At 36.6% G+C, this 72,089-nt stretch overlaps 3 protein-coding genes across 4 annotated transcripts; 1 reads left to right on the top strand and 2 right to left on the bottom strand.

Annotated features, from left to right (window-relative positions):
* Positions 1 to 8,342: 8,342 nt before the first annotated feature.
* Positions 8,343 to 10,603, bottom strand: LOC109008657. 2 transcript variants are annotated; one of them, XM_018988845.2, is made up of 5 exons: positions 10,390 to 10,603; positions 10,113 to 10,211; positions 9,291 to 9,501; positions 8,941 to 9,033; positions 8,343 to 8,734 (listed from the first exon to the last, which is right to left on the bottom strand). In XM_018988845.2, exons 1-5 carry the CDS (start codon positions 10,483 to 10,485, stop codon positions 8,586 to 8,588), a joined length of 648 nt encoding a protein of 215 aa, XP_018844390.2. In that variant the 5' UTR covers positions 10,486 to 10,603; the 3' UTR covers positions 8,343 to 8,585. The 2 variants fall into 2 exon arrangements, with proteins under 2 accessions (XP_018844390.2, XP_035549450.1); XM_035693557.1 differs by having other exon boundaries at positions 8,375 to 8,734; positions 9,291 to 9,474; positions 10,390 to 10,525.
* Positions 10,604 to 13,614: 3,011 nt separating this feature from the next.
* LOC109008656 (pentatricopeptide repeat-containing protein At4g02820, mitochondrial) lies at positions 13,615 to 17,335 on the bottom strand. The gene is made up of 2 exons (XM_018988842.2): positions 16,930 to 17,335; positions 13,615 to 14,985 (listed from the first exon to the last, which is right to left on the bottom strand). Exons 1-2 carry the CDS (start codon positions 17,218 to 17,220, stop codon positions 13,729 to 13,731), a joined length of 1,548 nt encoding a protein of 515 aa, XP_018844387.2. The 5' UTR covers positions 17,221 to 17,335; the 3' UTR covers positions 13,615 to 13,728.
* Positions 17,336 to 25,169: 7,834 nt separating this feature from the next.
* Positions 25,170 to 26,464, top strand: LOC109008655 (adenylate isopentenyltransferase 3, chloroplastic-like). Its single transcript, XM_018988840.2, has 2 exons — positions 25,170 to 25,212; positions 25,385 to 26,464. The coding sequence occupies exons 1-2, from the start codon at positions 25,189 to 25,191 to the stop codon at positions 26,327 to 26,329; spliced, it is 969 nt and encodes a 322-aa protein (XP_018844385.2). The 5' UTR covers positions 25,170 to 25,188; the 3' UTR covers positions 26,330 to 26,464.
* Positions 26,465 to 72,089: the final 45,625 nt, after the last annotated feature.

A 72,089-nucleotide genomic window follows, 5' to 3' on the forward strand; every position in this document is an offset into this window, starting at 1 on the left:
CTTGCCACACTTTGCACACTAAGGGCTGGAGGGCGGCATCTGTCTTCTAATTACAACGTCCTTGCCCTTGACTAGCACTGTAAGTGGCATTTTCTTATCCGTATTTCCACTAGCTGCAAATGACATGCCTCTCTTCCATTTATAACTAATCTGAGTAGCTAAGCCTCTCTATTTTGCCTCATAAATGGTGGCGTTGCTATCAACTCCTGGTAATTATCGATTCTAAAAGACGCCACTTGGCTACAAATTCTCAACTGCAACCCTCTTTGAAATTTATGTGCTTTGCATCCTCTCAATTGAGATTAGGTGAGTTGCAAACCTCCCCAATTCCATGAACTTGACAGCATGCTGCTCCACAATCATATCGCCTTGTACTAAAGATGCAAACTCACTGATTCTGAGAAGAATATGTTGTTAAACTTTTCCTGAAATCCTCCCCATGTTAAGGCAACTAGGGTTCCCAATTCTCTCGCTAGAAGCTGCATTCTCGTATCCCACCATATTCCGATAAGAACTTGAAGCGTCGACAACACAAGGTCACATGCCCTAATTCATGAAAGTTAAAGATGCAGTGCACCTGGTGTGCAATATTCACAGCAGATAATGTCTTTCTTTGAGCAATATACAATACACCAAGATTACAATATCCCAAAAAATAATCACACTTCATAAAATTCACATATCCAAAAGTCATAAGATTAGTCTAAATCAAAATGAGTATTGGAGACAACGCTTCATAAGTACAGACATAAATAAGACCACTGCACTAAACACCAAACCGCTCACTCTACTCAGCTATAAACGCCAAAATTAAATCCAAAAGTTGGAGCACCAACTCCATTAGCTCCTCAAGCGTCCTCCACAATCTAGTCAACCTCGTCTAGCTAATTGGATCATCGCTCCTCTAACGCATCGTCTGCCATTCCAAAGGGAATGGTAGTTAGGACTACCAAGTGAGACTTTTACAAATCTCAACAAGTGAGTTACTAAACTACCAACAATATACATAGGCATGCATGACAGCAGAATGACATGTATGCATGAACTTAAACATGCGTGACGTGGTTTGTAAATAACATGATGATATATGAACATGACCTTGTTACATATACAAGTTTGATTAACGAGAAATGGCGTATGCTACACAACTCCCCAATAGTTGTGTGCTCCTGTTCATACTGCATCACATCACAGGCATTTATACCAGCTGTGAGTACGTCATGATAACTAAACTGATAAAACTGTTAAATGTATAGTTGGTACCATCAGCATTGGGTGCTTGACTTCGCTATGGTAAGTAGGTACTTAGATCACATTCGAAGTCTATTGATTGTACTTTGTCAACCCAAGATATTCCAAATCTAACTTAAAGACTCCAACGTAGACAATGAAGTTTCAATAGGATAATTTTACATCCTAGCACTTGGGGTGATAAAGTAAATATTCATGCATGACTTAGACGTAACTCATAGCATACTTATGTAACAAATAAACATGGAACAAACGGCATGAGATGTAACAGATAGACATGTGAAAAATGACATGACATTCATGGCATGTAACAATGATATGAGATTCATGAAACACATAAGTGTGTAACAGATGACATGACATTCGTGTAACAGATAATCATATAATAGATAATTGGTGACATGGCATGGCATAACAGTTACAATAAGCATAAATGACATGAATATAAATAGCAGTAGTCTTACTATCGTACATACATAAATACACCAAGAGTAAGTTAGAAACTTACATTTGTATATCGTAATGTAAAGTGAGCTTAAAAAGTGACTAAAATAAGATATTTTCTAGGGTTAGAAAATCCTACTAACTTCTTATAAATATAAAAAATACTATCTTAAGGCTAAATTTGCAAAGTTACTCCTTTACTTGTGAGAAATTATAAATTTGCTCCTAAAATAAGGATTTTGCAAACCAATTCCAAAAAATTTAGGCTGACTCGAAAAAATTTAAGACTAATCACAACTATGAGAAAGATATTTAGGTTGACTCATGCATTAGGCCAAAAACATGATTTTGTTACTATTTAACCTTCTAACATACTAATATGCTTAAACAAATTTTAGCAACTTTAAAAAATCACATCCTTAATTCTAAAATCATGCTAAAATACCAATTTATACATTTTATGAAAACTTAAACTCACTATACCCTAGAAAATGCTAAAATATCAAGATAAGGTCAAATAGAACTAACTCTTGATGTTATTGGTCCAAGACTTTCAATCAACTACAAGGGCTCCAAAAGTCTATAAATACTCTCCTAACATGTTCATCATTCAAACCATATATGCAATAAATTTCCAAAGTAACTAGATCTTTGATTTTTTATGCAATAAATCTTCAAATAACAAAATCATATACCTTGCATTCAAGTTCTAACTTGATCTAAGTATTAAGCTTGCATGTCATGACAAAACTTTAATCAAAACAAGTCATCAAACCCTAGAGCCTCTAGATTGAGTTCAAGCCAAACTCTTGCATGTTCAACATCATTCTAACAAAGATCTAAACCATAACGCTCTAAAAATAAGCTTTTAATCCATAGATCAAAGCTTCAAGAACAACATATATGAAAACCAAAGCCATAGGATCAAGTTTCTAGAACCAAAATCACAAAAACCCATGTGTAAAAAAAAAAAAAAAAAACTATTTCTAGCAAATCGGTTTCTAACACTTTGTAATCATGCAAAACTATTTTATAAAACTACTAACAAGCTTTGAATCAACTCATAACTTGCATAGAAACATATTAGCACATCATCCTATCAAGATCTACCTAATATTTAATAAAAAACATCACCAAACCCAACATTCATCAATCTAAACTCCATGAAAAATGTTTCAACACAAATCCAAGTAAACTAGACTCAATAATAAAAAGGAATACAAGAGGATTGAGCTTTAGAATTTGAATTACAAAGGGCTAGAATTCTAGAACAAAAAAGGGTAGAAAACTCTCTCTCAATTCTCTCTTGGAAGACAAGTGAAGAATGCAAAGTATGGGAAACAAATGGATGGACGTGGGGTATAGGTGAAGGGCTAACATGGGGATGCTTGGATGACCAAGTGATATGAAGGTAAGTTGAGAAAAATGGAGGAGAATGAGATGCAAAGTGCAGCTAATTTCCTACTGCAGTCTAGCCGAGTGGGTGAGGGCTAATGTGGGGTGGTTTGACTTGCCATCAAGCCACTATTTGGGCTGATCTTGAGAAGTCATGATAGCCAAAGCATGGCAGTGAAAGTGGGAGAAATCTTGCTCAAGAAACTTGGCCAAAAGAGATGGTTCCAATGGGACTAAGTGGGGTTAATTGAGTGGTGTCTAGTTTAAGATTTAGTTAACGTTTCAGCCATTGCTTGGTACAAATCAATTTTTTTTTATCAAATGAAATTACCATGATTTAAGGGAGTGGTTAAGGCTGTAAAAGTTTGTAATTGAGTGGCAAATTGCATGAGAAAGTGATTTAATCAAGTGATATAACACTTAATCAAAACCAAGTGGTTTAAGGTTTGAAAACCGATTTGGGGTTTTGATTTCCTCCAAGGGTTTAGGGTTTTGGTTGGCTTCCAAATTCTTGGGGTTTCATCAAGGTTGAAATCCTATTTTTGGTTGACAAAATAGTGTTTGGTTGGATGGAATAGTGTTTGGTATAAGAGACATGATGACAAGTTTGAATCACACTCAACCTCTAACCTAATCGACCGTTCAATTCGTAAATCCTTTCAAGATTTTACGACGTTTCTAAGGTCTGAAGAAGTTTATCTATTGAATGTAATACCCCGTATTTTGGTGTATTTTAATTGAAGAATTTATTATTATTAATTCAAAAATATATTCTCTTGTTTTAAAATTGTTAGATTTTTAGTTGGTTTATTTTTATGATTTTTAATTTTGTGAAAATTATTTTGAAGTGCTTTCTTAATATTATTTATTGTTATGCATTTTAAATTTCTCTTTATTCTAAATTAGCTTATTGTTGGATTTAATTATTTATTTTCATTTTAATCGCTACGTTTGAATTATTTTATTGTACTTGTTATTTTGAAATCGTTTCCGTTGGATCATTTTTGTGATACAAGATGTGAGGACGGGACCTCATTTTTTTCCCTCTATTTTCTCTTTCCTCTTTTTTTTTTCTTCTTTTCTTTTTCTTCTTTCTTCCTTTGCTTTCCCACGGGACGCACTCCCCCTCCCTCTCTCCCGTGTGCTTTCTCTCTCTCAACCAAGCCACCGTCGCCCGCCGCCATGCACCTCACCGCCCCTCCCATCAGCTTCCCCACTGGCCGGCGACCACCTCCCTTCGTTTCCAGCTCCTCCATCGTCGCCGATAGCCTCCACACCCAACACCAAGCTGCGACACCTCTTGTGTTCGCGCGCAGCCGCACCACTGGCCACTATTTCTTCACCACTTTATCTTCGACCTCCTAGCAACCCAATGGACCCAACTCCAGCTCCGATCCGTCACCGGTGAAGCACTTCCAACCCCATTTCCGATTTGGGTATTTTTGGTCTTCAACCACCCATTGCGCCGCCCACGGCCAACCACCACCACCACTAGCTTCGCCGACATCCCTAAGCCCTACCTTATCAATCTCAGATTTTCGTTTGCACCAGTTCAAAAGTGGGTCTTTGAGACCTACGACCACGGTGCATTTGGCACTGTTCTGTAGCTGTGTTGCCACTTCTTGTAGTTTTGTGATCCTCCAGAAATTACTATATAGCGCTGTAAATATTTCTCCAAAGAACTTTCGTGATTTAAATGTATTTTTGCACTAACTCATTACACTGTGAACTGGTTGGTTTTTCCGGACTGAGTCTGAGGAATAAGGGGGTCGAATGGATTGGTGGATGAAATTGTTTGTGTGTTTGGGCTGTGTTGAGTGTTGTTGGATGTTGGTTATTGAGGTATTTCATGTACATGGCATATTTGCACGCATGATCATGTTTGTAAAGAAAACTGAGTTTTCGTGTATTGCATTCATGTTCATATGTTTATTGAAAAGTGAGTTCTCATGTAAAAAGATTTTTGGGTGCATGTGTATCACGACCCCAAGTCGAGATGGGGCATTATCTCAGTGGAGCTACTTTGATCACTCGAGAGCGGAATATACTGAGTGACGTCCCCTAGATTGTCGCTGGGCGACAATGGGATCGGACGAGATAGTCTCGTGCCGACTCTGTGGCCCTTCTGCTGGCGGGGGCTATAGGATGCTTGGCCACGAACGCACTGGGCGCGGAACTGGGCATCGCTTGTTGCATAGTGGGTGCTTGGCCATGAACGAGCTAGGCGCCGAACTGGGCATCGCTATGAAGTCAGGACGTGCGGATGGTCCCTAGGGGAGATCATGGTGCATATGGTAATAATGGATAAATGGACTATTTTCTGGGAAAATAGTGTGTGTTGGATTTTTTGTGTAAATCATTTTCTAGGAAAATGTTTTACGGATATTTTGGGCTAAATGAGATTTTGGCGTGTGTTGGAAAATATTCATTTTCGAGGAAAATGATATTTTGAGAATAAAACATATTTCATCATATGTATGCGTGTTGGTTGCATTAATGCATTTTTATTCCTGAGGGTTGTTTGGGCTATACTTACCTACGGTACCATTTTGTGGTTATGCAGATTTTGATGCAGATGAAGAAGAGGGTGAGCCTGAGGATTTGGCTCCGCCCGAGGAGTGATTTGGTATCACTCATTTTATTGAGACTTGTATTATTTATTTTGGGATGATTGTATAAATTTTAAACTACTTTTACTGATATTTAAATTGTGTTTAAACTCTAGTACTTAGTAGACTTAATTATCTACTGCATTTTTATTGTACACTGTTGCATGTACACACACATGACACTATCGTTAGGATGCGTGACCGTGCTGTTATCATCCTGGCATCTCGATTCCTGTGTTTCCTTACATGGGGGTCGGGGGCGCCACATCGGATTTCTTTAGAAATTTTTACAATTATGGCCCAAAATTTTCTCTTCTTTTGATTCCACTCGAAGAAAGTTTTAATTTTTTTTCATTCCAAAATGATTATCCACCTAGATTGGAACATTCTCCTATTCTTCTTTTATTTTTCCTAACAAAAAAATTGAATTGGATTATGAAATGGTAATATGTTGTTAGTCCACATCCTTTTGGCAACAATATCAACTTCTTAAAATGCCAAGTCTCAGTAAAATTGTGAAAAATTATAATTATGATTATGTTGTAAAAATGTTCTCGCAAGTTACCAAAGTTCCTGAAATTTTAGTTCAGGACAACATATTTCAAGTCCAACTAGCATTAGCATCAATGAAAAGCAAAAAGGAATTAAAGAAATTAGGCAGAAGAAAAGTCACAAGTTTCTGATAGTGATGACAAGGAAAGCCCACCATCAAGTCATTTCTAGTAGAGCCAGTTATTATAAGCTCAGCAGGTTTCTCCAACCCAACAAGCTTTCGATCCTCTTCAACTAACCCATTTACTTGAAGATGCTCACTGCAGATTGGGCCATAAAAGAAAAATGTAAGTTCTTCAATAATGCTATTCTCACTCCAGTCTTGTTATATATTTTTATTTAGTGATTAAGTAAGTATTTTTTAATAATATTATAATTTTTTTATTTTTTTTAAAATATTTTATAATGTTAAAAATATATATATATAAAATAAAATAAAAAACATTATATTTTACACCATGTATGACTCTCAGCGAGACTGAGAGCGGTAACTGTAGAGCAAAAATGTAGTATCGGGGAAAAGAAGAATCCAATTAGTACAATTATTCAAGTCATTATAATAAGAAGAATCTGACATCAGGATAAAAAGAATCATTATTTCTATTCTGCTGACGCATCAAGACAAACCAACTTTTGGCAACCATTATCATATTACTGTATACTCACCTCCTTCCTTCGAAAAACATTTCTTTCCTATCTTCCTAGTAATATTTTCTTCTTCATGTCTCTAGAGAATTAATCTAATTATTTTTAGGGTATTTTTAATTCATTAATTTGTTATTTAACTCTACAATTAGATTTATAATGATCTTTTTTTTCTCAAATTTTGAACAATTTTCTTTTTATTATATTTTTTTGTAAAGTTTTCTGATTTATTACTAATTTGTTTCTTTTTTTTTTAATCTTTTTATAAGGTCTATACTTTCATCTTTTGTGGTAATAACTTTTATAATTCAATTTTTCCCTTTTATTCCTTCTAGAAGAAGTTAATAATAGAGTATATCCAAATTATTCACAAAATATACTTAATTCATTTTTAGCAAATTTCTTTTCCTGGTCAATTTGCTTTTTTTTTTTTTCTAATTTGTAAATCATTGCACTTAATTAAATAATCTTAAATCTATAATTTATTAAATAATATTATCTAGATCTCATCACAATATGATAATTTTTATAGAATTTTAAACTTCTATGAAAAGTTGAGTTTATTTATAGAAGTTTATATATACAAACTTGTATAACATAATACTCATTACTTTTCATAATATTATTTTTAACTTTATGATAAAAAAATTTAGATATTCAAAAAGATAAGAGAAAATCATATTAACAATAATTTTTCAAAATTTAAATCCTTAGGAATATTATCATTAGTATAATTTATATGTAAAGAGCGACGAAAGTTCATGATCATGACTAGCTAGTTTGTCAAAATTTGTATATAAAGTTATAAGTACAATCCAAATAATTTATTTTATTATATTAATTAGCGCATAAATAAGTTGGAACTTGGGCAAAAAATAACTAAACTGAGCGTGAACAGAAAATATAATTAGCTTATATATAATCTCAGTTTGATCATGATGTACGTTCAAATAAAACTAAACGAATAAAACTCGATTGACTGCATGCATGCTTACAACTCATTTGAACATAACTGCTTATAATTATTTGCTCGAATTTGAATCATGTTATGTAAGAATCTTTTTATAATTAAAATATTTTTAATTTATATGAAATTAAAGTTTTTAGCACAATAAAGTTACTTGAGATTTTCACTCTGGAATTTAGTTTACATTCAATGAAATATTCCCGGGATGTTTCTTAATTGATTAAACTAAGCCTCGTTTGTTTTCATAATTCTTTTCACAATAAATTTTTGATCAGTTCGAACCCTAACTTTACATGATTCTATCTCATGTAACTAAATATTCTACATGCATATGCAGCATACTTATCAAGGGTGACTCTCACGAGATGGATAATGTCAAGATATAAATATAAATAATAAAATCTACATTTTCCTATAGTAAACTTTTGGACAAGTAATTTCACACTTTATCATTATAATTTATACTTTATTATTGAAGCTTTTAGAATAAAACATCTCATTGGGCCAATTATTCAAACATATTCAAGGACAAATAAAATGAAATTGAAAGGGACGAGATCCGATATATGCTGTGTTATTGGATTTCATTAGATGATAAAGTACAAGCAACAGCATATTTTAAGAGAAAAGAAAAGAAAACAGCTAGCAGAGCTTGATCTGCCTAGACCTGGCTTTAGCTTTTATGGATTTCTGGTACAACAGCTAGCCCCCTCTTTTAAGAGTTAGTAAGTCCATTCCTTTGGAAGAAATATCTCTGGGGAAGAACTTCGATTCTGGGCGATTACATAATTACAGTACTGTGCTGGTAACTCCTTACCATTCTTTTTCTTGTTTGAAATGCAATCTCTACCTTTGTGATTGCATTTGTTATCTGAAAATTAGTAAAGACCGGTGTTAATTAATAGTGCTAGCTACATCAAACAGATTAATGAGAAAGCTACCTAAAGAAACATGCATGAAATATATTTATAGAATCAACATCCTCTACGATTTTTTACCAAAATATTTTTTACGATTCAGAAAATTATAAGAAATAATCTTGATTCGAAGATTATATAGTACGTTAGAAGTATAAACCTTTTCGGGGCGCCGACATATGCAAGCCTAATGCATGGACGTTGAGGTTGAGAGCTTGAACGACACGATTAGGGAGGAGAACCGGCGAGCAGGCTGCAGAACATGATGAAGAGATTATCAGTCATGGGCAAACTGATCGTTCTTAATTAGATTAATACTGATCTAAACTGTGCTCTCACACACGGATGGATACATTAATTATAATATTGTTGCTTACTAATTGCTATTAGGACGCAGCAATACCACAGTAGCTAGCGTACGTACATGCATGGAACGTACATGACATGATACATAAACACCAGTAATTTCCCCAGCAGGATTCAATAAAAAATATTGATGTACGTACGTACCTGGCTTCTGGCTTGATTGGGGGACGTTGGTGCCTGTTCTTTGTGGAAGAAAAACTCCAGTACCACATGATCTTCTGCCAGCTGACTCCAGGAAAAAAGCTTGCATTCCAGGTCCTCCTGATGCCCCATTCGTCCCAAGTTTTGGTCTATGATCATGTGGTGGTCTCCCGCTAGATTTTAAATGCTGCTCATGATGATCAGGACACAATATCTGAAGTATACGGACACGTGATAAATTTCATGTCGTAAAAATTATTAATGTTTGCGTACGTAAGCATGCAATTATAATTGTATGACATTTAATTTGTGATTGAATGCGATCATGATGAAGTTGTCCATTATATTATATATCCCAATAGTATATAATAATACAAATTATAAGCAGATCGATGATCAAACATGACTTGGTATCAATTCGGAAAATCAAATTATTAGGTTTATCTTGTATGAAAAAATTCATACAAATTCAACTATCGAAGGATTTTTATAATTTGTTCTCTTAAGGCTTGATGAAATTAATTACTTTAATTATTCACATTTATCCAAAATAGTTAATATTCACTCGACCTTGTATCTACTACTACTACCTAACCCATGTATATAAATAATGTCTATATATATATATATATAATAGATACTAACGCATCACCTTCTTTTATATATCCTCCAACTTTCCAACGCAAATATACTAATAATAGAGGAGCAAGATCAAGAAGAAGAATATGATCAATCAATCCCATTTCCATATTCCTTGATATTAATTTGGGTTCCCTCAGCCTCCAGCTTGAGAGAGAGAGAGAGAGAGAGGGAAAGAAAGAGCACCTGTGGAAACGGCTCTGGAGGGGATGATCTTCGACGATGATGCTGTCCATGTGGTTGGTGGTGGTAGTATTGGATCAATAGTCGTTGCCTCCTATGCTCCTAAAATTAAAGAAACCAAACAGCAATATTTTCAATAGATCGCAACAAAGCAATATTATTATTCCAGATGGGATATATTCATGCATGGAGAATCGTCATGGGACGCAAAGAGAATGCAACTTCAGCAAATATTGGAGAAATGTCTAGCAGCTTGTACGTAGTAATTAATTATAATTACCTTTCTGTCGCCTGCCTTATCTGGAACATCACGATCATGTGAAGGTAAGCACAACTTTGCTTCGCCAAAACCAGCTTCTCCATACTCGGCAGCCATGAGAGAGAGAGAGAGAGAGAGAGAGGATTTGCTAGCTTGAGTTGTGTTGTTGTTTTGGAAGGAGAAAGGATAGATAGAAGAGGGAGGGTTTTAAGCTCCAACTTCTAACCTGCAACATAACTATAAAAATATTTACGTGGGGAAACAATTAAAGGGGGAAGAAGACAGACAGGAAAGTAGATGTGGAAATGGTGCTTGATTTGACACTGCAATTACGCCCAGTAACCCACGTACGTAACGTCGGCGATTCTAGACGTGTTTTTGGTGCGTTTATATATATACATATATATATATATATTAACTATTATAAACGGCTAACGTACACTTCCAATATATATATATCTAGTCAAAGCCAGCAGTTTGAATTTTGAACCACTATATATATATATTATTACAAAAATTTTAGGAATATTTTTCCTTAATTACATATGAAAAAGGTGAATTTACACCAATATTACAGTTTTTTGGTAGCATAATTAATTGTTGATTCAAATTCAAAGTAATTTTCGATTTGAAAGATGATCAATAATTAAGTGGTCATTAATCCAGTTAATAATTTGAACGTATATATACCTAAATGTAGCAAAATTAAAAAGAAAATTATATACTTGACTTTTCTGATGATGATGATGATCATCACTGTCATGCTAACTCAATTAATTATAACTTTACAGACTCAAATTTTTTCAAGTTAATAGTAACGTACGGTCATCCAGATAAAATCTTTGCTTGACTTCGATATATATATATATATATATATATATATATATATATATACTTTCCTAAATAAACATTAAAGACTGAACAGCATGGGGGAGGCCATAGAAAAGCTAGCATTGCCACAAGTCAAAATGGCAAATACTTCGTGATATACAAAAAGAAATTATAAAAAAGCTTACTTACAGTCTTACACATTGATGTGACTTAATGCAATGCATTAAATTGTAAAATTATATATACGACATAACACATCAATGCATTTTGGATTGTAAGATAGGTTTTTTTATAAGAACAGTAATGCCACTATCATTTTTATCATCATCATATTTTGATTATTCTTAATATGATATTAAATGATTGAAAATTATTAATTATATTCTATTTACGAGTCAATCATTTAATATTATCACATCAAGAAATATATATTGAGAGGATGATAATGAAAATGATTATAAATAGAATCATGTATCTTTTTATTATTTGTAATTCTCGCCTATATACTTTTAAAGCACAATCATTATATAATATATTTGTAAATGATTTGCGACAAAACAAAGGGACATTTGTAGCATCATGGGACCGTTGATGTGGGTGGTGGGGTTGGTTAAACCCCTCTTCCTGTTTGGTCGTCGCGGTTATCCTGGCTCCACGTAATTACGATTTCTTTGTCTTTTATTTATTTTCTTTTTGGTCGTTTAGACCTTTTGAATAGCCATTTTGGTCATATATATATATATATATATATATATATATATATATATATATATCAGTGGATTGATGCAAATGATGACACAAGTGCACTTTTTGGGAAGCCTGCAAGATATCGATGGGTTATATACTGATCATCATGCAGCAACTAATGCTACTTCTTACCCACCTCACCAACCATCCCAATATCTTTAGAAGCTGATTAGGTTTAGAAAAGGTCTCTTTATCTGCTACATGCAATATTGGCAATATATGTACAAATTTAAGGCTTTCAGTACGACTTCATCATCCTTTGTGATTAGGTCTGATTAGGCATTCTTTGGATGTCTAAAGATTACGATTACCTTAAATCATTTTGTTTCTTAATGCGCGTTAAAAAATTAAGATTAAGATTGTTTCTTAATTATTTTATTTTTTTAAGAAAAAATCTTCTTACAAGCGAGTTCGTGCACCATACCACACACCGATACTGACATGTAAAGCATTCATTTAATGAAAGAAATAATTTTCATGAGACGAGATATTTTCTTTTTTCAAAATTTTTCTTTTTGTTTTTATTTTTAATAAAAAAAGTTATGTCAGCGTTGTTACGCGGTTTGTTCTACCTAGCAAGACTCAAAATTATGTCTGTTATCACTTGTATTCAACACTTCAGTCATTCTTAACTTGATGATGGTTTGTTCAATCAAGAGATTTTTGTCTTTTAACCTTGGTTCTCAACGTGAAAAACCAAGGCTTATGCCATGTGGCCGGGCCAAAGGCCACCGACAATCCAAGAGATTTCGAATATCAGACCAATAACCTGGGGAATTGTTTTAGTCACCATTGTATTGCTTGTATGGCGCCATTGTTTGGGGAATTTTTTAGATTCGGATCATTTGAGGTGAATACATGTCCAATGCAGATTGTTTTTTAGTTTGTTTTTTTAACAAATCCATGTTAATTATATTTTGTTCGGTACTGATCTAATCCACATTATGATTAATTTGAGTAATTTGAAAGGCCTTTGATCATCAAATATGTATGCATGACAGTAGCTAGTTGGACCAAAAGCTGGCAAATGAGTGTTATTTGGTAAGAAATTTTCACCAAATCTTGTTATGATTGGCTTGAAACTCTGGGAAAGTTTAACCAGAGTTGGTCAACCCTGATGAAAAAAATATCCTTAAAAAAAACTCAAGATGATGCAAAACATTTCAGAAATAAAGAATGTTTTGAAAAGAAGCAAGCTCAATTCAAACCTATTTAGGCCAACAAAATCTATATCTTTGACGGTTGGGGGGGTGTCGGGTCAAAGATCTTGCATCTCTGGATTAAATGGACAAATGTCAAACGTTTATAAAAGATCATAAACTCATTGTGAAAATACCTTGCATAATCAGGGCATTGACCTCACTATGAAACTCAAAGAAGGCCACAGCATTACTTGAGACACGCTTTGCAGGCGGAAAAGACTAGACAAAATATCAACCCAATGACAAAATCTGCATCACCAACACAATGACGATCCTATTAAATCAGGGTGTACAGACCAAATATAACAAACCACATAGTGCCTTCCAGCAATCTGTCTGCAGAAGAGGGGAGGGGGGGGGGGGGGGGGGAACCAGCCGAATTCCCGACACCAGAAAAGACTTGCTCCTCCCCATTGGATCAGCACCACCTGCTCTAACGTTATCCATTGAAAAGCAAAAAACTGGGTATACAAATCAAACTCTTAAGAGAATTTACTTGCAGCATAAAAAACAAGATGGATGTACATGATTAGCTTTTAATGGCACCACCAAACAAAACATAAACTCTTTCATTTGACACTCAAGAAAACTTAGTAGAAACGTCACTGATACACATCTTACTAGTTAGTTTTATGAGCTTACGAGTCTCCTCATTCAACTCAACCTTGTCCTTCTCCATCCTCTCTGCTACAATAAGTGGCATTTTACCAACTTTTGCATAAGTTCGTAGCAGGTAATTATATATCTCAGTACTCAAATGACCAGCTTTTCGTAGAATGATCAATAATTGCTCTGCCCCTTCAACATTGCCTTGCTCCTCAAGTTTCTTAAACACTTCTCTAACCAACTTTTCGTCTGGATCCCACTTTTTCACGCTAGCAACAGCTTTTTTGAAATAATCTAAAACTTTTTCCATCTGCCTCTTTTCTAAATAACCCCATGTAAGAAGCTCCCAAGTAGTGTAACTTGCAGTGATACCCTTTTCTACCATTCGATTATAAAAGTTTTCAGCCATTTCCATCTGGTTTCGGTTGATATAAGCTGCAAGAAGTATGTTTGAGACCCTAGAATCACCAGTCCCAGAAACTGACTCCCACTCGCTATAGAGATTCTCAGCTTCTTTAAACTCCCCAAGCTTCACAAGTGAAGACAACATGCAAGTATATTCAGCATCATTCATTTTGCGAAAACATGATTTCATCTTTTCCCAGATTCGAGAAACTCCATCCTTATCCCCCATGTTTGTATGCAAACTTAGGAGAGAAGAATATGCAACTCGATTTTTCCGAGATGCCTTTTTCTCCATCTCCTTCAAAGTATGTGATGCTTTTTCAAGAAGAGACTTTTTTATGTACAAGTTGGCTAGGGCACTATATGTAACCCAATCCGGATCTAACTTTGCTTTCTTTAGCTCAAGGAAAACTTTTTCTGCGGTTTCAACGTCATTTTGGGAAGCACAGACAGATAACCATAGATTGTAGGTAACAACATCTGGTGAAGTGTTCCTCTTTAGTTCCTGAATCATTTCTTCAACCTTCTCTAGCTGCCCACTTGAGATATACAGAGAGAGCATGTGGTTATAAGGAATCGGATTCTGCAAGAAACCACATTCCGACATTTTCTCCATGAGAGCCTCAGCTTTGGCTGACAACTTGTTTTGGACATATACATGGAGAAGAGCTGTATAGGTGGGCTGGCCTGTCATTTGATCAGGAAGATCCTCAAAGAACTTTACTGCACTATTTAAACCGCGAACTTTTGCAATCAAGTCCAAGTGGACAGCATAGTCACCTGGTAGCAGCTTAATGTCTTGCTGCAGTCTCATCCATTCACAGATCTGCACAAACAATAAAACCAAGATGGTAAACCAAATGACCAGTTGTGAAGGATGCAATTTCAGAGAAGTCACCATAGAGAAACACACGTATATCCAACATTTGTCTGCAGACGGTTATAAATATTGCAGCTATCTGACATCTCCTGGGCTATCCTAAAAAACGGAGATGACTCAATCTTCGCATGAAACAAAGTATTAGAAATGAAAGGGGGGTAGATACCCAAATCAGGGGCCTGCACTTCTGCATTTTATCAAAACCTAGACTATGAAACTCCACTTCCAGTTTTTCAACTCCCACAAGACACTTCTTTATTGATAACTAACTCCAGCAAGAAACTTCTATAGAGCCCAATGGCATTATTTTGGTTTTCCTTTTGGCAATTAACTCATGCGACTATGACTTCACCACCAACCCATTTAATGGAGGTCTGGAGATGCCATTTTTCCCAAAGGAATAAAGTAAACCAACTACAAAAATAAATGACTCACATGAATAGAAATCTCGTAAGATTAATATTAATGAATAATGAGTCAATTTTACTATATAATCAAGTAACAGCAAGGTAAGACAGGGCCATCGCAATCTTTCAATGCCCTTGGAACTGCCTCATTTAGTTTTATGTTGTTTCATCACATGCTGTAGTTATCATGCCTGAATGAAGTGATGTATAGATGCAAATATATAAGCCTTCATATCATTGATAGGAACAGAAACTTTCGAAACAGGCGCTAAAACCTTTTGATAAGTAGAACCAGTGCTACAACCTATTTCAGTTACAGAACAGTTCACATAGTTTCACTTCCTTAACACAGAATCTTCAATTTCTTGGCAAGTAGACATGCACACCCTAAATTCTCTTTACCTATGATTGTTTTCTCGGTACCAAAAGAAAGGTTTTCCACATTGCAAAAGTCCCAATAACATTTGTGTAGGCATGTTAGTAGTATGTTATCTAAATACAGCAAACATATGTAAATAAACTCTTCCATGAGTAGTACTTGTCACTAAGATCTAAAAGCTCCAATCATAACCGGGCAAATAGTTGCAAGAGTGCGCACAAAGGAGGACTTTGTCTTCCAGCTCTGGAAATCCTTGATACTATTATGGTTTTAAATTTGAGTCCAAACTTTCTTTACCCGGAACTAGAATTTCAACACCAACCTGCTCTGGCAATCTCCATGTTTGAAACAGTTAATGACATATTATAATTACCCACTTTTCTACATATGACAGTAGGAAGGTTACAGGTACTCTTCCCTTCTAAGAGAGTGGCATTAACTTATGAGTATGTTGAAGTAATCTTGAGTGCAATACTTCTGAATCTCATTAGCTTTCTTCAACCCTTTATCTTCAAGGGCTGAGAAATAAAGATTTCATCATCCCGGTGCACATGCTAATTGATTTGTTATTTTCAGAACAATAAAAGGAACTGGAAAAAAAAAAAAAAAAAACCTTACAAATTAAGGATAATAGAACGTACACCATAAAATTGAAGTCCTGGCTCGCTTCATCCATTTTCGTCCCATTACACCCCTACTTTCTCCTCTAAAAATTGAAACCGACCAGAATATAGCTCGGCATTTGAGAGCCGAATTCTCCAATACTAAGAAGCAGAAAAAAAAACTCGAGCCCATAACCAACTATAAATGGCCAATTATGTTAACCATCGGGCCACTGGCGCTAAACCAAAGAAAGTCGCAACATTCAACTTGAAATGCAAATATTTTTTCATGAACCAATAAAGAACTCCCAAAAATTCATCATTTAAAAAACCCAGACTCTGTTTCTAACAACAACTTTAATCGCTTCCATAGGACAAAGCTGAACACGAATAAGCGAATGTCAACAAGCCACAATATAAACTTGGGCAAAATAAAGAGAGTGCAGAGAATGGAGACGGTTTATTCAGAAACAAAAAAAGAAAGAAAGAGAGAGAGAGAGACCTCCAGGGCGTGTTTGTATCGCTTGACCTTGCGGAGCTCGCGGACGATACGGTTGAGCCCATACTTGCGCACCGTATGGCCTTCTTCTTTCCATTTCCGTATGGCAATGACGGCGCTACGTTTTCTGTACACCAGGCTAAGAAGCCTACGGCCCAGCGTGTCTCTGCCGCCACCGGCGCTTTTTGTTGTGGCGGTGCGGCCCGTTGCTACGGTATTCACCGCCGCCACTTCCGTCGAGAAGTTGCGGGCGTAACAAAGGGATGAGCGGACATAGCGTAGCATCATGCTCATGAAAGTAACACTCTTTGTCGATGACAACTATGGAGACTTCCGCTCGCCCTTACTTCGACAAACAAAAACTGCTTTGACGGCTCAGTGCATTCTTCGAGCGGAGCAAGAGCCACCTGATGGTTAGGGCTTGGGCTGTGGGCCTAATGCAACTATATTTTATTTTATTTTAATCTTTTCCGAATTTGTTCCTTTCCATGATTTTTTTTTTTAATTCTTTTAGTAAACGAATCAAGTAAATTACTAATTTTTCATTGATGAGACATAATTTCTAAAAATTATTGTCTTCAAGGTTCGAAGTTTAGAGAGCATACCCACAAGATCAAAGACTTACCACTTCACTCATTAAAAAAAAATAAAAATCCATTATTACTTTAGCCAACTCTTAAGATTATTAGACACATAAAAATTACTACTTAGGTTTGGTTTGGATACTAAATCATTTCAATTCATTTCATCTAATTATTACAATTTTTTTAAAATTTAAAATAAAATATAATAAACAATTCAATTTTTCAAATCATAAAATAAAAATAATATTAAAAAAATAATATTTTTATAATATTTTATTCAACTTTATACAAGTAAAGAGATCTATTCATTGATAAGAAAAAGAATAAATGTGAACGGTGATTGGATTGATGATAAAATAGAATCCTGGGTCTCGAACAGTGATTCGATTGATGATAAATAAAGTGAATTCTTGGTTCAGTTCTCCACCTTAACGACAGAAAAAAGGATTGATCAAATTCTATGAAAACTTTTATCTCATCTCATCTCAACTCACTATCCAAACTAGATCTTAGACTTCTCATTTGACGAGAGAACATTTTAGGATAAGGATAAACCTTCAACTATTTTTAACGTAGTTTATATTTATAAGTTACCAATCCAAGTAGTAATTTATATTTACATTTTGATCAATGCTAAATGAGTTTTTCTACTCATTATCTTTACACCACAAACCTGTTAAGGACAAAAAAAGATAAAAAATAAAAATGTGTATTTTTTTAATAATGTCAATTGCTTTATTCATAATAAAATGTATGCAAATATACAGATAATACATTACATCTCAACATCTACCAAGACTTAAAAAACAAGAAACTAGGGGCATTGATTCCATTGTATTGTGTTGTCAATAAGTCGTGCATGTCGAGCCAACAAATGAACTACCTCGTTACCTTGCCGTCCAACATGAGTTATTTAATAAGTCATGAACTTATGAAGCTGAATTTGCCCCATCAAAGAATTCTGGCTTGTATTGCCTCTTGCTTTGATCGAATAAATAACCACCAAGGAATCCCCTTCCAATATAAAATCAAAAAAACCCATACTCAAAACCATCCGCAAACCTCGAAATGCAGCCATAGCTTCTACCTCATCAACATCAAACACACCAACTTCCTTACGACATATAGCAAATAAAATCTCTCCTTTATCATCCTGGACAATCACCCCAATTCCAATATGACCAGAATATTGAAACAACACACCATCAAAGTTAAGTTTAACCTTATCTTGTGGTGGTGGAATCCCTGAAAGTACACGATCCTTACTTGGTAGCAAACGATGAGACTTTACAGTTACATAGCTCTCAACATAAGCAAGACAATTGTCTACCATTTCCATAACCCTACTGTCTTGTTGTTGAAATAAACAATGGTTTCTATATTTTCACAGACCTTTTTCCCAAAGTTAGATGAGCAGTGAAATAAAGCATGACTACTAGTTTCCACATCCAACTTACAATGGGCACACATATTAGAAGAAATAATACATTTTTTCAATAAATTCACCTTAGTAGGCAAATTATCTTGACATGCCCTTCATGCAAAATTCTTCACCTTATTATGTAGCTGTAACTTCCAGAATTTTCTCCAGAAAGTCAAACTTCTTAGGGAATATTTTAACATTACAATTTGCAGATGATAAGTTTAATAATAAATGGTGGTCCGACTTCACTGAATAGAGACCCTTTTTAGTATCCCTCCAGGTGATTTGATATTCACAACACTGTGGATAAAGAGGAACATTTAAAATCTATTCAGCTTCAAAAGATGCGAAAACTGCATGTACTAGAGGTTTGTTCCAGCCCCTTAAATGCTGATTCAACAAACAACTGAGAATAGTATCAAAGGTTAAGAGATGATGGTTGGGCAGAAACTGATGCAATGAAGAAATTGGGAGCCAAACTTGAACTTTATCCCCCTGTCTAATGCGCCACCGGCACCCAAGTTGCAAAACCTTCTTAGCTGCAAAGATGCTTCTCCAAACATAAGAAGGCCTATACCCTAAACTAGAGCTCAGAAAATATGATTTGGGAAAGTATTTAGCCTTAAATACTTTGTAAAACAAAGAATGAGTATCATCCAATAATCTCTAGCCTTGTTTTGCAAGTAAGGAAATATTGAATAACTATAAATCTTTGAAACCCATCCCACCATCAAACTTTGAAGTGCACAACTTTTTCCAACTCACCCAATGAACTTTGCGAATATGGCCTTGTTGACCCCATCGAGACCTTGCAAACATCCCTTCAAGTTCCTTACAAAACAATTTAGGTAATTTAAAGCAACTCATTGTGTAAGTTGGCAATGCCTGAACAACAACTTTGATTAAGATCTCCCTACCAGCTTGTGATAACACTTTCTCCTTCCAACCTTGCAACTTTCTCTAAACCCTTTCTCTAAACTCCTTAAAAATCAAATTACAAGATTTACCAACAAAAGATGGGAGGCCCAAATAACGATTATGTTGTTGCAATTGAGTATTCCAAAGTCTCTTAATATCATTCACCACCTAATCATCAACATTTCTGCTTACTAACAATTCAGTCTTGTCCAAATTAATTTTCTGACCAGAGGCAAACTCATAAAGATGAAGTAAATGTTTAATACACTCATTTGCAGCAGATGTTGCTTGATAGAAAATTAAACTATTATCTGAAAAGAATAAATGAGTGATATGAGAAGTACTAGACATACCCTTACACCTTTAAGAAACCCACGACATTCAAAATGATGAAGAAGAGTAGATAGAGCTTCAACACATAGCATAAATAAGTAAGGAGATAATGGATCACCTTGTCGCAAACTTTAGATGCAGTAAAAGATGAAGTAGGAATCCCATTAAGCAACAACTTATAAGTAATAGAAGTCAAACAAGACATAACAACGTCACCCATTTTGAATCAAACCCCAATTTTAACAAAACTTGATGAAGAAAAACCCACTCTACTCTGTCATAGGCTTTATTGATATAAAGTTTCATAACACATTTTTTGCCTCTCATTTTCTTCCATATAGTATTAAAAGTCTCAAAAGCAAGAAGTAAATTATCAGTAATGAGTCGACCTGATATGAAAGCACATTGTCTATCATAAATCACATAAGGAAAGATAAGTTTAGTCTATTAGCAATGACCTTGGCAATAATCTTATAAACTACATTGCATAGACAGATGGGTAGATATTTAGTTACTTTCTCAGGTTGGTTATTCTTTGGAATAAAAACTATAAATGTTTCATTTAAGTGAGGAGAGACTAACCCACGATTAAAGGAGTATAAAACAACATTTGTCACTTTATACCCCACAATGTCCCGATATTTCTAAAAAACAAATTGGAGGCATGCCATCAGGACTAAACACTTTCAAGGGTTGTATTTGAAACAAAGCTTCCTTAACTTCCTCTTGGGTATATGGTTTCAACAGATTAGTATTCATATAATTTGTCACCTTGGGTTGCAAAAGATTAAGAATTAAATCCATAGAAGTCGGGTTAGAGGTAGTAAACATTTATGTAAAATAGGTATAAACCTCTGATTCCAGCTCCCTCCCCTCCCTCCAAACTCCCACATTATCATTCAATCTAGAAATAAAATTTTTAGTCTTCTAATGCGAAGCCTTTTGATGAAAAAATTTAGAATTCTGATCCCTTGAGTTTAACCACAATACTTTAGACCGTTATTTTTACATCAACTCCTCCATTTCCAATAATATATTAATATCATGCTTAAGAGATTAGTGTGCATATAATCAGAATTAGGATCAGCCATCAAACTAGACAGAGCATGTTTCTTTACTTCCAATTGAACTTGGATATTACCAAAGTGATCATACTTCCACTTTTCTACAGAATTTATCCCGAGACCCCACGATTTAGAAATAACTTCCTCACAACCATTTGCACAAACCCACATGGTTTCAAATCTAAAAGGTATTTTCCTTCTCCAATAAACTACCCCAGTACCAATGCTATCCATGAATAAGCAACTATGATCAGAATAAGACAGATGCAAATTGCTAACTGTATAATGTAAATACAAAATCAACCAGCCATGATCAACTAAGAATCTGTCCAATTTCTCTTGAATAAGAGCCTCACCTTCACACATATTTGACCATATAAACAGGGAACCATATGAGACCAAACACTTAAATTGACAAAAATCCAACACCTCCCAAAAATTAGACATCTGCCACTCAAGCCGTGCATGACCACCACACTTTTTTGAATTGAGAAGAACTTCACTGAAATATCCAAAACACAACCAGGGACCCATATGCATATCAACCAATGATTTCAATAAATTCCAAACATTTCTCCTCCTCTGAGCATCTGGATGTCCATACACAGTCGTAAGCCTCCATTGAAGTCTACGATCAACGTCCAAAACCCTAGCATCAAAGTGATGCTTTGAATATGAGTGAAGTTGTAGATCAATAATCCCACGCCAAAACAAAGCAATACCCCCACTCCTACCCTCACAGTCAACAACCAAAAACCCATTAAAACCCAACTTAAATTTAAGTTTCTCCATACGGGAAACTAGAGATTTGGTTTCCATAACAAAAACCAAATCGGGATCTTTTCTCCAAACTATATCGTAGAGAATGTGAACTCCTGAGTCCATGGCCTTACCAGCCAACCGAAAACCGTTCGCCATAGAACTAGAAATCACCGCCGGGCTTAACAATTCATCACCAAACACACAATTACCAGTAGTTTGAGGATCCTCTGTAGTAATATGAACATGATTGACTTTATCCAAATTATTTTTCTGAGTAGTAGAACCAGCACCTGAAGCCCTCAACCAAGCACCAAAAGGGAACCCATTTTTCTCATAATCAGACCGATTACTCTCCAAAATTCACAATCTCGATCTCCATGTCCCAATCTGCCACAACAATAATAGAAATTGGAAAATTTCTCATAACTAAATCAGACCCTTACAGTAGTAGAATCACCCAATATGATTTGTTTCACTCTTGGCAATGGTTTATTGATGTCCAAAGATATACAAACTCTTGAGAAAATTCCCCACCACGGAGAATTTATTGGCAAATCAAGATCATCAACAACACCAATGGAAGCACCAATCCGTTTAATAATATCACCAGCTATTCCTTTCAATGGTAAATCATAAATCCGAACCCAAAATGAAGCATAATCCAATTTAATATCAGACAGTTTAAGATTACCATCGTAGTTTTGAAGAAGAACCAAACTCTTATCACGAGTCCATGGACGGTTACGAAACACCTTATCTTTATCACTTGAAACATAGAATTGTGCCACGAAGAGATTATCAACAAGTCGAAAAATCTGACACCATGCACTGGATTCCAAACTTTACGCATCATGGGCTTGAAGGCCTCCTTATTGTAAAATTTCAGTGAACATAGTTTAAATAGGAGACAATAATCATCAGGATTAACGATAAATCCAACTCAGATTCCTGCACTAAAACTTCTTCAAACTCAGCTTCAGACAACGAAAAATGTTGCCACTGGTTGGTCAATTCTTCATCCATTGTAGGATGAAATGCCAGAACAACCCTATGAGAGGGATACCCACTTGCAATATGCAAGAAATAAGACTCCCAAGTTGCAAAAAAGTAAGCAAACTGAGAGTATTAGAATCTCAAAATTTTCCACTAACTGTTTCCTTTGTTGCCAGAGCTTCAATAACCATTTCCTTGAGGCTTCTATATTCTGGATGTGTATAACATAGAGATGATGAGTAAAAATTTTCAAGGTAAATATAACCTACGAAGGGTCAAATCCCCTAAAAACCATTTATTCTAGTGATCCAATTTGTGTAAACTAGAATAGAGTACAGAAGGTAATTAAATTGTAGCCTATAGGGAGTTCTAGACTTGCTTTCTTGAGTTTAGAACTTAGGTCAATTTATCGTAACATTTGTCATTTCTTGGTCAAATAATTATTTCATGTATATATATTGGCTCTCGGCCAAAGTTCTCTCTCGTGAAAACTAGTCTCATGTTTGGATACCGTAAGAGTTTTCAGAACTCTTTATAATTTTATTTTTAAATATTTTTTAAACATTAATATTATTTAATTTCAAAAATTTAAATTTTTTATCTAATCATTACTTAATTATTATTCAAATATAAAAGTCAATACAACTTTTACAAACTTCAAAATAAAATACAGAAAGTAATTCATCTTTTACAAATTCAAAAACAAAAATAATATGAAAAAATTATATTCAAACAATCTTTTAATTTATAATATTTTTATTCAATTTTTTTCTCTTGTTTTTCAAAATTCAATAAAACACCTTTACTCAAACCATTTCATCACTACTCACAAAAATCCTGAGATACTCTAAGTGTCCAAATATACCCATAGTTGGTAATAGCAGTTGTAAGCTGTAAACCTTTTTATTCACTTTATTTGAAAATAGTGGTTGTCTTGCCTCTATACTAACTATAACAATGTTGTGTATGACAGTGGAAGAGATAACTTGAATTGAGAAGTGCTTTAGCCATAAAATGATTTTCCAAAAATAAATTCACAAATTGTTATGGCTAAATGTGGTACGTCAGATTGTAAAGTTACTTTTATTGTAACGTAAATCTAACATACGTATGAACCTATGTCAATTTATAAATTTATTTTTGTGAAATTTCTTTATAACTGTAATACATCTCATTTGAATTTGACAATATTGTTCATGTATAGAACAATCAAGTGTATCTTAAGCAATAAAATACTTGAATGGAAATGAACAAGCCAATTAAATTCGGTACACATATAGGTTTAATAAATGAAATAATATCGGAATTTATAGCCAATTTGATGGGGCAGATCATGCGATTTGTGTCCATAATAGATCACGAATCTGAGCATTCTCCTATATATCGTAATGTGCGGCGCCTATTCCTTTATCCTTTTTTTCTTTCCGAAAAAAAGTATTGTATGTTCATATATATATATATATATATCCACTTAGAGTAGGAGAGATGAGCATATGAAATGAGTTCTATTACATTTAATCATGTCGTAATTCATGATCGATGTGCGTATCTCAAATATCATTAAAGTTTTAATATATGTTAATATATTGGAAGGACTGATCTAAAGATTAATACTGCATCCTGATCTTTTATAGTTAATTACTATATTTTGTGGTATAAAATTGCAAATCAATTCAAATAGAGATTACCCATTTTCTCTATTCAAATTACAAATTTGATAGCATGCAGTACTACAGCCTTTTACATATATATGCCAACAAAATTGGAAAAAAACTAATTCGATAATGTTATTTTTGAAAAATAAGAGCACGTATTCTTAATTAATGACACCATTAATATCCAGATTACTAAGATCCTCTAGATTTTCTTAATTAATACTCCATACCTAAATTAATATATCTAAGTTCATGTATCTTAGACACCATTAACTTTTTTAATTGTAGTTTTGGAAACTAATTCGTGCATTCTTAACAACGAAATATTCTTATTTAGATTATTATAAATCTTTTGGATTCACTTGACGTAATCATACCTAAAATCATAACTAGGTTCATTAATCCTTACGAGAAAGAAAATCTATAAATTTGTTGTTGGAAAGTAGCCTCATTGCACTGATCTTACGGCCAGTCAGCTTCAAACCTTGAAACTAAGCGTACGTCGATCTGATCATAAGCTAAAGAGAACCATGTATGGTTTTTGTACTCCAATGGTATGCTACTCATGAGAAACCTTTCTCTCCTGGTTTTTTAGTACTTCTGCCATTGTTTTTGAGTAAAGAATGCAGAGACATTTTTATCTTTACAGACTAATGATCATCTTTATTATTAGATTCTATATATATTTTGTTACTGATAATCATTTTTGTTTCTCCTCGCAAATAGGTACATGTTAATGGAATTTCTAAGCTCCAAGCCAAGAAAAACTACCCAAGTCTTGATATGTTAGCAGGTGGGCAGAAGAAAGTGGAAGTCAACAACGTCCCTCAAAAACACAGAGAAAAGGTAGTGATTATCATGGGAGCAACTGGAACCGGAAAGTCAAAACTATCCATGTATCTTGCTAAATGTTACGAGGCAGAATTAATAAACTCCGACAAGATGCAAGTGTACGAGGGACTTGATATCGTCACCAACAAAGTCACTGAGGCAGAGCAATGTGAGGTTCCTCACCATCTGCTGGGTATACTAGACCCTTATGCAGATTTTGCAGTGGAAAGGTTTTGTGAAATGGCCTTAGTTTCCATTGAATCAATCCTGAGCCGGGGCCGGCTTCCGATCATTGTCGGAGGCTCCAACACCTACATCGAGGCCCTGATCGATGGCGAGGAATATAAATTCCGGTCAAAGTATGATTGTTGCTTCCTCTGGGTGGATGTGTCCTTGGCTGAGCATCAATCATTTTTATCCATTAGGGTTGATCAGATGGTAGAAAATGGCATGGAAGAGGAGCTGAGAAAGATGTTTGATCCCAATGTGGATTATTCAAAGGGGATTTTTAGGTCAATTGGGGTTCCTGAATTTGATCAGTATTTCAGAACTGAACCCCATTTAGAAAAAGAAACTCGCAAAAAGCTTTTTCGAAAAGGATTAAGTGAAATGAAGGAAAATACTTGCCAGTTAGCACGTCGGCAACAGGAAAAGATTCATCGACTTAAGGATGTGAAGGGATGGGATATGCATCGGCTTGATGCTACAGAAGTGTTCAGAAAACAAGGTAAAGAAGCTGAGGGTGCTTGGAAAGATCTTGTGGCTACGCCGAGTAAGAGAATTGTTGATCAGTTTCTGAACAAAGCCGGTCACCAATTAGCTAGGGTTAGCGGCCATTAAAGCAGCTTGCATGCACGTACAAAATCTACCTCTATAATTTTTTCAGTTACTTACATATGATGTAATAGAATCCTTCCAAAATAATCGCAGCTAGCAATATACTGCATGCAGGAACACTTGAGAACCGATCATCATCTGTCGTCCAGATCCTCTGTAACCATGCTTTGCTGCTATTATTATAATAATAATAATTATTTATATTATTGTCATTATCATCATCATTAATAGGAATATTAATGACATGAATCCGATACTTTTAACCCAATTATATCATTTGCTCATTTCCTTTATTTGGCTTAATTAAGCAGCATAATATTTGCAAATGATCATAATTAATTAAGAAGATGGCCAGGTTAAGAGAACTTCGCTTTAGTACGTCCCCCACAATTAGCCAAATCATAACTAGGATTTCGCCAAAAATGCTGATAACATATAATCTGTACTGATCAGGATTTCATCATTAACTACACTTTAAGTCACAACCTTAGTTTTTCATAGCAATTTAGGTATATGTGATAAGCTAGGTGGCTCAACACAAATTGTGGCCTAAGACAATTAACCATTCAAAAGTACGAGGCTTTTTTTTATTTTTATTTTTATTTTTATTTTTTTAACTAGTAAGGGCTCTACATGCAAGGCACATTTGCCCGATTGTAAGAAAAAAAAAAAAAGTGTTACCAGAATATGCGACATAGAATCGAATCTCATCGAAGCCCGATGTCTCTCATATTTTCCCTAGACATACACATTGGTGCTTATTGTATTGCTTATTGTACACCTCAAAGGTCTAAATCAAGTCTAAAATATAAACCTCAACAATGTAAAAGTATGAGGCTTTTTTTTTTTTTAAAAAAAATTTTAACTAGTAAGGGCTCTACATGCAAGGCACGTTTGCCCCGTTGTAAGAAAAAAAAAGTGTTACCAGAATATACGACACAAAATTGAATCTCATTGAAGCTCGATGCCTCTCATATTTCCCCTAGACATACACATTTGTGCTTATTGTATTGCTTATCATACACCTCAAAGGTCTAAATCAGGTCTAAAATATAAACCTCAACAATGTAATTAAAAACCTAATAATAAATTTTGAATTCTCCACATAATATAATAACTTCATGCTAATGGAAAATAAACTCTCAAACCTTCATATTATCAAAAACCATGCGTCTGCTACGCACTCTAACAACTTATAGTCCTAAACACATTGTATCACACTTACGTACATATGAAATTAACTAAACCCCCCATTTAACCAATCCATAGAATTACGCCTACTTGAACTAAAATCTCAAATGTCATAAAAATCAGTTCCTTAAAAATATGCAAAATCTAAAACCTCAAATTTCCAAAAACTCAATCAATAAAATGTAGAGGATCTCAAATCTTAAATTTCCACATATCATCTCTTATAGTCAAGAAATGTCTACACCTCAAATCTGAAACTTATTTCCTCAAGTCCATAGATATCTCAAACCTTAAATACCCACATCATCATCTCTTAGTCCTCAAATTTCTACACCTTAAATCTGGAGTTACTTCCTAAACCCACATATATCCAAAACTTCATAAGTTATAGTCTGCAGAATCTTAAACTTTAGCTTTGATACCAGCTGTAACGCCCCGGTCCTGGATGGGTTCGGATAAATACTACATTTCACTTAAAAAATCATATATTACAGTACGTATATAAACTTCAATCTCTCAACTACACATAGATCTCACTGTTTTAACTCAACTACTTCAAATAATAACTTGTAATACAAAAATTCTTAATATAAACGTCAAATTCCCAACATATACATCATCAGAGCACAACAAATTTACTGAATAAAATTCCTCAATACTCATATAAACCTTCTATACTTAATCCACTATGCATAACTCATTTCACCCATGCTCCAAAATCTTGATCCTCAAATGAAATATTCAAATCATCTAAAAAGTATTGTAGAGATAAGGGGCGAGTTATCAACAACTCAGTAAGTAGAGAACATATAGTAGTATGTAAACATGAGCATTTATAGAATCCAGAATGCAGATCAAAACATTTACTTTCAAAATGCAGAATCAGAACTTTTGCTTTCATAATCAAAATCAGAACATGTTACCAAAAATATCAGAGCGAAAGTTCAGAAATATTCTTATCTAAAATTTCTTTGGCACAACATAACTGAAACATCACATTAGAACAAAATTTCATATTTAACCCCCGTGGTAGGGTTATACAAACCTTGACGACCAATTGAGCAGAAACAGAATATGAATCTTCCCCTTATTATTCTCAGAGTCCCGAGTGCGCACATATGAAAGATCACGTAGAAAACTATTTTGTTTCCAAAGTGGGTACACCAGAATAGAAAAGTTGGTACCAACCCAAACAGAGGCTACATTTTTACACCCGTGGTAAGGTCAGAACGGAACATAAATAGAATGTCATGCCAGAGGTTGTAGAAATTACATCATATCATATCAGAGTACATAACATTTTTAGAATAGAACAGAATCAAATGACAAAAATATAATTTATGCACAAATTTTATATTCTCTATCTTTTGCACAGTTTAGAAATAAAATGTCAAAATAGCTCATGTCTACACCAGTTATGTCAAAAAATACTTTATTCTTATATAGAATTTCATGAATAATGCCGAACAAATAACTGAAGTTGTTTCAAATTTCTTTTCGTAACAAAATATGCATATTCTCCAAAATTGATCTCAGTTCATTTTTTTGATGCAAAATCTAGTATAGGAATCCAGCTTACCTAAACTTCTTAGCTTTTTAGAAATTTTTCTCAAAAATGCCGAACAACTATAAATCGTCACCTATAAAATAATCACGTAATTTTCATAAATTTTTTATCAAACACGTATCTCAATATTTAAACCTGAAATGCTAAAAATTAACCTATTTTAATTCCTCAATATCCAACAATTCTCATAATTCTAAAATGCCATAATTTCCCAAATCCATCAATACCCACTTAATTTACTTAACCTAATTTCAACTCAATCACCAGTCATGACAGAAAATCTAACACAACCAAAATGAAATAGTAAAAAAATATTACTCAGCCCAAAATAATCTAGATCCCGAGTCCACCCCAATAACATACATGTTAACTTTGTAATAATTTAACATAACCCACTCCAAAAAGAAACCAGTACGTAAACAAGCCCAACTTAAAATACATATCCAAATTTTTTAAAAAGTCAAGCCCAACCCTCATTCTACCAAGGCTTTCCTATTAGGGCAAAAATGTAAAAATATTTAAAAGGGTTCGAGGTGCTTTACGAATGATCAATGGCCAAATGGCTTGATGGCATTTCTGTAAACACTAGGGATGATATGACCAAAATATTTAAAGCTATCTAAACGTTATTTTTCAAAGATTCCAAGGCATATACTTGTTGTTTCTGAAGAAACAAGAAAACAATACAATTGTTTCTAGAGAAAGAAGAACACCCGAGAAAATGACTTGACTTCGGGAGGAAGAAAAATTTTACCGAGAGAGAGGGAGGCGCACGACGGAGCAGGGGCTGGGTGGAGGTCGAAGGTGCCGGTGCGGCGACAGAGCACTAAGAGAGGGCGATAACGTGAGAGAAAGAGAGACAGAGCGAGAAGCAGTGGGAAGGTTCGGAGTGACCTAGCTTACTGAGAGGAGAAAGACGACCAAGCGGTGGGGGTTGTAGTCTGACCGTGGAGTCTTGGTTTCCAACATCCTCTGTTGTTGATGAAGTGCATGAGGGTGGTGAGCAATTTTGCGGGAAAGTATCAAGGCTGAGAACACATAACTTGCTCTGTTTTTGGTGCAAGAAACATGGGCTTTCGTGCACGGGTTGGGGCCGTGTGCAGTGATTTCCATTTGGTGTTGGTGATGGGTATGGTTTTATGATAAAAGGGTTGCCGTGTTGTGCAACCTTGGTGGCTGAAGGGAGGGGTGGCAGCCACGTGAAGGAGCTTTGGCAATGGGTCTATCCCACGGTGGTGTAGTAGAGGCAGCGGTGCTAACGATGTGATCCAAGGCTGTAGCTCGGTTGTTTTCATGGTGGTTGTTGGCTCTCCAAGGTGGCAGCGACGTGGTGTCTCTAGCTGGGCAACCTTGGCTTGTGTTGGACGTGGAAGGCGGTACAAGTTTGTTGTTGTGACTATGAAAGAGAGCCACTTATATGTTGCCGTGCTTGTTTCCTGGACACGTGGGGATGTGCATGCTTAGTGTTGTGGTGGCCGCGTCATGCTTGATGAAAACTTATGTAGAAGGGGCGGCGTGATTTGAGGAAATTGACGGCATCTCTAGGGCTTGAAAAAACATTTGTTATGCATGAAGGGGATAGACGTATAGCTAAAAACCCTAGATTATGGTCCATAATTTATAGGAACTAAGTGCTTTAGATGTGGAACGGGTTTAGGAATTTAAATATGAATGGTACTCTAAAATTGTAATCCTATAATGCTTGAAATTTGACACACTCATGTGCTTGGACTTAATAACTAAACTAGGCCATAATTTTCGTTTTCAAAACAAATCCATTGCCCAATAATATCTTCGGGCCATTAGGAGAATTTCTTGGGCCAAATTTTAATTATTTAGGCCCACTTGGTCAATACTTTATTTTAGCCTAATTATCAAGTCCAATAAAATCCATACTTTGCCAACATAAATTTTTAGGCCCGTCGCCTATTCTAAAATTATTTGAACACTCAATTGGATTTTTCATACTCATAAATCCAAAAATATATTTAAAAAGTTGACTCGGGCTGGGCCTGGGTGTTTACATGGGTGATCTAGGACACATAAGTCCAAGATGATGAAGTGCTTTTTGGAATCTTGGAAAAAACAAGAGAGGAAATTTTAGGGATTTGAGATAAACTATAGTACTCACGAGGCTTGAATGGATGGCTTTGAGGAGATTTTGTTTACTATTGTGCGGGGATTAACTGTAGTCAGCTAAGTAGATTATGAGGACAAAATCTTTTTTTATGGGGGAGGATGTAACACTCCGACCAAAATTACTAAAGATTTAATGAGGATAATCTAATTGGACCTAAATTAGGTTTAATAAGCAATGATGAATGTGCCCATGATTAATATTTATTGAGAAAGGCTTGGAATTTTAGTTAGGCCATAGGCCCAAAATTTTATATTTGGACCGTTAAGATGAAATGTTACTAATGTTTTTAAAAGATATGTCGTAATATTCTACTTAATTAATTACCTATCATGAAGAATAATTAAATAAATATTCTATTTCATAAAAAAATGAATACTAATTAATTAAATAGTAGTAACATATTTTCATTTCAAATTATGACTTAGTAAAATAATTAGGTATTTATTCAACTTTGTTAAAATAAGTCATGAAAATTTCAATTCTTAAAATAGGTTTACTTTTCTTATGATTAATATAATTATTCAATTTTAAAAAAATCTAAAAAATACTAATATCATTTAAATATTCTTAACATAAATCTTTATTTTCAATTTACAATTTTAATAGCATAATTATATCAGAATCTAATATAGTAAATAGTAGAAATTCATTTCATACAATAGACATTGAACTTAAAGTGTTTAAAATAAAAATTAACCACTTACTATATACTACTGAAATATAATTGTAAAATTGATACTAAATAATATAATTCAAACCCCTTAATTATTTTTATGAAGGGAAAATGAAGCTTCTGTAAAATAAAGGGTTTCTGAGCTAACAACAAGTAAACCAGGCCCTAACTTAAAATAATTCCCATAACAGTTAAATCGAGCCCAACACATGAGTTAAGCCCGTTGTAAAAACACAAACTAAACTTAGGAGTAAGCCCAACTTAAAAGCAAAGCCCACGTGGATCCAAGTCCAGCCTGACAACAAAAGCCCATGTGAAAAATCAAAGTTTGCCTAAAACCATCTGCCATGGAGCCATGTGACAGAGAGCTCAAGGCTTACCGTGGGGGAAAGGTACGCCGCGCAAGATGGAGGCAGGGACAACGCGAATGGAGACGGGACTGAGATCAATGAAGACAAAAGCTTTGTAAGAACATGAAGAAACCTGTGTGCGATGGATCTGAGGCTGGCAGAGCTGCGGTGGAGGCTCATCAGCTTCTCTTGAATGTGGTGGTGCTCTAAACGTGGTGGTCGACACTTTCTGTGCATGGGGAGTCGACGTGGAGGGGCTGGCCACGTGTGGCGTATTTTGAGGTTCGCTGATGCCTTACCGAGTGTTGAAGAAGACAATATTAAAAATATGCTTTGTTCTCATTAATTTAAAATATATTACAAGGACTCCTCTTATAGGACTATGTACAGACAAGAATAAGGAATTTGATGAGTGGAGCGTCGTATCAGAGTTGTAGCAGCAAGCTATGTATGCATCAGGGAGTAGAGAACAACTAGTGGAGCGGCACATGTACATAGTAGCAGCAGAGTAGATGATGCTCTCAGTAGGTGGACGCAGTAGATAGTGCAGATAGCAGTACCGTGCATGACAATCATTTACGTGATTCCTCTGTTAGTGGTTGCAGCAAGAATTTGATCCTTAACATCCCCCCTCAAGTTGAGTGGCCTATGTTGAAGATGAAGACTTGAACTTAGACTAAGAAAAGGAGCTGCTTATAAGGGTTTGGTGAGTATATCTGCAAGCTGGTCCTTTCCAGAAATGAAGACAACATTTAATGACTTGTTAAGGACCCTATCTCTAACAATGTGAAAATCAATTTCCACATGCTTAGTTCTAGCATGGAAAACAAGGTTGGAAGACAGGTAAGTGGCACCTAAGTTATCACAGTAAAGCAATGGTGTAGTGGATAAATTAACATCAAGATCACGGCATAAATGTTGTAGCCATACTATTTTTGCAATTGCATTGGCGACAGCCTTGAATTCAGCTTCGGTGGACGAGTGTGCTACGGTTGGAGATTGCTACCAAGGAAGACACAGTACCCACTGGTAGATCATCGATTGTCTGGACATCTAGCCCAATCGAAGTCTGCAAAGGCCACAAGATTTGTTGTGGGAGAGGGAGAAATTTGTAAGCCAACCTGGGAAGTATGTTTGAGGTACCATAAAATTCATTTTACGGCTTGCCAATGAGGGACTCGGGGTATATGCATGAATTGGCATACTTTGCTCACAGCAAAAGCCAAATCTGGTTTGGTGAAAGACAAATACTGAAGTGATCCTACTGTGCTATGGTATAGAGTGGGATTTTCAAAAAATATTTCCAGTGAAAGCACTTAACTTCTTAGAGGTGGACATGGGGGATTTTACGGGCTTGGCAAGGAGAATATTTGTTTTACTGAGCAAGTCAAGTATATACTTTTGTTGGGTGAGAATCAGACCACTGGGAGTGTAGGAAGCTTTGACACCAAGGAAGCAATGCAATTTACCAAGGTCGGTGATTGGGAAATCAACACAGAGAGCTTTAATGAGGAGTTGTATGGCCTGTTGTGAGGAACCAGTGACTAATAGATCATCAACATATACAAGAACAAACAAATGGGTGGCACCATTGTTGCAAACAAATAAAGATGAATCAGCTGTGGAGATAGTGAACCCAAGATCAACTAAACGACAATTGAGGCGTGAGTACCACGCACGAGGTGATTGCCGAAGTTCGTAAATTGCCTTAGTCAACCTGCATACATGAGAGGGAAATTGAGGGTTAGTGAAGCCAGGGGGTTGAGACATAAATACTGTCTCTCTTGTAAGGGTCTATGCAAAAATGCATTTTGGACATTATATTGCCGAATAGTCCATCCTTTGGAAACAACAAGTGCAATCACAAGGTGAACTGTTGTTGTCTTAACAACTGGGCTAAAGGTCTCATTGAAGTCAATTCCAAATTGTTGTAAAAATCCCTTGGCGACTAAGCGAGCCTTCCGTTGCACAATAGTGTCGTCAGCTAAACTCTTTGTGCGAAACACCCATTTGCAAGTCACGGTGTTAGAAGCTTGGTTGGCTGGAACTAAGGACCATGTATTGTTTGCAAGTAGTGCATTGAATTCTTTTGACATGGCATCACGCCATTCCTTGTATTGTTGAGCAATAGAGGCAAGAAGGAGTTTCAGGGATGGATGTGGTGTCTGTGAGAAGTGCACTTGGTGGAAGCCATCTAATGGTACCATCATGAAATTGCCATGGACGGAGTGAACTAGTGCGTGACCGAGTGACTATTGAAGGTGCAGGTTGCTGCAAGTCTAGAGAAGAAGAACTTTGTGAAGTTGATGATTCATGAGTAACAGAGGGATGAGGTCCAAAAATGGAGGAAGAGGATTGTGAAGATGGAGGTTGTGGAGGAATGTTGAATAATGGTAAAGCTATGTGGGTGGGTTTCGTGACTGGCTTGGGTAAAGAAATGTGAGCAAACGGGTAAAGCATTTCATTGAACTTTACATCTTTGGACACGTAAATGCGACCTATTGGGATGTGATAACACACATACCCTTTGTGATGAGGACTTAGACCCAGAAAAACACTAGACACAACTTGGTAGTCAAACTTGTGTTTGTTATAGGAAGTGGTGAGAGGCCAACATTCACAACTGAAGGACTTAAGGGACTTGTAATTTGGTTCCTTTTGATGCAGAAGTAAGAAAGGAGATGATTTATCCATAGAAGGGGATGGTAAAATATTGATTAAATAAACTACATGAATGATGGTATGAGACCAAAATTTCAAAGAAACCGATGCATGTGCAAGGAGAGCTGAACCCGTGTCAACTATATGACGGTGTTTTCGTTCAACAATGCCATTTTGTGTATGAGTGTGGGGACATGTTATACGTTGCAAAATTCCACAAGTTGAGAGATAATTAGAAAAAGGCCAAAATTCACCTCCCCAATCGAATTGGAATTGCTGGATTTTGGTGTTAAATTGGAGTTCAACATGAGCTTTAAATTTAAGGAAAACATCACATGCTTGAGACTTTGATTTCAAAGGAAAAATCTAAGTAAAATGAGAAAAGTCATCAACGAAAGAAACATAATATTGATAGCCATCAACTGATACATAAGGGGAAGGTCCCCATAAATCTAAAAATATTAACTGAAAAGGTTTAACAAATTTATGTGGCCTAGCATAAGCGGGAAGTCGATGGGATTTTGCTTGTGCGCAAGCATTGCAAAATAAAGGAAGCTGAGTAGGATCATATGATAAGCCATGTTGCTATAAAATGGATGGCCTAGGCGTGAATGCCATGAGGAAATGGAGCTGGTTAGTGCATGAGGTAGAATGGAAGGTGATGAAAAGCTATACAGTCCATTATTTGTTGTCCCGTGGAGTAGAAGGGTCCCCAATTTGCAATCCTTGACAGAAAAGGAATTAGAGAAAAATTCAAAATAGACATTATTGTCGATACAAACTTGTCTAACGGAAATGAGATTTTTCTGAAATGATGGAACACAAAGAATTTTATTTAAAAGAAAATCAGAATGTGAAATGGGAAGAGAGCCTGAACCAATGTGGGAAATGGGGATGGTAGAACCATCACCAACACGCAGTTGGTCATCTCCATGATATGCAGCAGCTTGCAAGTTCAATTTGTCAAGGTCACTTGTAATGTGATGGGTTGCAGCTGTGTTTGGATACTAGCTTATATTTGAAATGTAGTTAGTGAAGTTTGTTGTTGCAGTGGGAGAAGCAGTGTATGCTTGGTTGAATCGATAAAGGCAGGTTAGAGTAGAATGACCTTGCCTGTTGCACACCTAACAAATGAGGCAATTATCAGCAAAAGATGAATTATTTGGACCATTATTACCTGAAAAACCACCATGAGATCGATTTGGATTATATCGACCACTACCACCACACCCCCGAGTGGTATTACAACCATGATACTGGCCACGACCTCATTGAGGGTAATGAGATTTGGCTGTAAAGTTAGCGGATGCAACATTTGTAAATAAACTAGTATCCGAATGGTGGAGTAACCGAGCTTCATGGGCCAACAAATGCCCAAGTAACTCCTCAGGGGTAATAGGCTCTAGACGGGTTGTAACAGAGGATACAATGGCATCATACTCTAATCCTAGACCAGGGAGTAGGTAGGGAACAAATTCCGCTAGAGGTAGGGGCGGCCAACAGAGGCCATAGTGTCAGCTAAGGTTTTGGCACGTAGAAAATAGGTGGAGATGGAATCAACTCCTTTCTTGAGGGAAGCTAACTACAACTGGGTTTGCATGACTCTAGCTTGTGAAACAGACGCAAAATTTGACTCAAGAGAGTGCCAAACTGCTCGAGCAGAGGGACAGCCAACCACTTGACCTATTAGTGGTTCGGAAAGGGAGGAAATGAGGGCTGACATTACTAGTTGATCTTGCTGCAGCCAGATTTCATATTTAGGATTTGGAGTTATGGTTTTGTCGAGCAGTGGTTTGGGTGGTGGACAAGAAGGTAAGGTACAAGTTGGACCTTCCATAGCAAATAGTTTTCAGGGGTGAGCTTGACAGAAATGGTGTGAGAGAGATTTGGGTGGGGGATGGGTGGAAGAAGAAGAAGAAGAATCAGATGTGAAGGCCATGGACGTTTAGTCCTTTAGGGCTCTTGATACCACGTTGAAGAAGACAATATTGAAAATATGCTCTGTTCTCATTAATTAAAAATGTATTACAAGGACTCTTTTTATAGGACTATGTACAGACAAGAATAAAGAATTTGATGAGTGGAGCGACGTATCTGAGTTGTAGCATCAAGCTATGTAGGCAGCAGGGAGCAGAGAACAACTAGTGGAGCGGCGCATGTACTTAGCAGCATCAGAGTAGATGATGCTCTTAGTAGGTGGACGCAATAGATAGTGCATATAGCAGTACTGTGCATGACAATTTACATGATTCCTCCGTTAGTGGTTGCAACAGGAATTTGATCCTTAACACCGAGAAGCAACGGAGTAAGGGAGGTAGAGAGGGGCGGTCGTGTGCTTACCGGTTCGGCGCAAGGTGAATGGTCTTTGGTTTCTTTGGCTTTTAGTGTATTCTGTGATGTCTCTTGCTGGTGGCTTTCGGCGAGGGAGAGAAGGGCAAGCATGCTTTGTTTTAGAATGGGAAAACATAGGTATTTTGTGGTGATATTAGGTTGTTTCATGCCGTGGAGCCCTTGGATGAAGGAGAGCTGGCTTTGGATGTGGGTTTGGTGCATCTGTGGCCCGTGTTATTGCCTTCGGCTTCAACGCACGGTGAGGAGAAAACTATCGTGAGCTTGAGGTTGACAACGTGCTACAGTGGTTTGTTATGGCGTGCTTGGAGGCTTGCGGTTTTGTTTATCGTGTATAGCTTGCTAGGCATGGAGGATGGGAATTGGCAGACCTGCAACAGAGGGATCATATTTGTCACAAATAAGGACAAAATGAGGATTTGTGACAAAACAAGGGACATAATTGAAAAGAAAATGGTGAACGAAAATTATTGTTCATACACGATAGCCACTTATATAACTAAGGTAGATATAGTAATATAATAAATCTTTATATTAAACATCATATATTAATAGATTATTTAAAAAATTATCACTGTAATTAACTTTATGGAGACTAGATAGCTAATTAATTACAAAATAATCATATTTTAGAATTTATTTTTCAAAATTTGTTGATATTATTTTCAATAGATAATATTAATAAAGATTTGCTTAATATATAGATATTTTTTTTTTTGTGGCATGGTGGATCGTAATATATAGAATTTCTGTACTTTTAGTTTTGAAAAAAGTAGATCTCTCTGTAAAAAAAGATTAACTATTATGGATATTATTACCAATTACATCCTATAAAGTAAGTCCTATATATAATCGCGTGAATTGAGCATTTAGTTATGTCCCCAAAAGATCCACACGGGCATCGATAAATGTTGTAGGTACAGTACTTTATATTTCTCTCTCTCTCTCTTACTTCATGAGGTCCTCAATTTTGGTAAGTTGATCAGACCCTCAAGTTCGGGATCTTTTTAATATAGAGAATATATACAAATAATGTTATCATATTAATTGTCATTTCACCTACAATCACATATGCTGATATTATATATTTTAAGTTATTTCATATACCAACAATTTAAATGAAATTATTTGAAACTTCTGTACGCTACCTTGATTGGTTCCTAATTATGTGGAATATGTACAATGCAAAATTTAAAGTTCCGTTTTGATGATTAGCTATATATCTATATGTATTTATTCTATTAATTATCAAAATTCTTATATATGGAAGAGTTGATGATTTACGTAATGAATATATATATATATATTTATATAAAAAATATGAGTTTCCTCTTTGAACCGGTGTATCCTATAAGTGGTGTTTATCGGATACCAATAATATTTGGACACATTAGCTAAGCACATGCACACAGCCTGAACCTGGCAGTATCATAGAAACAAATCCCTTCAAATCGGCTGAAACTGGAAAGTGGAACCTGCCAAGCATGAGACACCCAACCGCACGCCCGACCAGTCCCAGCTGCAAGTCGTACGCCGGTGTAATGTGCCTGCTAGCAAGAACACAACAACAACCTCAACAATAGAATGCACATAATCCACACAAGAGAAATTCACTCCAGTAAACCGAATTATTCTCAAACGCAAGATTTCATTCGGGAATCTTGACAGGGAATTTTCGAGAAATTCCCAACCTCCAAATTGTATTAAACTTCCAATAATCAATCAATGCCTTTAACACATGAGTTGCACTGCTTTTATACACGCAGAGCATGAAGATAGCCTTAAAACCACCACGACTAAAACGTAAAACACACATTACAACCTTTAAAAGCAAAACTCACCGTTTCACTTAAGGCTCAAAACACACAACTATACAAACAAAACGACACTATACCAATTAATACAAAGTGCACTGTTTCACTTAAGTAACAAACTTTCCCCTTTTTATTCTAAAAGTAGTTACAGCCGTTACTCATCAATCCCTTCAGTTAAAACTGTTGCTTTCATTCCCACTTGCTACCTTTCCACCTCCCTCAAGTAGCAAGCCTTCTCCCTACTCAACGCATTATAACCTTCCCTCCTCTTCAAGGACCAGCCCCCAAGCACCCGTGACAATCTCCTCCTCTTCAAGGCCTTGCCCCCATGGCACCCGTGACCATCACAATACAGTGCCTATCAAATGAGGATAGATAGACCTCAACTTGTATAACAATTCCCAAGAGTTATCCTCCATATCAACTCCCACCCATTTAATCAAGACCTCAGTAACAGCATGGCCCCCTACCTTCTTCATTCTCCTTTCCAGAATCTTCTTAGGCTTAGGCTGAACAACACCCTCTCCATCAACTGGAGGCAGTGTAGGCAAAGGGGAATTCTGGTCCCCTAGTTTCTTCTTAAGACAATAAACATGGAAAACTAGATAAATTTTTGATGTAGAAGGCAACCTCAACTTGTAAGCAACTGTCCTAATTTTTTGAACTTGAAAGAGATCATAATATCGAGGAGCAAGCTTCATGTTATGTCTCATGGTTACTGATTTTTGTCTATAAGGTTGAAGTTTGAGAAAAACCCAATCACCCTCCACAAAAGATCTCTCTGATCTCCCCTTGCCAGCATACAATTTCATTCTACTATGAGCTTTCCTTAAGTTTTCTTTCAACGAGGATAACACTTGCTCACGATTCCTCAAGTGCTGATCTATTGCTTCATTAGCAGTGGTGCTTGCTACATAAGACAACAATCTTGGCAGTGGCATCCCATACAAAGCTTGAAATGGAGAAATACTTGTAGAGGCATGCACATATGTATTGTAATGCCACTCAGCCATAAGAAGCCAAGTACTCCAACTCTTTGGTTTAGAACCACTATAAGCTCTTAAGTAAGCTTCAACAGCCTTATTCAAAGCCTCAGCTTGACCATCAGATTGAGGATGGTAAGCTAAAATCATAGTCAAGGTTGTGCTCTGCATCTTGAAGAGTTCTTGCCAAAACAAACTTGTGAACACAACATCACGATCTGAGACAATTGATTTAGGTAGGCCATGAAGCTTGAAAACTCCAAAAAAAAAAAAAATCTCTGCCACCTTAGCTGCAGTATATGGATGAGACAATGGAAAGAAATGACCAAACTTGGTCAATCTATCCACCACTGTAAAAATAATAGTGCTTCCATTAGAACTTGGAAAACCCTCAATAAAATCCATGGCAATATCAAGCCAAGGGTTCTGAGGAATGGGCAAAGGTTGAAGTAACCCTGCTGGCAGCACATTTTCTGACTTGTTAACTTGGCAGACTTGACACTCCTTAACCAATTTCCTGATGTCTCTCCTCTTACCAAGCCAAAACAAATCCATTCTAGCTCTTTGTAAGGTTTTATGATAGCCCACATGGCCTGCCACTGGACTGTAATGGATGTATTGCAATACTTTCTTCTGAAATGATGAACCAGGAACAATAATCAGTCTACCCTTTTTGAGTAAAAGACCTTGTTGCAAGGAGAATTCTCTTGGAACTTGTTCCCCCTTCCCTAGAGCCTCAATTATCTAAACAATGTGAGGGGATTCTGAGTAACTTTGCTTCAATTCAGTAATCCAAACAGGAGTAGGGATTGAAATGAGTGCCAAAACAGCAGAATCCTCTTCCATCTTCCTTGAAAGTGCATAAGCTACTTTGTTATCCTTATCTCTTTTGTACTCAACTCAAAAGTCATATCCCATGAGCTTTGATATCCATTTGTGTTGTGCTTCTGTGGCTATCTTCTGCTCCAACAAACGTTTAAGAGCTTGCTGGTCAGTTTTAATCTTAAATGGCTAACCAAGCAAATAAGGCCTCCATTTCCCAACTGCACTCACAAGTCCTAAAAGCTCTTTTTCATAAGTTGACAACAATAGAGCTTTACCCTTGAGAGCTTTACTAAAATAGGCTATGGGCTGGCTGTTTTGCATCAACACAACTCCCAAACCTACTCCAGAAGCATCACACTCAATGGAAAATTCTTGAGAAAAATCTGGCAGCTTCAAGACTGGAGGATGAGCTACAACATGCTTGAGTTGCAAAAAATCCTTCTCAGCATCTTCAGTCCACACAAAGGAATTCTTCTTCAATAACATGGTCAATGGGGCAGCTATTGAACTATAACCTTTGATAAATTTCCTATAATAACCAGTTAAGCCTAAAAACCCTTTTAAGGCCTTAACTGTTTTAGGAAAAGGCCACTCCAGCATGGCTGAGATTTTGGCAGGGTCTTCTTTTACACCTTCTCCAGAAATAATATGGCCTAAGTAGTCAACTTCCATAACACCAAATCTGCCCTTAGACTTTTTGGCAAACAAAGTATACTGCTGTAAAACAGATAACATTGTTTTCAAATGTTCCAAATGTTGAAGTAAATCTTGACTGTACACCAAGATATCATCAAAGAAGACCAAGACAAATTTTTGAAGGAAAGGTTTAAAGACATGATTCATTAAACCTTGAAAGGTGGCTGGTGTATTAGTAAGCCCAAAGGGCATTACTAAGAACTCATAATGGCCTTCATGAGTTTTAAATGCTGTCTTAGGAATGTCTTCTTCCCTCACTCTTATTTGGTGATAACCTGATCTTAAATCAAGTTTAGAAAAATACCTTGCCCCATATAATTCATCCAAGAGCTCATCTATCACAGGGATTGGAAACTTATCCTTAATAGTTTCTTGATTGGGAGCTCTATAGTCCATGCACATTCTCCATGTGCCATCAGCTTTCTTCACCAAGAGAATAGGTGAAGAAAATGGACTTTGGTTTAGTCGAATCACCCCATTCAACAATAAAACTTTAACAATTTTTTCTATTTCTATTTTTTGGTAGTGGGGGTACCTGTAAGGTCTCACAGAAACTGGAGCAGTCCCTTTCTTCAAGATAATTCGATGGTCAAAGTCTCGAGGAGGGGGCAACCCCACTGGTTCCTCAAATACCGACTGGAACTGATGCAGTACCTCTTCAACTGCTGGTAAAGACTGTGTTGGCTCCACCTCAATCTGAACTGCTACAAGTTGTAGAAGCTAACCTTGCTGTCCAATGAAGGAAGATTTCATCATGTGAACCTCAACATCAACATGAACTTTTTCAGACAACAACCCTTGCTAAAACAATTTCTTACCAGCAACCTCAAACTGTATAGACATATTTGCAAAATCCCACTGAATAGGACCCAATGTTTTAAGCCATTGAACCCCTAAAACAATGTCACACCCTCCAAGAGTCAGAACATGGAAAGGAACCAGAAACTTAGTTCCTTGCACCTTAATCATTTCCTCACATTTGCCTTGGCTGACCATGCTAGTACCATCTGCTACTTTCACCTAAAGACCTCCATCTTCCACCACTCTCAATTTTGCTGCTTCTACAACCAAAGGATCCAAGAAGTTGTGAGTACTTCCTGAATCTACAAGGATTTCAATAGAAAATGAGCCTATTTTACCCAAGAGTTTCATGGCATTACTGTTGATGCAACCAAAAATGGCATGAATAGAAACTTCAAGTTCCTCAACCCCCTTCTGAACCAATTCCCTAGAATTCTGCAGAGACTGAGCCTCAACTTCATCTCCATTGTCAACTACCTCTTGCATGTCAGTAGTTTCTCCATGCAAGAAATAAACCCTCGGATTTTTGCATACATGATTAGGATTCCACTTTTCCTCACAGTGGAAACATAGACCTTTTTTCATTTTTTCATCCATGTGAGATGAATTCACATTTCTCAGAGGAAACACATTCTTTTGACCATTATTAGCTAGATCAGTTAGCCCCACACTATTAAGAGGCCATTTCTCAGCAAAATGGCTATTTTGCCTCCAATATTTTCTTGCAGACAACACATGATCCTCTTGCAGCTTTGCCAAGCTAAAGGCAGCCCCAACGTTCAGTGGATTAAACACTTTCACAGGTATTCGAATGTCATCTTTAAGTCCACTAATAAAGCAGCTCATCTTATGCTTCTTAGACAAACCTTTCAGCCTATTGGTCAAGGCCTCGAATTGTGATGTATACAAACTAACAAAAGTAATTTGTCTTAATCTAGTTAGAGCCTCCATTTGATCATCAAATGCTGAAGGTCCAAACCTTCCTTGCATTGCTACCACTAAAGTCTCCCATCTCCAGAGTCAAAGGCACTTTGATACCACACCAATGCCTCACCTTCCATATGGTGCGAAGCCACCATTAGTTTCTAATGGAAAGGTACTTGAAAACAATCAAAGTACTGATTGGCCTTAAAGATCCAACCCGCAGGATCACTGCCACTAAAATGTGGAAAGTCCAACCTCAAATTTCTCTGAAAAACTTTCCTCTCTTCATGATTCCTAGTTTTAGTAGATATTTCTCTATCTCTACGAGACATAATATTGATAGAATTAACTACAGATCTCAACATATCTGAAACTTGTTCTAACCTTTCAGTTATTCCAGAAATTGCTTGTTGATGCTGTTCCAGCTGCTTCAGCATCATTTCCTGCTGCTTTTGAGATTCTTCAATCTGACCTTTCAGTGCTCCATGCGTACCTTCTGCCATTAGAACTGCTACTGCAAGGATCGACTACTACTGATACCACTTGTAATGTGCCTGCTAGCAAGAACACTACAACAACCTCAACAATGGAATGCATAGAATCCACGTAAGAGAAATTCACTCCAGTAAACCAAATTTTTCTCAAATGCAAAACGACCATGACTAAAACGTAAAAACGCACATTACAACCTTTAAAAACAAAACTCACCGTTTCACTTAAGGCTCAAAACACACAACTATACAAACAAAATGACACTATACCAATTAATACAAAGTGCATCGTTTCACTTAAGCAACAAACTTTCCCTTTTTATTCTAAAAGTAGTTACAGCCGTTACTCATCAAGCCCTTCAGTTAAAATCGTTGCTTTCATTCCCACCTGCTACCTTTCCACCTCCCTCAAGCAACAAGCCTTCTCCCTACTTAGCACATTATAACCTTCCCTCCTCTTCAAGGACTAGCCCCCAAGCACCTGTGACAGCCGGTGGACGAGCAACTCTTCCAATGAACCCAGACCAGCGTACCTCGCTCTTTTTTGCATTCATAGTTTGCAGCAGCTGCCCTCCAGACCATTCCAGCAAGCGATTGAAGAGTGTGAGAGATCTCTCATAGGTTTCATTTGTTGCCACCTCCTCCTTCTCTTGCAGTCGCTTCCTTGGCCTCTTTGCAAACCTGATAATTCCAAAGAAGAATCGACGTGAAATCTCCAAGTACCTCTTCCAAGAGGGAGTTTGCTTTGCAAAGAGGTCTGGCTTTGGTCGTGTAGCTGGTAGTTTTGGTGGGGGCGCAGCTAGCTCAAATGCTGTTTGAGAGTGATAATTCCTGCAATGCATGGTTTGGACAGTTGAGGTTTTAAGCTTAGCAGTTATGAATTGCTGCGTATGGGAGTTCCATAGAAGCTCTTGCTTTTGTTGCTCTTTAGTGTTTGAGAATGCGAGTTTTGTTGGATCCGCAATAGTAATGATTTAGTTTTGCAGCTAGATTTAATTGTCTTTTAATAACTATTTTTTTCTCACTGAAGATGGCTTGAGACCCACCATGCGTATGGGCCCCAAATGTTTTAGAGAGAGGATTTTATAGGTTCCAGTTTCATGCAAGAGGGAGGAAGAGAGAGAGAGAGAGAGAGGGACACAGAGAATCGGGGGGATGAAAAATTGTTTCAGAGAGAGAGAGAAGGGGGGTGGGGGGTAATAGTATTTTTTCCTCTAAATCGCATCACATAACAATTTGGGTGTGTGGTCTACGTGGCATGTTTTAATTGGACTCTATTATTTAGAGAAAAACAGAATATATATATATATATATATATGTTGAAAACATTATTAAAAAAAGAAGGTAAAAATATTAGTGGTAAAAGATAATATTAAAAAAAAATCATAAACTTGAGTTGAGATACACACAAATGAAACAACGAATATATAACAATGAAAAGAGTGGAGAAACTATTAAAAATAATCACATCTAAAAAAAATAGATAACGAGGGGACATATGCAGGTTTATAAAAAACAAATTAAACTTATATAAATGCCTTTTGGATCTTAAAATTATATAAACGTCATATAGATTTGAAATTCACAAAAATGTCATTCAAATTAAAGAAAATTACACAGTGGCCTCCAAAATAGTCTAGAGTAGAAGATCCTAAATGCAATTCTAAAATGGCCGGAATAGGGTGGAACAGAATGAGATTTGGATTGAATTGGAATGGGAGGTATAGTATATTGGGTACTATGCCGAAACGGAAAATTCTGGTAGAATGATAGAAATGGAATGGATTCAAAACTATGGTAAAATGTATTAATTTAATCAAGTACCATGGGCAATGGAGTTGTGTTGTGGATAATTGCAACACTCGTTTGTAATATATGTATTAGCCAAATGGGAAAAAGATTTTCTCAAGTTCTTGCAAGAACATCAAGGGCTTAAGTGAGAGAGAGATAGACAAGAAAAAAGGCTATACAATATTTATTGTTGCCTATGAGGAATTTTTGGATGATAGTTAATTCTTAATAAATAATATAGGGAGATCTTTATGTGTTTGCCTTACACTCACTTAAAGCTCCCAAGTTTGTGCAAGAACTTGAGAGAATATTGATTATACTAAATACATGCGTTGCATATATATATATATATATTGCTACATGTGAATGTGTTTTATTGTCCTTAAGGATTCGAAATGCTCTTGTTAGGGGTGAGTGGCGGGCTCCCACACGTGAGCAGATGCCCACATGCTTTTGGCTACTCTGTCCGATTGGTCCAAATTCATATACATATATATATAAACAAACTCGTAAGTATAAAACACCGTCATTTTATACTTACAAAATAGTATATAACTCAAACTGACAGAAGCCCCAATTCTTATATTGTGGGCTATGGCCATGACTTGTTTGCTGTGTATTTGACTGCTCATACTTTGTAATTTGTTGGATTTGGTATTGGATGATAGAATTGTGAATTTTATGGATGGATATGTAGATTTGTAGTTTTTCGGTTGTTTTGATTTTTTTTTTTATATTTTGACTTTTTATGATTTTTTCACCCTAGGTGGGTGGGGGTGGGGGCGGGGGGCGGGCAAGGTGGGGGAGGATGGCTGTGGGGGCCAATCTACCCCCTGCATCCAGACGAGGGCATCATCCCACAGGGGGCGGTGCTCAGGTCCAAGGGCCCAAACTATCCCCCCATCCATGCAGGGCAGGATATGGTCAACTCAGTCCGGAAGTGCAGGTAGCACTCCTAGATCTTGTGATTATGTTGCTGTCATTTGGCTTCCAATAACTAGTGATACAATTTTAATTCATGTAGTGACTGTTACTATTGCAATTTCATTTATTTCAATTTTATTGAAATATTTGGAAAGATGAAGATAATAATGCTATATACTTTAGATGTACTGATTGTAAATTTTATATAATAAACACTCTTAACACTTCCATCTTATTTTTAGGAAAAAAGCAGTACCAACACAAGCTTCCATCCATGGGCTGGCCCTTACAAAAGTTACAGAAGGCTAAGGGCCTATTCGGGGTTGGGTAGAGTCTTAAAAAGTGTTTAAATAGACTTAAAGGCTATTTAATAGAAAAAATCGGTTGTTTGGATGTTACATATTAAAAAATTTTAATCTCAAATAAACTAAAATGTACATTATGTGATTTTTGGGATAATGTGGAATGTAATTCGAATTTTAGAAAAACTATCAATGGACGAAAATACTTATACAACTTTAAGATAATTACAACTTTCAAACTTTCAAGGATATGATCATAATCTTTCAAAATTTAAATAATCGTCATTTTTACCTTAGAAAACACTTTTTTAATTTGTTTCCAAATAAATGTTTGAAAGTGCTTTAAACATAACGTTACCAAACAGTTCCAACACAGAGTCTCCTTCGTGGGCCAACCCCTCACCTAGTCACCAAAGGCTTAATACAACTATAAAAAACCAAGCCCAATAAGAAAATCCCTTTAAAAAATAGTTCGATCTCAAGATCCTCTCCATGGGCCAGCCTTTCACAGAGCCACCCAAGGCCCAAGCAAAGCTGCCAACAAAGTAGGCCAGTTGGATTCTGCACACGCCATGTCTAACAGCCTATACAAGTGTTGGAACTTTTGTATAAAATTAATGTTCTTGTGCTATGCCTATAATTTGTACTTTTTGTCAATGGTATGATAAAAATGATGGGGATGTAACTCTTTGGTGTTTTAGTGACATGCTAAAAGTTCTAGGACTTAAGTGCCATGATGGGGGTGTAAATCCTGCCAATGGCTCATGGTCTTTGATTAAGATGTATGTGTCTATCATCCAAAATAGTAGTATCATGGTCCAAGGTTTCTGCCCAAGGTTGATTAGGGATTGTTTGGATACAAGAAGCCTCTCTACTCATCTTTTCTCATCTAATTATTACAATTTTTTCAAAGTCTGGGTCACACAAAATATAGTAAACAATTCAACTTTTTCAAATTCTAGAACAAAAATAATAATAAAAAAATAATATTCTAATAATATTTTATTCAACTTTCAACTTTTATCTCATCTCAACTCAACTCACTAACCAAACATATAATTTACATGTTTTCTCCATGCATCGACCGATATCATGGCCCAAGTTCTTGCTTTACATGCTTATATATACACTACAAGAAAAATGACCTTTTTCAGCATCCTGTTTCGTCGCAAAAAGTATCTAAAATCACCGCATTAGTGTTTTCCCGTTGGTTTTTAGGTCGCTGCATGTCGGTTGGAATTATTATTTGCACATGCTTTGTATGGTCTCTGCCTATGGTTGGTTATCATGTGTTTTCTAGTATTTATTTATTTATTTATTTTTTAGAGGCCGCTGGCTTCAGGTATGCTAGTGTTTTTTCCATAGTATTATATGCTCAAAATTTATATGTTTTTTTTTCTCAACAATACCTAACCTACTATTTTTGTGAATATGATATTTTTGTGAAATTAGTTTTATCCTCCAAAATAGAAAAAAACACTGACAGTTTACTAAGTAAACTACACAGCAAAACAAATTACAAAAAAATTAAAAAGTAAATAAAAAAATAAAAAGAAACAACCAAGAAGAACAAAACAAATAACCAACCAAAGGAAAACCCAGTCACATGTTTAGCCAACCAAAGAAAAAACCAGCCATATTCCTGCAACCCCAAACCCATGGCATAACAACACCAACATGCTAGCTAGTATATTAAGGTACCAAATATCAAGTAGCAACACCAATATGACACAACATGGCAAAAACTGGGATCCATATAAATTAGTTGGGAAAACAACAACAATACCAAAACATGGAGAAGAAATAACAAGAAGAAAATACATAATACCATGCCCATGCCATAAGAAGGTATTCAATGCTTCTTGTTCCACATCCATGCCTTAACTTATTATACCTATATGGCGATTTGTAGAAAACATCAATATGTTTGCCTGTTTTGGTAGAAAACACTTTAATTAAGCATATCTTAATTTTGGAGAAAGACCTCTAAGCCTAAAATACACTTTGATAAAGTAGATTTTAGAAATTTATGGTTTTTTTTTTCTTGGTCCATAAATGTGTTTGGATTGTTTATAACACTTCAGCAATTCCAAAGATGTGATTTTTACTGTCTCTTGTGTAGTTATACATTAGCCAATCCCAAAGATGATAACATGTTATAGCACTTCAAAACTCTCAACTATAACATTGTGAGTCGTGCTACACAGAAGTCTCACACTCTGCACACCACTTAAAAAATGTGATTTTACCCTTTTATCCTCATATTTCATGAAATATGAGGATAAAAAGGTAAAATCACATGTTTTTAAGTGGTGTGCAAGAGTGTGGGGCTTATGTTTAGAATATTTCTATGTTATGGCACTTCGAATCAAGAACCAACCAAAAACAAAAGCACACACACCATCTCTACATGTAAACCCAAAAGTAACTAACAAAACCACACACATGCCATTTGCACATGTAAATCGATAACAAACAAAGAAAAACAGCCAAGCAATTAACCCAAACAAATCCAAGTTGAGTTTCAGGTACCTAAGTGAGAAAAACAGACACCTCTATAGGATGTGGCATCTCATCTTGGCAGCCACAGGGTGGCCCGAGTGGGGCCACCCACGGTGGCTATCCTTCAATTATTTTTTAGTATTCTTTTATAAATTATAATAAAAATGAAATTTTTAAAAAAATAAATTCATTTATGTTTTTTAAAAGATTATGGACATGTGGTAGTTTGTGATTGGACCGTGTATTTTCCGTTAATGCGTTAATGTTGATGGACGGAAAAGTTAATGGAGTGACTTATTTCTAAATAATCGAAATCACAAGGTATTATTTCTAAAAAAGAAAATACAGAGAGCTAATTTGAAGTCGGGTATGGCACACTGGATGTGTGATCAAATTTAACTAAAGGCAATTTGGTTTATCGAACCATATTGGATAACTTGGGGGCTCTATATTTATTGAGGTTGGTTAATAATTCTTATTGGACCCATAGGTCCAAGAGCTTATTTGTTAGTCCACTGATGTTAGTTAGTGATTTTTTATGATATTAACGGGTCAATACTTTAGGGAAGCCCAATTGAAGTTAAAAAATTCTATTTGCAATCTGAATGAAAGACTGCGTGTGTAGTCCCATTGATGAATTGAGATAAAATGGAAAAAAAAATATCATTTTAAAAATGATATTATTGTAATTTTAAATTTTTTTTAAACATAACTGTATAGGCTTGCATGAACAGTTCACATTTGGAGACTATATGTAGACTAACTTCAATGAGCCTAGCCACTATCATCTCTTATGTTGTCCCACACTCATGCGCCAAGCCAAATCGATTGTAGATTTTTTTGGCACCTTGAAGATCAACAAAGGAAACCTATTTGATCCCTTATAAAACACAGCAACTCCTTTACACGTTCACTGCTGCTGAATTGCCGAAGACTAGGACCACCCATGATTGTCGCCCTGTGCCAATTGTAAGCCATGACGGCCCCTCATCCTCAGCCCTTATTCTATACAACCGAAATGGTACACCCCTGCAAGTCCAAGTCACCGTTAGACTAGTCGCAGCATGCTCGTTAATGCACATGACCAAATGCCACAATGGTGATGTAAAAATAAAGATCGAAATATGGTGAGAACACCCATTAGGGTATTGGTCTCATGGGTTGGTGAAAAACAGAGGGATCAAAGTGGTTTAACAATTACACAAAAGACTTCTATTTATAGATTTATTGGCAATGGTTAACAAGAGGCACAACTGTTGGATAGAACTGAACCCTTGTATCTCTTCACACACCTCTAAACATCACCCCCATGGAAAAACTATCACCATGGAGAGAATGTACATGCAATGGGGTGCACACTATTATTGTGTGGTCACCCCATGCATCTACATCTCCCACTTAAAAACACAAGAACAACGATTAATGTACTTGAGCATGTTTACCATGGTACCAATATTAAAGTTGGCACAAGTCAACTCTCATTTGTAAAACCTGCAAATCAGAGTCAGAGTATGACTAGGTCTTATATGCAGATGCTTTTTTCATTATCTTATCTAACTGCACCCTTTACCATATGCTCTCCCATTGATTACATATTAGGGGTGACTTCATTCCACTATATTCTAGTGAATGACATCAATTACTCTAGATTGAGTAAATACTCTTGCCATAATTGACAACTTCAGTCACATACATGAAACATGTACCAACCCGTATTGAACTTTTATTATGTACTTCCTCCAAGGCCATTTCTCTAGATTTTCCTTAACTACCTTATCAGTGACTTCACAAATGACAGAATGTTTTCTTGGGTAATATCACATAACCCCATTCTACTTTGTCAATCATGTGGCTACTCTACCTAGTGTTTAGTCCCATACTCGCAACATGCACTTTGATTTTTTCCAGAGTTAATCCCTTGGTCATGGGATCAACTACCATGTCAGTTAAGGACATAAAGTTGACCTTAACCTCTTCTATTTCTGCTATATCTAAAATATAATGATAATGCACATCAATGTGTTTTCCTTTAGAACTCTGTGCTCCACTTTCTACTAAAGAGATAGCAGACATTATCACAAAATACATTGATTGGTCTAGTGGATATATCCAAACTTAAGATTTTAATAAAGAGTTTCATTTAGATTGCATTACTAACTACAGTGCTACATGCAATATATTCAGTTTCCATTGTGGATTTTGGAAAACTACATGGTTTCTTACTAAAAGAAACTGTTGTACCACTGAATAGACATATGTATCCACTTATAGATTTTTTATCATTTGCATCATCTCCGAAATCAAAATCACTATAGCTAAGTAATTCTAGATCACCAATTCTAAAGCATAATTTTATATCTTTGGTACCATGTAAATACTTTAATACTCATTTTATTGCTTGCCAATATTCTATATCAAGACAATTGCTTGCCAACAATATATCATCAATGTACAATGATAATACTCTTATTTTATTGTCACATTTTCATGTGTATACATAGTGATCTAGCGGACTCATTTCATATCCAATTTTTAATATTGTTTGGTAGAATTTCAAGTATCATTGTCTTGAAGATAGTTTAAATCATACAATCATACAATGATCTCTTTAATGTGTAGACTTTGTCCTCATGTCCTTAAATTTTAAATCCTCTAGGTTGAATCATAAAAACATCCTCTTTCAATTTATTGTTAAGAAAAGTTGTTTTAACATGTAATTGATATAATTTCAAATTCATTTTTGCAACTATAAACATGATTATCCATACGGATGTGAATTTCGCTACAGGCGAATACATGTCTACAAAGTCTACACCTAGTTGTTGAGTGAACCACTTGGCCACTAACATTGCTTTATAACTTTCCAAACTTTCATTAGCATTAAATGTTTCTTTCTGAGAACCCACTTGCAACCAATAGTGTGGCACCCCTACTTCTGGTATTGTTTGGTGATACACCGTAGTGCCTGGGATGCATGCCAAATGATTATATCCCTCACATGGAATAAAAAACTTGTGTTCTCGTATGCCAAGCATGTGTGTGTATCAGTTTTGCAGTGGAAAACAATAAGGTATTAGTCGGAGACTAAAGTTAATAGTACCAAAGATCTGTACATTACTCGCCCTTTAATAAAAACATCCACAAGTCATTATCACTTCATTCTTAAGATAATTCCAAACCAGTATTTATTCATCGCCCAATTAAGTTATATTATACCATAAGTTGCTTGTCGCTCAAATATAACAAACATCCTAAATTTACAAAATATTATCGACTTAATAGAGACAGAACCCCATGGCTATTCCTCGGGCTACACAGACCCTCCCTCCTCAGAATAACCCTCCTGAGGTGCACCTGCATCAAAACCTAAGGTTATGAGGGTGAAGTTGTAGTGGGACTACTATAATGATATTCCAATGAAACCTCAATAAGTTAAAACCCATAATAACACTATTAATGTATTACAATGACGAATAATATGAATGCTTAAAATTTATGTAAATAAAGGTTGAAACTACATATATGATAAGTAAATCGAGGAACCAATCCTCCAAGTAAAACAACATAGCCATGCACTATCATAAACCTTACCTAGCAGGCTAGCACCTAGTGCCCAAATACATAGTAAACATCTCATAATACATCATTTCCTGGACTCCAGGTCCAAACCAACATGTGAAATCTCACCATCACATTAACATGGGAAATCTCTCAGCTTGAGTCAACATGTGGAGTCTCTCAACTAAAACAATAAGGGGATTCGCTCCACCCAATCAATACAAGGAATCTATCAATCTGAGTTAACTTGTGGAATCACTTCACCACTCACACCCAATTTGGTTAATTAATGCATATCACTACGACTCCCCATCATAGGCCAAGCACATGAATGACTTCGTAACAAGCGATACCCAATTCCACACCCCACACGTTTGTGACCAAGCATCCTCTAGCCTCCACCAACAGAGAGACAACATTGTCGACTCGAAGATCGTTACCATCTCGCTCTATCCCATTGTTGCTTAGCAACAACCCAGAGAATATTACTCAATTCTTAAGCACTCTTGGGTAACTGGAGAAACTCCACCAAGATAATACCCCATCCTGGCTTGGGGTTTGTGATACACACACGCACCCAAAACTCCTCTTGAAATCGATACATTAAGTACTTTGAAATCACTTTATCAAAGTAGTTAGTAATTGTAATGAGAAAATCATGCACATTAATGAGAGAAAAAGATTGAGAAGTAGAAGATGAATACCCTGAACATATCAACAAACATTTACCCCACATTTACTAGCATCGTCATTGGCTTCCTTGTCGATGATGACCTTGAGTTTAGCTTCCTCCTCAAAGTCCTAAACAAAACGATGAGAGAAAGAGAGTGTGTATTGAAATACTTAGAAATCTTGAAAGAGATGAAGCTTGATGTTGAAACATCTTTTATATGTGCCTTGCTATCAGTCATGGTTCCGACAGCCCTTGTTTCTTATTGGTTGAAGGGAAAATGAATCTTGGTCATCCTTGCATATGTTGGATTGAAGAATGGTAGATACTGAGTAGATTGATGGGACAAGACTCTCATATTCGTGCAGTTTGCCTTGGAAACAAGCTCATAATCTGCCCTTTATAAAAATCTTCTACTTGGCGTTGAGCTGTACTTGCATGGTCAGGCGTATGGTTTGCAAACCCGTACTTCTCTTTTGCATGCGGGCTCTTGTTGAAACTTTACCTCTTAAGTACAGGCCTTTGCATGTCACCTGCTACCATTTGAGGACTTATATGCTATCTTTGGGCATTTTTCAGTTCTTGTATCGTGTCACCTGATTTTCTCTGTTGCCTTTTGTATTTGCTTGCCTTACGTATTGTCAACGTTGTCTACATGTTACTCGCTTTCCGTATGGCTTGCACTTCCCTTCGATTCAGCAGGGTCCTCACAAACAACTTTTCTATCCTTTAGTTCTAATTCATCTTTCATGGCTTGAAGCCATTCATCTAAATCATTATTATCGATTTCCTCAGAGAAATTCTCAGGATCATTTTCTAAATTATCAATACTGGTATCAAAAGTATAATGTTGATGGTCGTCTAGTTCATTTACTCCCTCTATCTCCAGTAATAGTACTTGAACATTTATTTTCATCATATTTCCTTTTACTTCCATAATGTTGTACTTGAGTAATGTCAGTATCTAAATCATTAGAAACTATAGAAAGTTTTTGTGATTTCCTAAACCATTAAACAAATTGATATGACAATTAGTGTAATTTGGCCTATGTTCTCTAGGAAAACAACATTCCTACTTTCTATAAATCCTATTTTAGAGTAATAAAATTGATAACCATTCCCATTTTCTACATACCCTATAAAAATGGATTCCTAAGTTTTACTTTTCAACTTGCCCCCTTAGTGGCCTTGGGATAAGTACATGTGCCTTGTAGCCCCACACTTTGAGTTTATGTTTGGCTTATGATCAATACATATCTCGTAAAGTGTAAGGGTTTTTGCTGTGATTTTAACTCTATTTAATATGTATGATGTCATTGGCAATGCTCCACCCCAAAAAAATGCTGGTAGATCAACATATATCACCAAATCTCACACAAAGATATACATATTGGACTAGAGAACACATCAACTGGCTAACCAACTCGAAGACACCACACTCGGGATATTCTTCTTCTTGTCTATCAAGTGAGGCTAATACGAAAATGTTTCACCCCAATCATCATGAGGCATTTTCTTTCCTGTATGACATTAGTGGAAATGTGTCGTAGAAATGGCTAGGGGAATGTCTACCCTTCTATGATGATTGACACAAGGTAAGACTCACACACACACAGACACACACTCACCAGTAATAACTACATCACAAATCAAGTCATTCAAATGTCTAGATCTTAAAATCTGAAGTTAAGATATTCAAACGTTGCTCTTCCTCTTCTTTTCCCGTCGCACCCTTGAAGTCACTTCCTTTCTTTGAAGATTACAACTTTAAAGAATATCCAACACTCAGTATCTTAAAAGTGAGATTTTGGCTTTTACCATAATCCATTTATAGGACGAAACTGCCAAATGTTCGTATGATGTACTTCTGACTCTAGACATGCTTGAATCGGACCCATTTGGTCTCGATTGTCCCTCTACAGGATGATAGAGACAGACTATTAAGTTAAGGCACGCACGTCCTTACAACCTACCTTGGGTCCAATCAACAATCTCTTATTGAGCGAGGGCCTCCCATGTGGCACTGGATCATATCTCTAGGTTCAAATGATATAATCTGTAGTGTCGTAGTCTATTCACTTCAGGCCCACTTCAGATGTGATCTTTCAGATGGAGTGTGGGCTTCTGCAAACGAAAATGCTGCTACTGAGAGTTTATGTGTTATTCCAGAAAGCTTGTACATCTGCTTGGGTCTTATCCTTGACCATTGCTCACCATAGGTTCATTTCTTGCCTTTTGGTTCCAGCCTTCCTCGCCTTTGTACGAATGATGCATTTTTTCAAACTATGAGCCTCTTCAGCTCCTCATTCTTTCCATGGAGACATGCTCGCCTGGGACGAGTGGAAATTCCTTTGTTACACCCTGTGCTAAGATCCTTTTGCCAAGCTTTCTCGATGCACTTTGCAGACCACATCTCTGCATTTTTCACCTAACCAATGATGGAAGATCATCTTTGCCTTCCACTTGCCAAGGAAAGGCTCTCTTATTTGCCTTCCCTTTGTTCTCGAAAGTTGGTCTGTCCTTTTTCCCTGTGTGCTCCTCATAGACACATTCTACCTGGTCAACCGACTCAAAGATGCCACATAAGATACGCCCAGAGAATCTCTGAACCCGTCTATCAAGTTAGACCAATATGAAAGCGTTCCACCCCGATCATCACGAGGAGCCTTACTCCTTCGTATGAAACTCGTGGCAACATGTCGTAGGAATGGCATGGTGACTCCTAAACCCGTCCATGATGATTGATACATGGCAAGACTCATGCACCCGAAAATCCACAACATCAACAATCTAAACCATTCAAACCCATAATCTCAAAATCACAGTGTAAATATGGTTCGTAAACATAATAAAGAAGACGTATATTATTTTCATGTGAAGAAGGGAAAAGTTGCAGATTATGCAAGACTAAATCTAACAACATACCCATAACGTTTATCCCACATTCCCAGTACTATTTTAGAAGCTAACTTGCCTCAATATTTTTAAGAATATTACCGCGGTGCTAACATTGCTCCCTTTGTTGCTCTCTTTGAAGCCGTTTGCTTTCTTTGAAGACTTCAGCTCAAAAGAAACTCCAACCCTTACAATCTAAAAAATGAGTTTTTTCCCTTTTCCAATCCCTTTTATAGGGTGGGACATTTAGGTGTCCTTCTGAAGTACTTCTATCTCCAAGAACGCTTGAATAGAAGCCCTTAAGTCTCAATCATCCCTTTGTAGGATGACAAATACAAATTGGTGGAACAAGTCATGCAAATTCCAGTGGCTTGTCTTTAGTGTAGTTTGTAGTCCTTCTCCAAGTAAAGGTCTCCCACATGGCATTGGACCATACCTCTGAGTTTAGATGATATGGCTTGTAGAGTTGAAGTTTTTCTTCCACAGACTTACTCTAGATGTTACCTTTTAGTGTATGACGTTGCTGCCTTATGAGTGCTTCTGTGGTATCTTGGAAAGCCCTTTCGTCTGTATGGGTCTTATCCTTGACCGTTGCTCGCCTTAGGGTCATACCTCTCCCTTTGTCCGAGCTATCGACCTCTTCAACTCTTTTTTCTTGCACTTTCTTATTTGGCTGGTTTGGGGGACAAATCCTTTGTTTCAACTTGTGTTGAGGTGTATTAGCCTGGTCTTCCATATTGTGCTGCTCACCCCGTTGAGCTAGCTACACTTTGCAGGCCACTGCTACCTCACCTTTCATCTTTCCAAAGAAAGGCTCTCTTTCTTGCCTTCCATTTACCCTTTGAATGTGGTCTGTCCCTTTGCGCTGGTGTGATCATCACATCCTTTCCTCCTTATTAGGAATTCCATCCTTGAATTTCAGTGAGACCATCCCTAGATATGAAATACTAACAGAGGTTCATGAGGTTAGGAGTCCTTTGGTGTCCTCTGTCGACACCGCTTGGGGTAAAGACCTACCCCCCACCTCGACCCACCAACTAGCCTTAAGTATCCACAACTGGGACAAGAGATTCCTCCTCCTGTCTTTTTCATTGGCTGCTTTTGGTGCACCCGTAAGCACTGTTCTCTCGCAACCTAGCTCCTTCGCTAGATTTGGCCTCGTAGGACACTGGTGATCTGCACCCTTACCATTTTCTTGTTAATCACGTTCATGGATCGTTCGTTTCTCCCCATGTTGTGCTACAGTCATGCCGTCGTGGTAAAGTATTATGTTATTAGGGATTTCCATTGCATTTTCACCAATTCCTTGTAAGTGAGATTTGGTTGTAACAAAACCAGATTTGGATTAATCATTCAAGGTTGTTGGTTCTCGAAACTCTTCCTTAATGAGGAAACGTGAAACACGTTATGGAGCCCTTCATACACCGTAAGTAATGCCACTGGCCTACCTTTTCCAATACTTGGTTAGGTCCAACATATCTTGGGCTTAATTTTCCTCTTAGCCCAAACATTTTTACTATCTTCATGGGTGATACCTTGAAATACACTCAGTTGTCTTCTTTGAAGGTCAACTCCCTCATTCTTAAATCAACATAACTCTTCTGCCTACTTTGGGCGATGGCCAACCTTTCCCATATGAGCTTGACTTGGTCCTTCATCTCTTGTATGATCTTCGACCTAATCATTCTGGCCTCCCCTACTTTGTCTTAACGTAAAGGCGATCTACATTTTCCCCAATACATAGCCTCGTAAGGTGCCATTTGAATAGTCACTTGGTAGCTATTGTTGTAGGCAAATTCGATAAGTGGGATGTGGTTATCCCATGGTCCTATAAAGTCCAACACGCATGCTCTCAACATGTCCTCCAATCTCTGGATTGTCCTTTCTGATTGTCTGTCGATCTGTGGATGGTATTCACTACTGAATCTTAGCTTAGTGTCCATGACTGATTGCAAATTTTTGCAAAAATAAGCCGTGAACCTTGGGTCTCAATCAGACACTATGGTCTTGGGCACTCTGTGGATTCTGACTATCTATCTATGATCACCAAAATTGCATCCTTACCATTAGGGGTTTGGGATAACCTGACCACAAAGTCCATAACTATCTCCTCTCACTTCCATTCTGGAATGGGTAAGGGCTGTAAATTCCCGACCGGTCTCTGATATTCGACCATTACTCTCATACACGTGGCACATTTCTCAAAGAAATGGATGATATCCCATTTCATTCCTTCCCACCAGAAACCTTTTTTGAGATCCCGATACATCTTTGTGCCTCCAAGATGTACCGAGTATGGCGAGGAATGAGCTTTTGCTAGTACCCTTTCCAAAATTTCCAAATTAGTAGGAACTACTCTTCGCTCTTGATATAACAAGGTTCCATTCTCGGCCATACTATAATGCAAAGGTCCTTTCCCTCGTAGGACTCTTCGTTGGATCTCTAGCAGATTTGGATCCTTTCTCTGTTGAATTTTTAGCTTTTCGAAGTCACTCACTCTTAATTCTTGCATCGCAGTCAGAAGTTCTCGGCCATACTAAAATGCAAAGGTCCTTTCCCTCTTCGGACTCTTCACTGGATCTCTAGTAGCTTTTGATCCTTCCTCTGCTGAATTTTTAGCTTGTTGAAGTCACTCACTCTTAATTCTTGCATTACGGTGAGAAGTTCTTCCTGTTGTGAGTCCTTCATCAATAGTTGCCTCATTAATTCAAGAAGTGAATCCACATTTGTGGAACCTCCTGCATCCTTAGACCTAGACTTACAACTTAGTGCATCGACGATTAAATGAGCTTTTCCTGTGTGATATTTGATCCCGATAGTTGCTTATAGTTTCCAGAAATCTCCTTTGTCTCATGTTGAGGTTCTTCTGGGTGAAGAGGTGCCTCAAACTCTCATTATTTGTGTACACTTCACATGCTTCTCCATACAAGTAATCCAAATTTTCAAGAAAAATACTATGGTTGCTAACTCCATATCATGAGTGGGGTAGTTCTTCTCTTGGACCTTCAATTACCTAGACGCATAAGCTACTACCCTCCATTCTTGCATCAACACACATCCTAATCCATACTTCTACGCGTCACTATATACCACAAATGGTTTGTGAGGCTTTGGTAATGCTAACACAGAGGCTGTGGCTAACCTTCACTTTAGTTCTTCAAAACTCTACTCACACTTCTCTGTCCAAATGAATTTGGCATTCTTCCTAGTCAATGCGGTGAGAGAACTCGATAATCTGGAGAATCCTTCCATGAGTCTCTTGTAATAACCTGCTAAACCCAAGAAACTCCTAACCTTAAGTATCGTGGTAGGACAGTTCCAATCCATGACTGCCTCAATCTTACTCAGTTCTATTGTAATTATTTTCCTAGATATCACCTGACCAAGGAACTTAACTTCCTCTAACCAAAACTCGCCCTTGTTGAGTTTGGCAAACAACTAATGTTCCTTAAGCTTTCCTTGAACTAAACTTAGGTGATCTGCATGATCCTCAACATTCTTGGAGTACACTAAGATATCATCTATGAACACCACTAAGACATATCCAAGAATGGTCTGAAAACCCTATTCATGATGTCCATAAATGCTGCTGGGGCATTAGCTAACCCAAATGGCATCACCGTTAATTCGAAATTCGTCATGTCACATTCTTTAATCCTTAATCAGTGATAAGTGGACCTATGATCAATCTTAAAAAATGTTGCAGCTCCTTATAATTGGTCAAACAAATCATTTATCCTTGGTAAGGGATACCTATTCGTTACAGTCACCTTATTTAACTCTCGATAATCAATGCATATTCTAAAAATCCCATATTTCTTCCTAACAAATAGTACTAGTGCTCCCCATGGTGATATACTCGGCCTAATAAATCTTTTAGTCAATAATTCCTACAATTGACCATTTAGTTCTTTCAGCTTTGTTGGGGCCATCCTATATGGTGCCTTATGTACTGGAGTTATTTCGGATTATAGTTCAATCAAAAACTCAATTTTCGTAGGAGGGGTAAATTTTGGTAACTCTCCAAATATTGCTGGAAACTCGTCTACCACATGTATTTCGTGCACCTCCCTAGACTCTTTCTCCTTAAGCACTAAGTTCACTAAATAAGCTTCGGCTCCACTCGCCAATTCCTTATTAGTCTGCAGTGAGGTAATTATTCCTGGCATTGATTGTCACTTACTACCTTAGAACACTCTATCTCCCGCTCCAGGCATTTAGAATGTTACCGTATGTTGTCTACAGTCAATACTTGTGAAATGCCTTAACAACCAATCCATGCCTAGAATAATATTGAAACCCAATAAGTTGAACGTATCAGGTCTACCTTCATGATGGCTTCGCCTATTTCTGAGGAACAACCTTCAACCATCTTGGTGCAGAATTTCGTTTCTCTGTTTGGTAGCACTGTGAAAATACTCTACTACATTAGTGGATACAAGTGACTGGGACGCACCTGAGTCAAACAAGGTACTGGCGCAATACTAAAACACTCTAACTCACCCTGAAATGATAGAACAACTCCCATCTTATACTGCACCCGTAAAATTACCAACGAGCTAGGCAAGGTTGGGATCTTGTACCTGTGATGATGCTTGGCTCCTGAGTCTTTGGGACGTCTTTGTTGACTTCTCCTAGAGTGTGAGCGTATACCCTTACTGATATTGCCTGCCTTTGGTCTCCCCATCCTTATCTACTAGCATCACTCGAGGACAATCCTTGGCAAAATTGCTTATCCATCCATATCTATAGCATGAGAGTGAGGTTTGTCGACACTCTCCCTTGTGGTACCTATGACAAAAAGCACACAATGATGTTCTTCCTCCCATCTGTATTCCTAGTGTAGTTGGTGTGCGCATTCCTGTCCTCTTCACAAATGTCTGAGAGGAACTAGAACTACTTCTCTAGCCCGTGAACGTTCTCCGATTTTGGTAGTCGTGACATACAACAAATTACGATGCTTTGTTCCGTGATAGAGGCTACAAGTTCCAAATTTTGAAAATCCTTAATCTCCAAAGAAGCCACTTGTATCCTTTTACGCGTATGAAATCCATCCTAGAATTGCTCCATTCGCATACCCTCCATAGAGATAAGGTGATGGGTAAACCTTTCCAACTCCATGAATTTAACAGTATATTGTCCTACCATCATGCTACCCAAGACCAAATTAGCAAAGTCTTTCAACTTCTACTATCTTACAATGGTGGGAAAGTATTGGTCGTCAAACTCCTTGAATCTTTCCCATGAAATCATTCCCATGGATCCCAGCTCCTTTGGATCAGATTGCTCATGTATTGTACCTTTTGACTTTTGGTTCATCCACACACTTTGAAAGTTCTCTCCATATCCATAATCCATATCTCCACCTTCATATGTCCTTCGTTACCTAAGAATACTGGGTAACGGTAGGCCAGAAATCACTCCTATATGCACCCTCGTTGTTCTTCCCTAGGGTTATCGACTTGTTGTATCTACGTCTAACGTTGATAGAGTTTGTGTTGCTGCTGCAGCCCATTCGTGATACGATTAAGCGCCCTCGGTAATTCACTATCTCTCCCATCACATGATTACTAGTAAGTCGCTCCTTTCGGTGAACTCTAAGTCGCACCATACTCGAGTCTTGCCACACAACCCATAACACCGTGGTGCTAAGGGTACCAGCCTATCGGGGACACCCCCTATTTAGATTGGGAATATGCGTGTAATTTTCACAAGGAAGTGTATGTGTAAGCAAAATAGGCATGTACGCATAAATTGAAGTAGAATAAGGAAATGTTTAGTTAGAGACTAAATGCTAGTTGTACTAGAGGTCTAAACCATAAATAGCCTCATTCATTAACACAAATATCCATATGTCGCTTTCCCTTCCGAAACAATATTACATAGTACTATCCATTCAACTCCTACGCTTAGGTACAACAGACTAAACATGATTAGTGGTCTAACTAAAAAGTGCACCTTCCAAAAGTACAAATAACTATTAACAGAGATAGGCCTCCGTTACGGTTTCTCAGGTAGGTTCAATCCTTCTTCCTCAGGGTCCTCGCTTGGGGCTACCTCTACATCAAAGTCTATTATTCCGATAAATAAAACCATAGGTAGGTTAAACAGCTATGACAACATTGATAATGAGAGATAATACATGTGAAGATGTAATACTTAGTTTCATGTAAAAGATCTATGAAAACATATATTTGTGCATGGTGAGGAATCACCCTCTAGGCAAAAACACATGCATTCACAGTTCTAGCAAAGAATCATCCTCTGAAAATCATAGTGTAAACATAGCTCATAATCAATCCAAACCATTCAATCCATCATCTCAAAATCTTAGTGTAAACATAGCTCATAAACATAATGAAAAAGATGTATATTATTTTCATGTGAAGAAAGGGAACAATATAGAATATACAAGGCTAAATCTCACAATATACCCACAAGTCCGTAGTCCTTCTCCAAGTAGGGGTCTCCCACATAGCTTTGGACCATACCTCTTGGTTTAGATGATATGGCCTGCAGAGACGTAACTTCCGTAGACTCACTCTAGATGTTACCTTTCAGGTGGAGTATGAGTCTCATTGTATGACACTGTTGCCTTCTGAGCATTTCCCTCTTATCCCAGAAAGTCCTTATGTTCGTATAGGTCTTATCTTTGACTGTTGCCCAGCTTAGGCTTGTACCTCACCCTTCGTCCAAGCTACCAACCTCTTCAAGTTTTCTTTCTAACCCTTTCTTATTTGACTTGTTTTGGGTGAAAAATCCTTTGTTTTACCTAGTTCTTAGGTGTTTCAGCCCGACCTTCAACATTGTGTTGCTCGCCTAGTTGGATTAGCTGCACTTTGCAGACCACCGCTACCTCGTTTTCCACCTTTCCAAGGAAAGACTCTCTTCTTTGCCTTCCACTTAACCTTGGAAAGTTGTCTATCCCCTTGCGCTGGTGTGATCCTCACAAGATGACAAGTGGGAAAAAGCCTCGATGCTCTATTCTCTAACTAAGGCGGATCTCTATATCCATAACTATTACAAAATCTCCATCTACATCAAAAGTTATGATGGGACTACCATGGTGGTTTTTTGAAAAATCTCAATAAGCAAAATTAAGACAAAATTCAAAGATGAATTCCAATGGAAATGAATATATACAAGTAGATGATGCAAGGAAAGGTTTTACTTGAAATACATACTTAACCAATTAAAGATATTCGATCAGCAGTCACTTCACGCAAAAGTTTACTGGGTAACAAAACTCAAAGCACTTAACACAGTTTTCGTGCAAGTTGAAAAAATACTCAAAATCCCGTTTTTAAAACATCAATTTTATTAATAGTATTGATGTGTAAATATGTGTGTTTAAATAGGAGAATAAAAATGATAAATCACATATTAATATGTGGTGTGGAGAAGATAATTTTTTTTTTAGAGGAAAATTTCAAAACTTTATTAAAATCAAATAAAAAAGGAAACAAGATTACACAATTAGTCTGTCGACCAGCTCAACCACATCCTCAGCTAGCTCAAGAGATTTCTTAGCTAGACAGTGAGCAAAATAGTTGCCACTTCTTCTTACAAAGGCCACTTGCCATTGATTTATGCCTAATAACACTACTTTAGTGTCATGTAGGACTAGTCCCACACTATCCGAACGATTAACCTGTTGATTAAGCCCTTTAACTATTTGTTGAGCATCACCTTCCAGAATCATAGAGCTTAGTCCCATATCCTTTGCCATTCTAGTAGCTTGAAGACCCCTTATTGCTTCAGCTAACAGAGGATCCATAAACCTAGTTTTAGATAGCTTCTTGGTAGCCAAAATGGTACCCTCATGGTTGTGAGCCACCAATCCAATGCCAATTCTATCCTTGGCTGCATTCAAAGTTGCGTCCTAGTTAGTTTTTTTGAAACCTGCAGGTGGAGGGAACCACAGTGCATGTTTATCTTGGAACCCCTGGACACTTTTCTTAGAGCCAACTTGTGCTGTCTGGAATTCTTCCAAGGAATTAATTGCCTGCTTAGCTACTTGAGTGGGATGTATAAAAGAATCCTCAAATAACAGTTTATTCCTTCTTAACCATATGCCTTGAGCTATCATAGAGAATACCTCCATCAATTTCTGATTAGATAGAGAGTTCAGTTTCTCAAAAAGTTCCTTGAAATTGCCTGCTCTACTGGATCTTTTCTAAAAGACAATAGGCCCTTGGCTCCATACATCCATGGCAAAGTTGCAATTCCACAAAGCAGGAGTAGTAGACTCCTCTTCCCTACAACAAATACGACACAAAGGAGAATCTACTATATTTTTCTTGAACAAATTCAAGTTTGTAGGTAATGACTCAAGCCATGCTCTCCACAGGAAAATTTTAGTGACATTTGGAATATGAAGATTCCAACAGCAAGTCCAATCCTTAATCCTCTGTACTCCCATGGAAGTCTGACCCTTATCCAATTCCAACAACTCCTTTTGCTTATGATAAGCACTCTTTATTGTGAACAGGCCATCCTTTGTCCCTATCCAAATAAGTTTGCCTCTTGCACCTGAAACATTGATAGGGATCTTTAGTACTATGTCAGCAACTTCAATCCCAAGGACAGAGGCAACCAAATCTCGATTCCACTTCTTAGTCTCCATATTAATCAACTCAGCAATTCGAGCTTCTTCATGCAATATCTGTATAGGAGATCGGACCTTGTAGCTTGAATGTCGAGGCAGCCACCTGCAATTCTTGCAATTCTAGATTTTAATGTCCTGACCATTCCTTTCTCTGCATAAGGAGCCTTTCTCAAGCAAACCCTTAGCAGCACACAAACTCCTCCATAGTAATGAAGATGATAATTAATAGTATTTCTCGCGGGCCTAAATCTGTATTTCGGTTCAAAACATAATGTAATAGCAATTGTAATAATTATCATAAAAGTTCTACAGCTTGTAATTTAACCTTTTTATACAATTGATTTTTTTTTCATGTCTCTTGTTTTGGGAAAAGACAAGTGGGACCAGCGTGGATTTAATGTGATATAATATCGTCCGTGCGTTCCTTCATTTTCTGTAAGATTAACAAGAGAGAATATGTATACAATTCTTTAGGGAAAAAAAAAACACCAGGGATTGTGATTGGATGTTACATGAAGTGAAAGGAAGAACTAAAGATCGTATACATAGCATTAAAAGTCAACAACTTATAATCTTATTTTATATCATACTAATAGAGAATTTGAAGTTTATACATCTTATATATATATAATATAAATATAAAATATAATTTCGAAACGGTACACAAATACATACTTGTATTGAAATATTTCATTCCGATACTTAGATCGAAATAATTACTTAAAACAAAATTCAAAACTTTGGTAGAAAGGGTTGGTGTTGCTCCCAAAAGAGGAAAAAGCTTGGTTTGTTACCTATTAAAATTAAGCCATTCCGAGTAGAGGATGAACATTGATCAACTCTCGAGTCTTGACTCACTCCCACCCATTCTTGACTCACTCTCGAGTCTCCAAGTTAAAACACCCACCCAAGAAAGAAAGTATTCTTCTAGTTTAGTGCTAACCTCTCTATTTCCTTTTGTGTTTATAACGTCTGGCGGACTGAAGTTGTATAACTCTAGTGGGCTTCATTATGTACCTCTCCCTCTCAGCTTCTTCTTCCTATAAATTCATACCTCACTTCCACTTCTATCTCACATCATCCAGTCCTTTTCCCCTTCTCTCTCTCTCTCTCTCTTTCTGATCCATTTTCTTTTTCAGCCAAACCAAGAGTTGGGATTTGCTCAAGTTCTAGTCTTTCTAGCCCAAGACTAAATATTCCTCTGTTTCATCCTCTGTTTTTTCATTTAACATATCATTAGAGTGAAGCAAACCATGTCTTTGAGTGGTGGTAATTCGTACGGCTTGAGTTTCGTCCAGGCTCTTACCAACAATTCCAACTATAGCAGAGAAAAAGACACCGAAAATGATAAAGTATACATACACCCTCATGTTAGGTGCTCATCCTTGAGGCTAAGCGAAGAAAGCCTCCGAATGTGCACCGAAAGCTTGGGCAGCAAGACAGGTAGTGCTTGCAGTGAAAGCAACATCGATGATTTTTTTTTTTTTTTTTTTCAGTAGTTAGCAAGAATGGTCAGTCGAAGAAGGCCTCGAAATTACATGGATTTCGGGTGTCTAAGAAGTTGAGTCATCCTTGGAGTTTTCCACCAGCCTTGAAATCCGTAAGTAGCTCGAGTGGTGTACGAGTTAAATCTCACCGGCAAGGAGGTAGGCTTGTTCTGAAAGCTTTTACAGTCCCTTCTTGTCGTGGCCTGTTTCATGTTGAGCGTGGGGATGGAAGGCTTAGGATTCAGATGGTTCAAGATGAAGGAATTGTTATTCTAAGGGGTGAGATCACCAAACGGTGTACCCCTTGGAATGATACCCTCTAACATGTTGATGGTTCCCATGAGGGGTGATGTTTAAGGAAGTGTCAATAGACACAACCTTTTGTTTTAGTCAAAAAGGTTGTGTGTGACTAGTAAAGTGTCAAGAGACACAACTTTTTGATTTAGTCACAGACAGGAGATCAATCTCCATACATAACTTGGTGAAGGCAGTCTGGATCTCCGTATGCACTGCAACGACTATCTCTGAAGTCTTTGCGAGAATCTCTGCATGCACTATATCAGCAATCTGGTCAGGAGTAACAGCGTGTGAGGCCTCGGGCTGTGTCGATGTCTCACCAAGTGATACTCCATGATTTGTCGGGTGTGCATCTCCAGCCTGAGTATCGATTGACTCATCCCTAGAAGCATAATGACGAAGTCTCGAGTGCTCCGTGCTCCATGACAGGGTGGAGGAGTTGATCGGCCCAATCGGCTCCCAGACACGCTTGGAAATATTTAGCAAGACCTCGGCCTATAGTAGAAATCTTGTGATGAGTATCCCAAAGGGCAAAATATTTGTCGTAATGTAGGAAGCCTCTGATCGAATCCTACTGAATATATAGCTCACTATGTCGATAGGCACCATATGAGCGATTTGTATCATAAACTTCGCCCGATCAATGCCAACCTCTGTCTTGTGCTGCCTTGGATCAATATTGTTGGCAATGATCAAGTTCATGATCTTAAAAAAAGAAGTGAAATCAGCTTGTTTGATGCTCTTCTTCCCATCATAGGGAGGAGCATCTGGACCAACAACCAATTGTCTGACCTCATGATCTGCAAGGCCATCAATCTCATCTCTATTAGATCCCTTGTCCTCAGTCCTCTCCCCATCAGCTGTAGACTCCCTAGGAACCACGTTCGGATAAGTAGTCTGCAAATGATGGATGCCGATGAAATCAACAAGTTTTTCTGTTGAAAATATAAATGATGCTCCCCGTATAGTGATCGTATATGCATCATTAGCACCTTGACTGGAGCCATCGAGCGCTCTATAAAACTCAGTGACGATGTCAATGTATGAGATGAGGTGGAACGCCTTATCCCAGTAGTCTAGAATCGGTGTCCAACTGCACTTTATGAAGACGGATGCCAAGGAACACCCCTCCCAGAGAAGATCCTGAAAGTCTAAGATCTCACCAATAACATTGTCCTTTTAGTAAATGTATCGCCACTAGTACTAGTGGAAGTTTTTGGCCTTGATCTGCTATGCTTGCTTCCCATAGAAGACTTTTTCAACCAGAAATTTAAATAAAAAAATTAAGAAAATGAGTTATAAAAAATCAAATATAAAACAGTGACAAAATTATATAATGACTAAATTAATTTAAAATTTTTTTACTCTTAAGCGTTTGATCGAATTACAAGGCATTTGAACGCCATAATGCAATTTAAATTAACTGTTCGTACAATGTTTCAGACGTTCGAAAGGAAACAAAAGTGTTCAAACCGTTTGAAATTAAAACATTTTAGTAATACGTTTGAAGGCGTTCGAACGAATGCCTTCGAATGTCATTTTCATGTTCGAATGCCATCTTAATAGATGGTCGAAAAGTATCCTAAACGTTTGAGATTCTGACCCTTGAGCTCTAACCGTTCGAACATGTTTAAACCACGTTCGAACAGAATCTGGATCAAGTTCAACAATGGCTGAGCTAACTTAGTGGCGATTGAAATGAAAGGAATTCACTGATTCCTTTTGTTTCTTCCACAAATAATACACACACAAGTCGGACACTGCATAGAAGCATTCCGACCTTGTGTTTTCTAGCCCTAGATTACTAAATCTATAAATTATATGAGTTTTCTACTTTTTTTTTTTCAAAACAAAATGAAAATAACTAAAAACATACATTTAAACGGATAAAAAATGTACATTTTGAATAGTTATACTGGTCAACGGTAGCATTGATACAGCGGTGATACAGCATGCGTTCGATCGATTTTTGAGTTTTGAACGTATAAAACGACAAATGTGAGGGAGATTGATCAAAGAACCAGGCACCTCTTATAGAACGCATTTATGCAGCATTCGAACAGACGTTCAAATGTTAAATTTCTTTGTTCAAACGGTTTTATGTTCGATTGGGTGTTCAAACATGGTATATAAGAGTTCGAACATTAGTGCCCCTCAATTTGCATATTGCATATTCTTTTAACTCATTTCAAATATAATATAGTAATATATACTATGCTAATAACTATATATTATATAATAGTATATAATAATATATATACTATATAACTATAATATAGATATACACTACAATTGTATACTATATAAACTATATCAAACATGTGTGCCCCTCAATCACAATATAATAGTATTATACTCTATATAACTATATATTATATAATATATTTTATATAGAATATATTATATCTATATAGTATAAATTTATATACTATAGTGTTAGTAACACTATAGTGTTTGTAATACTACAGACTATAGTGTTAGTGTTTTTTTGTTTTTTTTTATAAACGATGCACATTCATTCATTAAAAGTGGACATTGCAAAGTTGGCCTGAAACAAACAGTACAAGGCAATTACAACTTTGATAGTTTCCCAGCATACTTCCGTGACTGACATGGTCTAGTCCAGATTGCAAGTTTCTAAAAACCTAAATCTAAGAGGCAGCACAACTCTATCCATAACAGAGATAACAAAGATAACAATGCCCCTACCTCGACTAGGCGGAGTAAGGTGCACCAACCCCACCAAACCCCGTCTAAGCAGAGGGGGGACTTGTTTTTCTTTTTATTTTTCTAAGAAAATAACAACAATACATAAATTAAAAATACAATGGGAAAATAGGATTGCATCTTTGGAAGAGCGGGATCGACATTTTCAACCTTGGAGGAACTGTAAAAAAACACAAGTAGTGGCTGAGGTGGCGCGTGAGGGCCATGCGCCACCCTATAGGGATGGCGATCAGTTTGGTCAGCAGCAATCGGTGGTCCTAAACCCAAGGCAGCCGTGCATGGTGGCTGAATAGCACTCGGTGTGGTGGCGCGTGGGTTACACGTGCTCGAGGCCTGAAACTTTGGGCCGCGCGTGTGGCTCATGCGCCACTTCGTTCGGCAAATTTCTTCGGCTTTCTGAAATATCGACACCTTGGGAAGCCCGTGGAGGGGTGCATGGTGGTCGCCGGACATCGGAGAGCAGCAGAACGAACTTCCTCCATCCTTTGCACTGAAAAGCTCTGAAAAATAAAAAGAAAAGGGAGGGGAGGAGAGAAAAGAGAGAAGAGAGATGAAGGAGAGGGAGGGGGGGGGGGGGCCTCGGCTCCTCCCTTGTGCTTTAAGAACTTTGGGTGTTTCTAGAGAGAGAGAGAGAGAGAGAGAGAGAGTGTGTGTGTGTTAGTGTTAGTAATACTATAGTGTTAGCAATACTATAAACAGTAGTGTTAGTAAGACTATAATGTTAGTTTTAGTAAAGTGTTAGTAATACTATATATTAATATAATAATACTTTAGTATTAGTAATACTATAGATAACTAAGACTTAAGATTACTATATACTATATACTATATACTAATACTAATCATTTTAGTATAACTATAATCATTATGGTATATTTCAATATCTATCATAACCGTTCGAACATCATGTAAATATTAAAACGGTTTTTGCCATAAAGTAGTACACTCGAACCATTTGGAGGGACTCCCGTGAAACATTTACCCATGGAAAAATGTTTGAACGCTTAAGATTAATGTACACATAACATTCGAACGCTTCTGCGAAAATATTCAATCGGGAAAAGTTTGCCACTCAATGAATTTTTCACGTTCGACCAACAAATATTGTCGTTTGAACACTTAATTACATAAGAGGTCGCCCAGGTGACAGTTTATTCTAACGTAATAATATATGTACATTAAATAGCACGACGTTGTTTCGTTGCAAGGGAACTTATTACAACAACTTATGTGCATTGTATTAAGTTCAAAAATTCTTATATCCCTCCCAGCGTCGTTAGTCCCTCATTTCAGCATTCTTCTCCTTCAACCCAACTTTCAGTCGGATTTTTCTCTCCGAAATCCTCCACAATCCTCCATTTTCTTCAAACAATCATTCATTCTTTGCACTAAAGAGGGTTGCACACTTGTATTGATTAAAGATATGATTTTTGTTAAACATAGTTGTACATTAACTAATTTTCTTCATTATATAGATTTAATAGTTTATATATATTTTGTGTAGGTGTTTATTGAAGTGTTTGGAGTTGCACACAAATTCTTTGAAGGTATGTTGGTGTTTTGTATATATAAATGATGTATTTGTGTGTTTGTCTCTATTGTGAATTGATCTTTGAGTTGGTTTCTAAGTTTGTGTGTTGTATCAGTTTCGCATTTGGATTCTGATTTGCAACAGTTCGGATACTATAATTTTTCGTTCGAATGTTTGTACTCCTGATTTATAGTGTTAGTGTTAAAATAGTATAAAACAATAATTAATGAAAAAATTTTAATTAATACTTAAAAATAAATAAAACTTAAAAATTAAATAATACTTAAAAAATACTAGACATAATTGTAGTAAAAAAATATTAAACAATTCTTAACATATTTAATTAGAATAGTTAGAATGAGAATATTCTTAAAAAATACTTAATACTTAATATGAAAATAATTCAAAAAAATAGTAAAAATACATAATACTTAAAATAAGAAAAGTATAAAAAAATAATTCATGAAAAAATTATAATTAATACTTAAAAAATACTAGACATAATAGTAGTAAAACAAATATTAAGAATTCTTAAAATATTTAATTAGAATAGTTAGAAGGAGAATATTCTTAAAAAATACTTAATATGAAAATAATATAAAACAATAGTAAAAATCCATAATACTTAAAATAAGAATTGTATAAAAAACTAATTAATGAAAAAAATATAATTAATACTTAAATAATAAATAATACTTAAATTATAAATAATACTTGAAAAATACTAGACATAATAATAGTAAAAAAATATATCTAAAAACTCTTAACATATTTAATTAGAATAGTTAGAATGAGAATATTCTTGAAAAATACTTAATATTTAATATGAAAATAATATAAATACATAATACTTAAAATACATTTTGTTGTATTGTATAATTGTATTCTCATATCTTGTATTATTGTTGTGAAGACCAGGCCCGTGGCCCAGACAGCTGAAGCCTAGCCCAAAGAACCCTAAAACAACGCCATTTAGCAGGTTAGTCATCGCCTTTCTTTTCTTCCC

Source organism: Juglans regia, chromosome 8 (genome assembly GCF_001411555.2).
Source record: "Juglans regia cultivar Chandler chromosome 8, Walnut 2.0, whole genome shotgun sequence".
In the NCBI taxonomy this organism is placed as follows: domain Eukaryota; kingdom Viridiplantae; phylum Streptophyta; class Magnoliopsida; order Fagales; family Juglandaceae; genus Juglans; species Juglans regia.

What these genes read in the sequence shown, in the direction of transcription:
- LOC109008657 (XM_018988845.2), bottom strand. Translation starts at nt 10,485, where the DNA reads ATGGCTGCCGAGTATGGAGAAGCTGGTTTTGGCGAAGCAAAGTTGTGC. An exon ending in CTCCAGAGCCGTTTCCACAG is followed by an intron (nt 9,502 to 10,112) that starts GTGCTCTTTCTT and finishes CGTATACTTCAG; the next exon opens with ATATTGTGTCCTGATCATCA. An exon ending in TATGTCGGCGCCCCGAAAAG is followed by an intron (nt 8,735 to 8,940) that starts GTTTATACTTCT and finishes ACTAATTTTCAG; the next exon opens with ATAACAAATGCAATCACAAA.
- LOC109008655 (XM_018988840.2), top strand. Translation starts at nt 25,189, where the DNA reads ATGTATGGTTTTTGTACTCCAATG. An exon ending in ATGGTTTTTGTACTCCAATG is followed by an intron (nt 25,213 to 25,384) that starts GTATGCTACTCA and finishes CCTCGCAAATAG; the next exon opens with GTACATGTTAATGGAATTTC.
- LOC109008656 (XM_018988842.2), bottom strand. Translation starts at nt 17,220, where the DNA reads ATGAGCATGATGCTACGCTATGTCCGCTCATCCCTTTGTTACGCCCGC. An exon ending in GATACAAACACGCCCTGGAG is followed by an intron (nt 14,986 to 16,929) that starts GTCTCTCTCTCT and finishes TTGTTTGTGCAG; the next exon opens with ATCTGTGAATGGATGAGACT.